The sequence below is a fragment of the Hibiscus syriacus genome, unplaced genomic scaffold, assembly GCF_006381635.1.
Source record: "Hibiscus syriacus cultivar Baekdansim isolate YM2019G1 unplaced genomic scaffold, ASM638163v2 tig00110597_pilon, whole genome shotgun sequence".
Taxonomy (NCBI): domain Eukaryota; kingdom Viridiplantae; phylum Streptophyta; class Magnoliopsida; order Malvales; family Malvaceae; genus Hibiscus; species Hibiscus syriacus.
In genome coordinates, this window is record NW_024062795.1 from 822,306 (window position 1) to 894,394 (window position 72,089).

Sequence of the window (72,089 nt, forward strand, 5' to 3'; positions counted from 1 at the left end):
TATGCAGGCAATGATTTCAAGGGCAGTGACGGCACCAATTATATTGCCCTGAGAGCATCCGATGTAATGGCCGTGCTCGCGTAGTTGTCTGATGTGATGTATTTTAGGGGTACAACTGATTGCATCATCTTCTTTAAAAAGAAGATTCCAGTGTTTGGCATCTAAGGGGGGAAATTTTGGGTGAAAAATAAAAGGGTTCAATTCTCATGTAATTTGAGGTTTCCTGATGTCTTTGAAGAGTTTTAATAGCAACATCTTACATTTTTATTACACTTTGATGAAGATGATGTGGATCTTTTGGTTTTAAAAGACTAACTATCATAACAATCAATGTGGGATTTAGGGGCCGTGTGGTTCACGACATACAATATTATCAGGGGAATGAAATCTTCATTCTCCCGTTTGGTTGGCTAGTATTCTTATTTCCGATAATCTTTTATTACTAACAGTGAATTTTTTGGGGTATATTATCGAGAATGTGATTACTCCTTCTCTTAGGTATTGTTGGATTACCAGCGTTTTGAATTAAAATATCCTTAATTTTTTTTTTTCAAAATTATAATTCTTCTGTCATTGAATAATAAAAATTTTACGAAGGTTAAATTACAAATTTTTCCTTAAATTATTTTAGATTTACAAAAAAGTTCATAATTATAATTTTATATGAAGTTCAGGGGTTAAAATAAAATTTTACCCTTTCATTAAACCTATTTATCTATTCAATTTTATAAAAAAATTATATAAATTTTATGAATTTAAAATTTTTAAAGAAAATATATAAATTAATTATAGTAATATTATAGTAGAATTTAATTTGTTAAGAAAACAAATATATAATAAGGACAATTTGGTAAAATATATATTCCAATAATCTTTTATTCCTTTAACCAAACACGATAATCTTACATTCCTACTAAACCAACCAAACACAAAATACAACATTCACAGTAATCTTATTCTCTGGTAATCTTTTATTCCCACTGATAATCTTACATTCTGTGAACCAAACGCAACATTAAGGTGATGGTTTGTTTGTATCTTTATATTTGGGTCAGGATGGTCGAGTATCTAGAGAAATATTTTTACGTGTTTACAAATAATCAAAAATTTATTTTTAAGAGGTCGGAAATTGATTATGCGAGAAAGGATAAACACTCCAACAATACTCAAAATTAATACCTATCGGATTATGTATTGTTTTTAAGGGTGCGTTTGGTTCACGGAATGTAAGATTACCAGTGGGAATAAAAGATTACCAGGAAATAGGATTACTGGGAATGTTGTATTTTGTGTTTGGTTGGTTTAGCAGGAATGTAAGATTACCGTGTTTGGTTAAAGAAATAAAATATTATTAGAATGTATATTTGACCAAATTGTCCTTATTATATATTTGTTTTTTAACAAGTTGGAAAATATTTATATATATATTTTTATAAGATTTATATATTTTCTTTAAAAATTTAAATTCATAAAATTTATATATATTTTTTTTACAAAATTGAAAATATAAAAAGGTTTAATGAAAGGGTAAAATTTTATTTTAACCTCTGAACTTCATATAAAATTTTAATTATAGGTTTTTTTTTGTAAATCTAAAATAGTTTAAGGATAAATTTGTAATTTAATATTCGTAAAATTTTTATTATTCAATGATAGAATAAGGATATTTTTGAAAAAAAAAAGTTTTAAGGGAATTTTAGTCCAAAATTTCGGTAATCCAACAATACCTAAGGAAAGAGAGGTAATGACATTCCCGGTAATATACCCCAAAAAATCCACTATTGGTAATGTAAGATTACCGGGAATGACATTCACGACCAACCAAACGAGGAATGTGGATTCCATTCCCAGGGGAATCTCACATTCCCCAAACCAAACACACCCTAAGTAATAGTATTTGCAAATTCAAATATAAATTTAACTCATAATCCTCCTATTCTTACAATTATTTGAAATGTGTGAACTTTTTAAATATTATACTTTTTTTTTTATAAAAAAAATGGTTTGATTCGCTAGATGATTCATTTTTAGAATAGTGTCCTTTTATTCCAAAACATTAATGAGATCGTTGTCTCACCACTCAGAACACTCTCTCGTTAATATTTAGAATTTTAGAATGAAACAACATTACTTTAGTTATAATTCAAAAACATACTATGAATGTTATGAATGACATGCATGAGATGAATAATACATATATTTTGATCTTATTTAAAAATGAGAATGATATCTTTTCGTTCAAATAATTCTTAAAATTGTACATATGTCACTTAGGAGATGATTTCATAAGTTCCCTTATGAAAGGGCAATGCTTTAATTTTAACATTAAAATATAAATATTTAATTCAAAATCGTTCAGATATTAAGGATGATATCCCTTGGTACGAGCGATCTTAAGAATCAAATCCTTCAACTTAAGATGTTCCCTAGACCCCCTTATGAAAATACATTACCTCTTTTATTTATTAAGGGAATAAGATATATAGTATAATTAAGTACTTAGCATTTACTAATATATAAATAGTACATATGATTGGTGGAGATATCCCTGCAAATCCTGCAGGGTCTTCCGGTGCATATGATTGGAGGAGATATCGATTTGTTTCAAGAGAGGAAGATCAGGTATCCGTGGTGGCAACTCCCCTGTTAAATTGTTGTGATACAGCTCAATCTGGTGAAGCTTTTTCATTTGCAGTTACCTTGCTTCGTCCCATTCTATTTCCTTCTCTTTCTCCTTTTATTTTTTCATTTTTGGAATCTGCACGTCAGCCTAATTTCTATCCCTTGTACAGGCGATAAGGACTGGTTGGGTTCATCCAAATATCAACCTGGAAAACCCGGATGAAGAAGTGGTAGTTGCCCCTTCCCCTCATATATTTCTTCGTTGTTTCCTTTAAAATTATGCTTTGTGGCAGTTTTTTGCTTTGTGACATGTTAATACAGCTGTAGTTTTTTCTTCTTTATTTGATTCGTTCTCTATAACCAAATATAACTCTTTATCTTTTCCTTTCTCTTTTCTCCTTGATTTACCAATGAGACGTTTCTTATGTTTGCCAACAACACATCTAATGCAGGACACAAATGTGCTTGTTGGACCAAAGAAAGAAAGACTGAATGTTAAGGCAGCATTATCTAATTCTTTTGGATTTGGCGGCCACAACTCCTCGATCATATTTGCTTCATACAAGTAAACGTATTTTTCCAGCATCAATCGTCCCTTGTTTTCTTATATTTGGATTAACCAAAGGTACGTAAATTCATTATGTCAGCAACAGCTGCTGATCTATGCATATTCCAGTAGCTATTTGGTTGCAAACTGTTAATATAGAGTTCAGCTACATCATGCAGAGGGCTCAGGAAGCCTAGTCCGGTCGATGGACATCGGTCCCAGAAAAGGGTTATCATAGGAAGTAAGGTAAAACACCCGACTGTGTGGATCTAGTTAGGAAGGAAAGATGATGTTTAGAGTTTCATTGTTGTGTTTTAAGATCTCACATTTCTCTTCAAATTTAGAAGCTGAAATGGAGATTTTGTTTTTTCAGTTGACATGGGCCATTGACTTCATGTTTTTATATATGTTTGAAACCGGACAAACATTATAATCATGACATGGTTTAAAAACAACTTAAACATTTGTAAGTAATCTAAATCAAAGCAGTTGATGTTATTCCTCATCATCATGATCATCAAGGATTCAACTGGTCTCTACCTTGACTTCCATCAAGCCTATTAATCATATAAAGAGCATTACTGGTAACCTTAGCCACACTCATGATCATCTTCTTCCCATCAACTCCTTCAAACTCATTAAGACACGTGTCCTTGTTTGTTAACGCCGCGTTCACCCATGTCTGTGCATTGCTCATATGGAATTCGAAAGTTTCCCCTCTCAAGCGCCTCAACTCACCCAGTGTCTTGCTCAACTCGTCTACCGACTTAGCTACCTGCTCCATACAGTCACTAACTGCAGCTCGTTCCCTCTTGCTCTTCCCCGTAACAGTTACCGTCGTCAAGTAGCTTGACAATTTTCGAGCACAGGACAGGCTCACCTTGACGGCAGCCTGGGCCAAGACTCGTGGGGTGTTGGCAGAGCCAGAATAGGAAGATAGCATGCGAAGGCAGAGCCCAGGGTAACTGGCATGGATGCACGCTGAACGTACCGGATCCTGTGGTGCACCATGCTTTGAAGCAGCGGTGACCGTGGCAGAGAGGAGAGGGAAGAGAAAAACTGTAAGTATAAAGAAAGGAATCTTCATCGATTTAGGATATTGTTTAAGCGAGTGTATATGCTTGGGCAATGCTCAGTTGGAGAGCTAGATTTTATAGTCAAGGATGGAACGTTGGCGTTATATTTCGTATATTTTCCATAACTTTTTATAAAACACACCAAAATGGTGATTGTTTCTGTTGGATCACAATTTCTTTAAGGGGAAAATGAGAGAAATTAAGGGTCTATTTGTTTGACTGTAATTGGTTTTTCGGAAAATGAATTACTGGAATTTGAATTATTGAAAAATGAATTACTAAAATTTGAATTCTGGAAAATGAATTACATTTCTGGAAAACATCTGGGAAAACGTTTTATGATGCTTGGAAGATGTTATTTAAACATTTTTCCACTAGTTGAAGAGTTTTTTAAAAATTATTTATTACAAATATTAAATATAATAAATAATATTATTTATCATAAAACTTAATATTATTATTTTAAAATATTAAAATAATTTATTTATTATTAAATATTATTTTTATAATTTTATTAATAAAAATATTAATATTGGTATATTTTAGTGAAATAAAATATTATAAATTATATTAATTATATATTAAAGTAATAGTGGCATATTATATTTTAAAAATATTAATTAGTATATTTTAAATATCTTTACTAAAATATTATTTCAATATATAAATAAAATTATTCATTATTAAATATATAAAAAAAATTATTATATATTATTAAAATAAAAATATAATATCTTATATTATTATAATATAATTGATTATTTTATATAATATTAAAAATATAATATTATTATAAATATTAATAAATATATTTTAAATATTTTAATAATTAATATTTTGATGAAAATGATATTAAAATATTTTATTAATATTAAATTCATAAAATAAAATTATTTTGAATATTTTTACTTTGAAGTGAAAAGTTTAGAAAATGACTTATGAAAAATGAATCCGTAAGTTATTTTACAGAAAACACAAAGGAAATTCTGTTACTAGGAAAATGAATTACGTTCCGGAAAACGAATTACGTGAAACAAACACGGGAAAATATTTTCCGAAAAACAAATTACGTGAAACAAACACGGAAAACATTTTCCGGAAAACAAATTATATGAAACAAATACGGAATTTCGAGAAAAACTAATTTTATAATTCTAATTACGGCAAACAAACACACCCTAAAACTTCATAATGTTAGTAGGAAAATTAGGTGGAAGAGTCAGAAAATGTGATTTTGTTATTATTATTACTATAAATCTCAAAAAGTCGATGAATATAACTTGATAAATCATTCCACATCATTTATTTTCTCTCTATTGTCTTCCTTTATATTCTCTCCCGCTCCAGTTTTAATTCTCTTCTCTTCGGTTGAGTATCCTTAAATCATCTCTTATTTCCTACTTCACACAAGTGTTCGTCAAATCATGTAGGATACATCTTCTCTATAAAATATCCTCAAAGACAATGTCCAGCTCGTCTTCAACAATCTCGATCCTCAAATTTCTCTGCAGACTCTGAAATCTAAATTCTTTTACATTAGTTTTCATTAATATTGATATCAACCTTGAAATTTTATTTGTATCTACCCTATACAAAAATTTTCTGTTAATAATATACATGTGTCCACCCTTAAAAGTATTTATGGATCCTAAGTCCTAACCCTCAACTTTTCTTTTAATAATATCAATTCAATAACCATTTTTTTTATTACAATCCTAAGAATACTTCCCTATGGTCGACACAACCATCGATGCCATTGTTCTGGCTACCACCAACCAAACGCATACTATAAATCCTACCAATGATGGCCCACGTGTATCCGAAACAGTTCAAGTACCGCCCTCTACTACCTTTGTCAAACTGTTCCTAGACATCTCCAGAATTAAAATATTCGGTGAAAATAACTTCAAAAGGTGACAAGAACTCAATCACTCCATTCTAGATATGCATGATGACGAGGACAAAAAATCAGAGAATATCAGCTTGCAAGATGAGTTTGTTGTAGGACTACTGATTGGAAAATTACCTCCATCCTAGAATGACTACAAACAACAACTTAAACACAAACACAAATAACTCTCTCTAAAAGAACAGATCACCTATATTATCATAGAGAAAACAAACCAAAAGGAAGTAACAACCATCAATCGAAGAGAGTTTACATCCATAGCTAATGTCGTCCAAGGAAATACTCTAGAGTACTTAATGAAAACCCAAACGCACGCACTTAAGAACAAGAATAGATGTAACATGATAAATGAGAATGTTAGTTTACACAATGAGTTATTGGTTCATAGAAACGTGTTTCACCAATTACCTGGTAAACTATGTCTGATTTTTCTAAGTTCTAGTTCAAAGTCCAAAAAGAAACCAAAATGAATATGTTATGTCAAAATATTCAACTATACTCCTTTCTATTCGTCTTATCATTCTTTTAAAATATGTGGGGATTGTTGTAAAATGAACATTCTATATTTTAAAAGAATCTCACATCTCTATGGAAAATCCCTTGGTTTTGGTTTATATACCAAGTATTTTTATTGAGGTTGTAAGAGAAAAATTGGATGACGGTACATGCACATTGAGTCTGTCCCACAAGCTAAACAGCATCAAATTATGTTGGCAATTGAACATAATAGAATCTACGCAAAATTCTCATACCTTGTAAAAATCCTACCAGGATCTGTAGATTTATTCCCAAGAATACAAATGATCAGCTGGTCAGTCATAGCAAGAACAATGGGGGGTTTTGAACTTTGAATCATACAAAACGAACACCTGTCCAACACCACCAACGCATATGCAAGTACCAGATGGAGGAAAGAACAAAAAGGAGCAGTTAACAGAAGGTTTTACAGGTTCTGAAGTATTTTTAATGTTTCATCGATATGTTTCTCGGGCTGAAACTGATTGTTGTAAATGAGTTGAACCACACCTTTGTTGTCAAGAACGTAGGTCTGTCTTCCATAGGGGTGTTCATTCGGTTAAAACGGTGGCCGACCGAATCGAATTAACCATAACCGAATTAACCAAACTTTTTTTTTCTTTAACCGTTAACCGAACCGAATTTTTTTTCGAACATATTAACCGAACCGAATAAATTTCGGTTAATTCGGTTAATTTCGAATTAACGAAATTTTTTTAAAAATTTTCTAATTTATATAAAAATTAAATATTTTTTAATTCAAAAAAAGTTTATAATTAATTTAAATAATATATAATTATAAAATAAAAATTTTAGATAATTTTTTTAATTAATTAATATTGATTTAAGTTTAAAAGTTATTGGATCTTAAATTATTAATTGGGTTTTAAATGGTTTGGGCTTAGCCCATATGTTATATATAATATATTTAATATTTTTTAATTAAAAAACAGTTTACAAATAATTTAAATAATATATAATTATAAAATAAAAAATTTATATAATTTTTTAATTAATTAATATTGATTTAAGTTTAAAAGTTATTAGATCTTAAATTATTAATTAGGTTTTAAATGATTTGGGTTGAGCCCATATGTTATATATAATATATTTAATATTTAAAATTTAATTTCGGTTAATTCGGTTAATTAACCGAATTCGAACCGAATTAACCGTTAACCGAATTCTAAAAATTTTCTTAACCGTTAACCGACCGAACTAATTCGGTAACCTAACCGAATTAACCGAACTAATTCGGTTCGATCGGTTAACCGAATTAGTTCGGTTATTTGAACACCCCTAGTCTTCCAGGCAACAATCCAAATATATCGGCCGGTACTCCCCACTCTTTCCTCACCTTGTTGCCCTCATCACTCAGCAATGTAAATGGAAGTCTATATTTCTGGGCAAATGCCTTATCACTTGAAAAACGGTAATTGTCAGTTTTTCAAGCAATTTGATGACATTTAAAATCCTATCTTGCAATGATTCTTGATGCATAAATCTTACAAAACCCCAAGACTTCAATTTGCATGATCCAAATTCAAATCTTTCGATGTAAAATATGTTCTGTAGCAATTTTTTATTTATTGAAATACCTTGTGTGATGCTGAGCTATCAACACTTACTCCAATAACTTCAGCTCCTGCTTTCTTAAATTTCTCATAAGAATCCCTGAAAGCACACGCCTGCCCAAAGTTTTCACTAAGTTTATCCATGTTTTGCATCAATAATTCAACCAAAATTCAAGCATTGAACAAGATGTCTCATTACTGAAATAAAAAGAGCCAAATGTAATTATTAAGACAATAAAACCGTCACCTGCTTGGTGCAGCTAGGGGATTCATCAGCAGGGTAGAAATAGACAACCACAGGCTTCCCTTTAAACTTGGAAAGGCTCACACTTTTCCCATCTTGATCTTTCAACATGAATGATGGAGGCACTGAACCTTTATTCACCTACAAAAAGAAAAACCCGCAATAATCATAAGTAAATCACTTAGAACAACAAAAACCCAGCAACACAAACCAATGCACCTGAGCAGAAATGGGAATTTTAAAGGAGGAAAAACAAGGGATGGAAGGAGAAGAAGAGTGGGAGAACTTAAAGCCATAAAAGTGTGAGTGTGATGATTTGGATAGAATTGGGAGGCATTTAGGAAGAGGGGAGTGGATCTTGGAAGTGTGAGAAGCCACAGTGTGGGTTGGGAGACCGAGAGAAGAAGCCATTAAAGGTTGAGGCAGAAAAAGGAAGGTTAAGTGGTAATAGGAAAGAGTGGTTTGGAAAAGGAAGATAAGAAGATTGTAGGTGGAAGTAAATCACTTAGAACAACAAAAACCCAGCAACACAAAGCAATGCACCTGAGCAGAAATGGGAGTTTTAAAGGAGGAAAAACAAGGGATGGAAGGAGAAGAAGAGTGGGAGAACTTAAAGCCATAAAAGTGTGAGTGTGATGATTTGTATAGAATTCGGAGGCATTTAGGAAGAGGAGAGTGGATCTTGGAAGTGTGAGAAGCCACAGTGTGGGTTGGGAGACCGAGAGAAGAAGCCATTAAAGGTTGAGGCAGAAAAAGGAAGGTTAAGTGGTAATAGGAAAGAGTGGTTTGGAAAAGGAAGATAAGAAGATTGTAGGTGGATGCCATTGGCTGGTTATTAGGTCATAGGGGATATGGCCATATGGGAGAAGAGAAGATGGGCACTGCGTGGACAATTGCTGTCCTTAAGCCTTTCGAATCCGTCTCTATGAAGGTGTTACTTAAAAATGACAGATACTCGTTACTCCATCTGATCACCATCTTACTATAGTGAGTTCAAACATTAAATTATTAAAATCGATTTTCATAATATGTTTATACAATTTTCTTATTATTAAGAGTGATTATAAGATATTATATATTTAAAATTTTCTTATTATTAAAAGTGATTATAAGATATTATATATTTAAAATTTTCTTAATTTCTTGATAATGGATATCTTTTAATTTCCTTTTATTAATGAATTCATAATGAGTTTATAAATATTAACGACTATTAATGGTTATATTAAAAAATAGTAAATGTCAGATTTTATCATATATTTGTTCGTGTTGTATTAAAGATAAATATTTATATGCATAATTTTTATTCTACGTATTATATATATGTGTGTGTGGGATATGATCTAATTATATAGTGTAAATAGACAATTATTTCTTAAAAATTATATACTTACAAATTAGTCCAATAGAAAAATAACTTTGTCCCCCAAACATTTATAAATTTATCTTGGTCCTCTTAATGAAAAGAAAAATATAAATTGGTACCTAAACCCTCAAAGTTCAATTTGGCACCCGGACCCTTTTTTATATAATTAGGTACATAAACTTGGTTTCTTGGTTCAAATTGGTACCTAAATTTGACTTTTTGATTCATATTGGTACCTAAACTTGACTTTTTGGTCCAAATGGGTACTTATGATTATTAACCAATTTGAATCAATGAGCCAAGGTCAAGTACCAAATTGGATATAAAAAAGATAAGTTCAATTACCAAATTAAATAAAAAAAAAGTTCAATTACCAAGTTGAATAAAAAAGACTAGTTCAAGTACCAAATTGAATGAAAAAAATTTAGGTACCAAATTGAATGAAAAAAATTTAGGTACCAAATTGAATCATGAAGCCAAATTTAGGTATTTAATTGGATCCAAGAAAAAAACTTAAGTACCAAACTGAATAATGAAACAAAATTCAGGTACACGACTGTATATTAAAACCTAATAAGAAACATATCAATAAATTCCAGCTGAGTATTCAAACTGTTTGTCCATATAGACAAATCTCCCCAAAGCGGGGGCAGGCGGACTTGAGAGGCAAAAGTAAAACGACGTTATTTTAAGAGAAATTAAAAAGATAATCAATGAAGGATGGAGACGAGGGGGATCGAACACCGTACCTCTCGCATGCAAAGCGAGCGCTCAACCATTTGAGCTACATCCCCATTTGTATCTCTTTGTTCAAATAAAATACTGAATATAATCTTACCTACTTCGGTAAAGGTTTAATTATTAGGCTTAAAGATTAAACCGGGCAAGAATTTTTGTTAGGGTTAACATAGATTTGGGTACCTTAATTTGTCTTCAATATTCGATTTGGTACCTAAATTTCTTTTCTGGTCCTATTATATACCTAAACTTGACTTCTTAGTTTAAACTACTATATGAATTTGATTCTTATATGAATTTAGAAATTATAAGTATCTATTTGAATTTAAAAACCAAATTTAGATGCCGATTTGAATCAATAAACTAAATTTATATAACTAATTAGATATCAAAATATATATTTACCCTTTTATTAAGTTACATGAAAAAATTATACATGCTTGGGGGGAAGTGTATTTTTTCTATTTGGACTAATTTTTAAGAAACTATAGGATATTTTTTTCCCATTTTAGTGGGGTCCATTGGCTACTTCTTGTTCACTAGAGCTTCGTCCGCTTTGGGGAGATTTACCCAAAAGAGCAAACAGTTTGAAGTCGAACAGAATACTGAATTAAAAATTACAGAATCGTTCGTTTTAAATGCTAATCCTTTTGAAATTTGATGCGTTTCCTATTAGACTTGGAAAGCTCAAATTCTAAAGCTGAATTTGCTCTCTTTTTCATAAAATGAGAGTTCATAGATCATCAAATTATGCTACTCACTAATACCATGTTCTGTTAGAGTTCACAATATGCTTCTTTTCTCAATCTGGGTTCTCTTTTATATATATATCATTCACTTCTTGTTGAAATTCTCGTTATTAATGTTAACAAAATTTTCGCCAAGAGTACTCAACCGTATTAATCTCTACTTAGACTACACCTATAATTCACACCTAAAAGGATATCATCGGCATTATCTCCCAGATATAATCCAATGCTTGAATCGATCATAAATAAAATAGAATTTCAATTAGACTTTAGAGTCTAGATTTTAAAATATAAGTCCTAAAAACCTATTGAATAAGCTCAATGATAAAGGAGAATATTGTTTTTCTTTAAGGATTCGATTCAAGTAACTTAATCTACATGACTCAATTCTGGCAGTTCTGTTTATAGAGTTTATATTTCATAAACTAAGAAGAATCCTATTTTGTAATCACGACTTATCATCAACCAATTCAGGTGTAAATATAAGATGAAAAATACTATATAGCATTGAAATATAAAGATGTTAAAAAAATTGTATCGAAAGCACTGAACATTAAAGATCAAGCAAAGGTCAGATAATGTGCCATTTTCTCGAAATTCTTGGGGAGAAAATAAATGAATGCCCTTGGCAAAGGCAAACTATTACCGTTTTCATAAAACTAAATCTAACAGGATTCGAAAAGGAGTTAATAATGTTACTAATCGTCTTTTAATCGTTTGAGAAGCTTGGAAGCCCAGCGCCGTACACGTCGTTTGAGAGTGTAACCGACGATGATCCCAGCAACAAAGCAAATTCCACAGAGCTTCGAACAGGTCCATAGCGAGACAAATCGCCTGCAACTTGAAAGAAGAATGCTGTAAATAATTGGAGGTGAAGTCGATTGAAATGAAGGAAGAATACCTGGGAGGCCTGTTGACTAAAACACCAGCGCTATCGGAAGAAGATAAGGCGGAAGAAGAGGCAGATGCTCCGCCTCCGCCGCGAAGGTTGTAGGGGAGGTCCGGCAAAAAAGAAGGAGATCCTGATTTCGGGTTCTTGGAGAAGGAGCTGACCCAATTCTGCAATCCCTCCATTGCTGCTGTTGCGAAACCCTAAACCCTCTCTCTTCTAAGTTGTTAATATCTAGAATTTTCAATTTAAAACAGCGCACTCTGTCGCCACATTATATGATTCATTTTATTCTGATTTTTAATTAGGTCAGTAAATTTTTAATTTAGTATCAATCAAATTATCGTGTGTTACTCGTTGATAGATATAACATTTAAATAAATTTATATAATAATATATTAGTTCTTTATTATTTAAATTAATTTAATTAATATAACTAGTTGCAGAATACTACTATCGGATAGAGCAAAATCACAATTGATAATTTGAGAAAAAAAATGAAGATAAAGAATACATAAATTTTATGTGAAAAATCCCTAAATAATATAGGGTAAAAAGAATTTCATTATGAGAAAATAGGAATTACAACTTCTCTCTATCTAACAAGGAGAAAACAATAAAAATTCTCTCTTGATAAAAAAGAGAAAACAACTCTCAAGAAAAATCTCTAAATTCTCTAGTACTGGGAGAAAGCTAGAATGATTTGAGATGATTTTGAAGCTAAATGAGTTAGGGTATTTATAGTTGAAGCTTAAGGATTAATCTTGTAAATATCTTAAAGTATATAGACTAAATTTACAATTTTCCCATTATCCAAATTCAACAAAAACCAGCTACTTTTCGGTGCCCCTTTTTAATTCATTCGGTGCATTAACTTTGCACTTTCGGTGTATAAGTCAAACTTTCAACAATATCCCACTTGAAGATTTGATTGGAACAATCATATCTTCACACCATTCTTTCTACCTTATATCTTCATGTTGCTTACATTTCTAACAGGCCACAAGAGGATCGACACCAAGTAAATTTATTAGCATTGATCGTCTTCGTCATGAAATCCGTTATGTTGTCTTTGGTATGGATATTCTGCATATCTACCATTCGTTCTTCCACCTTTTCACGAATGAAATGGTACTGAACTTGTATGTGCTTTGTCCTTGAATGAAATGTTGGATTCCTTGCTAGATGCAAGGCGCTTTAACTGTCACAAAACAGAGAGACATACTCTTGATTGTGCCCAAGCTCCTCCAATAACATCTTCAACCATATTGCTTCTTTACTGGCTTGTGTAGCTGTTACATATTCTGCCTCTATTGTGGATGTAGCCACAACTAACTACAATTTTGAAACTCATCTTACAGCTCCACCAGCACCTTTGAACACATATCATGTTGTAGATTTGCTTTTATCTTGCTTTTATCCAAATCTCCTGCATAGTCAGAATCGACATACACATTTATAAGTAAGTTTGATCCTCCGTAACATAATGCAACATTTGAGGTCCCTTTGATGTATCTCAGAATTCACTTTACTGTATTCTAATGCTCTTTGTATGGATTCGCCATGTACTGACTAACCACTCCCACTGCTTTTGCAATGTCTGTCTTGTGCATATCTCGTCTTGTGCATATCATAGCGAACATTAAACTTCCCACTGTCGATGCATACGGTACTGGAGACATCTCCATCATCTCTTCTTCACTTCTAGGACTCATACTGGAGGATAATTAGAAGTTAATAGGAAGAGGGATAGAAATTGGCTTACAATCTTGCATGTTGAATCGTGACAAGATATTCTTCAAGTAATTCTTTTGTGAAAGCCAAATCTTCCTATTACTTCTGTCTCGGTGAATTTACATCCCTAGAATCTTGTTTGTTGATCTCAAGTCCTTCATTTCAAATTCCATAGACAGTTGTACCTTCAATTCTTCAATATGATCTTTGTTGGGTCCTGCAACCAATATGTCAACCACATACAACAATAATATAACAAAATCGTTATCACCAAACCTCTTGAAATAAGCACAAGGGTCTGCATTAAGTCTATTGTATCCAAGGCACATAATGAAGGAATCAAATCTCTTATACCAACACCTCGACGCCTGCTTTAGACCGTACAGATATTTGTTCAACCTGCAAACCAAGTTCTTCTTTTCTTTTTCTTCAAAACCTTAAGGCTGGAATATATAAATATCTTCTTCAAGATTTCCATGAAGAAAAGATGTTTTAACATATAACTGCTCTAGATGTTTTAACATATAGCTGCTCTAGATGTAAGTTCAATGTAGCACACGTTGCCAAGGCTACTAGTGTAACACCCCCAACCCGTACCCGACCCGAATACGAATCTGAGGTGTCACATTGACTTTTCAAACTTTGACTCTTGACAAAATTCAAAGAAAATTTAAAGCTTTCATTAAAATAAAAGCGGTTTATTTACATAAATTGACCAAAATAATCAAAATCGATCAGAGCATATTCAACTCAATCAATTAGTACATGCCAACTATATTCAAATTAACCAAACACATTTAAATCATCTATTTTCTAATTTGAAATTTTGTAAGGGAGATGCTGACATGTCTTGCTCTTCTTTGCTTCTCTTCTTGCTTCTTTAACCTACGTGTGAAATAATCACACGCTAAGTCTATGACTTAGTGAGGCGTTAAATTTATAAAGGAAACTCTAAATGCTTAAACATGTATGAACATATTACTTCATGATGTCACACAATCATTATATATAATATAATGTACACATATACACATCACACATTATTTCCATCATTAATCTTATTCTATTATCCACATTATTATCATTTATATCCTTTAATCATACTTTTCATCAACATATGACTCATTCAAACCATACGCACATCATCATAACAATCATATAATACAATTCATATCACAAAAACATATACTTCACCATTACCATCTTTATTGTTATCTCTTTGTTTAACCCATGTACACTTTTGAGAACTATATATATATGAGTCTATTGAGGTTGTGCACTAATGCTATCACCACAGCTCGTATAAATGCACTGAAGTGCCACGTAGAATTGCACCGAAGTGCCGCGTAAAATTGCACTGAAGTGCCATATAAAATGTCCCTAAGGACCACGTAGAAAATTCCTTAAGAATCATATACATATACAAAGGATCAAGTATGTGTCTCAAAAGACATCACACATGTTCCAAGGAATACATATATGTCCCGAAAGACCGCGTAGACCCTCGACTCTTGGCATGCCAACTATACCCCTAGCTTTCATGACACATAACATGGGCATTATCATTTATGTCATTTCACATATTCATATATACACATAGTTCACTTACGCGTAGAGCATTTTCATATAATTCACATTTACATGTCACATAGCTTATATTCTTTCTCACATAGTCATATAGATCCATGTTATATAACATATATCCAAAGTGCATAGAATCGCGTAGATCATATCATATAGCTTAGATCATATCTTAGATGTTCATGTAAACCTACATATCATATCTTGTTCACATATAATCATATATACTTCATATAGCACATAGAAACACCTAGAACACTTCCACATAGCTTATATCAATTTTCCGAGTCCTTTCATATTACTTGATAACATATATCATATATGTATATAATAACTTATGTCATATCATCTACCTTATGCTTCATTTCTTTGTATTCCCTTAGATTACATAAATTAGGTCGTATTTCTAAACATATATCGTTTAATAGTATTTTATTTATATATTAATTTAATCTATTTACTTAATTCAATTTCATATATTCCTTATAACCTTTTCATATAGTTCCATAAATCTTTAGCATATAACTTATCTTATATATTCGTATCATCCCTTTTATATTCAAGTTTCCTAATTGATATATTATTCCCATTTCATTCTATAATTTAATCTTATTTAGTTCCCTTAACTCTCATTAAATCAAAAAGCTCTATTATACTAATTCTCATAATGGATCATACCACTATGTACTTGTCCAACTCATGTTTCTATTAAGCATATACTGTTACACATGTTTACCTAGTTCATATCACTTCTCATGAACTCACTTTCATCATATTTTCCTATTTCTACATATTTTATCTTATAACCATGTATTCACATAGTCTTATATTTCATTATCATATGACTTATGTTTGTTCTCCTATAACTCTTCATAGACATCTATTTCCATTTCTATATATCACTTGACTGATCTTCTATATTCGTATAATTTTATAACTTATTTTATATTCTCTCATTAACACTTAATAGTGTTTTTACGCAAACCACATAGCACATACAAAACATATCAATTCATATAATCAAACATACATACACTTCATGTTGTTAACATACTTCTTATGATCAAGACTTAATGAACTATTACTATAGGAAATAGACTTATCACAAGTCCAATTTCCATATAATCTTATAAAAATCAACTCCACTCACCTTGGCCTCACTACGTTCTAATCCACTTATGATTTTCTCTCTTTCGATCGAATCTTAACTTGATAATCATTCCAGAACTTGTTCATGTTCGATATCTACATAATCACACATTGATACATATCACTATCCAATTGATATACTCCAATCTATCATTTCTTAGGCCAAAAGAAAGGTCTATTTCTATTTCCCCTTTAAAGTGCATCGATACATTCTACAGTGCATCGATGCATTCTTTAACATGTGCATCGATGCACTACCCATGCATCGATACACCAATCACCTTCGATGTTTTCATTTTAAGGGGTGCATCGATGCACTAATTGCATTCGCTGTTTCTTCTTTAAAGAGTGCATCGATACACATTGAATGTGCATCGATACACCTTGCCCAGAATTTATATTTTAAGCCCGAAAACCATCAACTTTTCACTCAATACTTATATTTTAATCCCCTATCATGTCATTAAACTCAACTATCATTACTTATACCAACTTATATCCATATAAACCATCTTTATCTCCCATATCTCATCATTATTCTTAAAATTTAAGAATCTTACTAAACTTTCAACTTTGTTATTAATTCTTTTTAACTCCATAAATATCTTATTCTTATTGATGGCAAGTCAAATTCAACTTTCAATTCTTATTATAAACTCTACTTCAATATTTCACTCAAGAACTCCAAATATTTAATTTTCCTTAACTCCTTTATCTTTTGATTTTAAGATAACTTAAGCTTTCCTTAAGCTTAGTTATGATCTAATGATCAAACCCCATCTTAAATTCGGCTAAATATCAACCAACAAGAGATCTTACCTTTGCTTATGGTTTCACGTGAAGAATAAGAAGAAATGAGAAGAAGAGAACTCTAGAGAAATCTCTCATCGTCCACGTGGTTCCCTTATCTTATAATGGGAAATAAAAATCTTACTTGTCAATTGACCATTTTACCCTTTAATTCATTCAATAATTACCAAATAACCTTCAACTATATTTCCAATAAGTCATTAAACTATTTAACTATTCTACTTTTATCACCAAATTATGAAACTTTACAATTTGATCACTAACCCGGTATTGAGGATGTTACAAATATCCCCTCCTTTAAAGAAAATTTGTCCTCGAATTTTCACTGAATATATCAATAAGAACATATCTTGTAATGTTCTCATGCTACCTCCTTTACTCAATCTTTCCCTCCTTTATTTCTTCAACTATCTCTTTTTTCCTTTATACATTTATCTACTATCACTTTCATATACACAATAACCCATAACCTCAATCCATTTATGTCTTTTCTCTCATTCGATTCTTCATTTTCCTTTGACCTTTCTAAAATCCATATAATGTCACTCATTACATAGACAATAACATCTATTTTCATCACTCAACATTATAAATCCATCCCTAACTACCTTATAATAATAACCAAATTCGTTTTCCATCATCATTTAACCAAGAACACGACCTTAAATCTTCTTTAAATATGATTCAACATACACTTTAAAGAATCTTTTCATATCACCTTGCACACTTTTCTTACTTCTATATCAAAATTATCATCTACACTTCCATATAACTTTTATCGTATCTGATCATTTAATTAAACCCCTTTCATTTCTTTATTCCATTACTCCTTTATTTATTCCTTATACACAAATCATATCTTTCATTTCATGTTCACATACTCTTGTCTTATCACCTATACTCATCTATACTCATCTCTATGTTCCAATATTCATAGCATCCTCATAACTTTGATAACCTATTTCTTATAGAGAACTTCATTCTTTATCATTTCTTATACTTGTATTTTCCTTCCTTAAGGTTCCATGCAAATACTTATCTCTTTTTCTACATCATAACTATCTGATCAGAATATACCACTATATTCAGATTCACATCATTTATACACTATATTAGTTTACTTAACTTATCAATTTCACCTCTATTCTCATACATCCTGTAATTTCCGTTATTCAAACTCATCATTATAACTCTCTTTATCTTATAAACTGATCATCGATATACACATTCTCAAACTCTTCTTATCAATCTTCAGCTTTACTCAAATATACAAATCCTTAACTTGTATCCAGATCCACTTCATATCTTTTATCTTAACCTGACAATATATTATAATCTTATACTTCCAGTACATTCTCATCGCATATTCTTGTTAGCCAACGCTAACTCTTTCCATCTTAACTACAAATCCTTATCATATACACACTCTTGCTTATTCACAATATTATCCATTCGTTTCAAACCCATAAGCTCTGACTTATACATCTTATACGCTTGTCACTAATACACTTATTCTTGAACTCTTCTACCAAATCTCACTGCATCATTTGATCTTTTAACGCTCTTATGGTGACACTTGTTCACCATATTCTATCTTATCCAAGGAATAATAAGAATACTTCACATCACTTTTCTGATTCAAAACTAGGAAAATCTTCTATCACTATTCTAATATGATTTCAACTTTCTAAAATCAACCTTTAATCTTATAAGACACTTTTTGAGGTTTCTGCTCTTCATCCCTACCTGGCCAGGGCAGGTGAATTGCTATCACCATCAAATTTGTCAGCTATCGATTTACTTTACTTTGACAATTTCTATAATCAATTTATATTATATTATACAAATATTATTTTATTAGCAAGACATCATACTCCTTACACTATCATATTAGAATTTTTCACTTTTAGTTGGCATGTACACATTTTTAAACCTCATTTGACTTTGATTCAAGCCTAGAATCAGCTAAACCTTAACTCTGATACCATTAAATGTAACACCCCCAACCCGTACCTGACCCGAATATGAGTATGAGGTGTCACATTGACTTTTCAAACTTTGACTCTTGACAAAATTCAAAGAAAATTTAAAACTTTCATTAAAATAAAAGCGGTTTATTTACATAAATTGACCAAAATAATCAAAATCGATCAGAACATATTCAACTCAATCAATTAGTACATGCCAACTATATTCAAATTAACCAAACACATTTAAATCATCTATTTTCTGATATGAAATTTTGTAAGGGAGATGCTGACCTGTCTTGCTCTTCTTCGCTTCTTTAACCTACGTGTGAAACAATCACACGCTAAGTCTATGACTTAGTGAGACATTAAATTTATGAAGGAAACTCTAAAGGCTTAAACATGTATGAACATATTACTTCATGATGTCATACAATCATTATATATAATATAATGTACACATATACACATCACACATTATTTCCATCATTAATCTTATTCTATTATCCACATTATTATCATTTATATCCTTTAATCATACTTTTCATCAACATATGACTCATTGAAACCATACGCACATCATCATAACAATCATATAATACAGTTCATATCACAAAAACATATACTTCACTAGTACCATCTTTATTGTTATCTCTTTGTTTAACCCATGTACACTTTTGAGAACTATATATATATGTGAGTCTAATGAGGTTGTGCACTAATACTGTCACCACAGCTCGTATAAATGCACCGAAGTGCCACGTAGAATTGCACTGAAGTGCCGCGTAGAATTGCACCGAAATGCCATATAAAATGTCCCTAAGGACCATGTAGAAAATTCCTTAAGAATCATATACATATACAAAGAATCAAGTATGTGTCTCAAAAAACATTACACATGTTCCAAGGAATACATATATGTCCCGAAGGACTGCTTAGACCTTCGACTCTTTGCATGCCAACTATACCCCTAGCTCTCATGACACATAACATGGGCATTATCATTTATGTCATTTCACATATTCATATATACACATAGTTCACTTACGCGTAGAACATTTTCATATAATTCACATTTCCATGTCACATAGCTTTTATTCTTTCTCACGTAGTCACATAGATCCATGTCATATAACATATATCCAAAGTGCATAGAATCACGTAGACCATATAATATAGTTTAGATCATTTCTTAGATGTTCATGTAAACCTAAATATCATATCTTGTTCACATATAATCATATATACTTCATATAGCACATAGAAACACCTAGAACACTTCCACATAGCTTATATCAATTTTTCGAGTCCTTTCATATACTTGATAACATATATCATATTATATAATAACTTATGTCATATCATCTACCTTATGCTTCATTTCTTTATATCCCTTAGATTACATAAACTATGTCGTATTTCTAAACATATAGTTTAATAGTATTTTATTATATATTAATTTCTATTACTTAATTCAATTCATATATTCCTTATAACCTTTCATATAGTTCCATAAATCTTTAGCATATAATTATCTTATATATTCGTATCATCCTTTTATATTCAAGTTCCTAATTGATATACTATTCCATTTCATTCTATAATTCAAACTTATTTAGTTCCCTTAACTCTCATTAAATCAAAAAGCTCTATTATACTAATTCTCATAATGGATCATACACTATGTACTTGTCCAACTCATGTTTCTATTAAGCATATATTGTTACACATGTTTACCTAGTTCCTATCACTTCTCATGAACTCACTTTCATCATATTTTCCTATTATTACATATTTTATCTTATAACCATGTATTCATATAGTCTTATATTTCATTATCATATGACTTATATTTGTTCTCCTATAACTCTTCATAGACATCTATTTCCATTTCCATATATCACTTGACTGATCTTATATATTCCTATAATTTCATAACTTATTTTATATTCTCTCATTAACACTTAATAGTGCTTTTACGTAAATCAAATAGCACATACAAAACATATCAATTCATATAATCAAACATACATACATTTCATGTTGTTAACATACTTATGATAAAGACTTAATGAACTATTACTATAGGAAATATACTTATCACAAGTTCAATTTCCATATAATCTTATAAAAATAAACTGCACTCACCTTGGCCTCACTACGTTCCAATCCACTTATGATTTTCTCTCTTTTGATCAAATATTAACTTTATAATCATTCCAAAACTTGTTCATGTTCGATATCTACATAATCACACATTGATACATATCAATATCTAATTGATATACTCTAATCTATAATTTCTTTGGCCAAAAGAAAGGTCTATTTCTATTTCCCCTTTGAAGTGCATCGATACATTCTACAGTGCATCGATGCATTCTTTAACATGTGCATCGATGCACTACCCATGCATCGATACACCAATCACCTTCGATGTTTTCATTTTAAGGGGTGCATCGATGCACTAATTGCATTCGATGTTTCTTCTTTAAAGAGTGCATCGATACACATTGAATGTGCATCTATACACCTTGCCCAAAATTTGCATTTTAAGCCCAAAATCCATAAACTTTTCACTCAATACTTCTATTTTAAGCCCCTATCATGTCATTAAATTCAACTACCATTACTTAAACCAACTTATATCCATATAAACCACCTTTATCTTCCACATCTCATCATGATTCTTAAAATTTAAGAATCTTACTAAACTTTCAACTTTGTTATTAGTTTTTTCTAACTTCATAAATCTCTTATTCTTATTGATGGCAAGTCAAATTCAATTTTCAATTCTTATTATAAACTCTACTTCAATATTTCACTCAAGAACTCTAAATATCAACCCCATCTTACCTTAAGCTTAGTTATCATCTAATGATAAAAACCCCATCTTAAATTCAACTAAATATCAACCAACAAGAGATCTTACCTTTGCTTATGGCTTCACGTGAAGAAGAATAAGAAAGGAGAAGAAGAGAACTCTGGAGAAATCTCTCATCTTCCACGTGGTTCCCTTATTTTTTAAAGGGAAATAAAAATCTTACTTGTCAATTGACCATTTTACCATTTAATTCATTCAATAATTACTAAACAACCTTCAACTATATTTCATATAAGTCATTAAACTATTTAACTATTTTACTTTTATCAGCAAATTCTAAAACTTTACAATTTGATCACTAACCCGGTATTGAGGATGTTACAACTCGAACTATTGTTAGTCGAACCATAGGAGAAAAAATTTCATTGAAATCAATACATTCTTTTTGAGCACATCCTTTGACCACCAGTCTTGCACGATACCTCTCCACTTGATCGTTACCATTTCTCTTGATTTTGAAGACCCATTTATTACCAATTGGCTTCATTCCTGGTGGTAGTGGCATAAGGTTCCGTGTATTATTTTTATGAAGGGCTTCAATTTTTTATTGCATCGCCATCATCCATAATGAAGCACCTGAGTTGTTTATTGCCTCCTAGAATGTTGATGGCTCACTGTCCTCTGTTAAAAGGCAGTATACAATATTTCCTTCTATAGCATAATATAAGTGTCAATTGGGACGTCTTCTCACACGATCTGATTGACGAGTTGTTGGAGCTTCATAACTCTCCGGTTCTGCTTCAGAAGAATCTCGTTGTTCAACCTCATTTTTCACATGTATCTGTGTAGTCTCTGACTTTTTAGCGCTATCATCGTCTTCTTTACTTTGTATTTTATCTTCTACAAAGATAACATCTCTGCTGATGATCACTTTGTAGGCAGTGAGATCCGACAAGCGATACCCCTTTACACTATCAGCATACCCCAAGAATTTGCATTTCTTGGATTTTGGATCCAGCTTTGAAATTTCTTGGGAGTTGTACATCATGTACGCAATACTTCCAAATACATGGAGGTTTGAATAATCAGCTAGTTTACCAGTCTACATCTCCATTGTTATCTTCAGCTCTATTGTAGTTGATGGAGCTCGATTCACCAAATAACATGCGGTATTGACTGCTTCTGCCCAAACTAATTTTTCTAGGCATACAGCCCTCAACATTGCTCTTGTTATTTCTAACAAGGTTATGTTCATCCGCTCTGCCACTCCATTTTGTTGAGGAGTGTTCGCCACTGTGAACTGTCTTTTGATGCCTTCTTTCCTACAAAAGTCATCAAATTCTTCACTTGTGTATTCTCATCCATTATCTGTTCGGAAACACTTGATCTTATTTCTAGAATCAAATTCTACCCGCGCTTTGAAGTCTTTGAAATTTGAAAACACATTTGACTTCTTCTTAATAGGGTACACCCAACATCTCATGGAGTGGTCATCAATTAATGAGATAAAGTATTTTGCTCCACCCAGGGATGTAATTGGTGCTTGACATATGTCAGAATGAACCAATTTTAGAACATTTTTGCCTCTAGAATTTGACGTGTTGAATTTCAACTGGTGTTGCTTACTTGTTATGCAATGCTCACACAAAGTAAGTGATACATTTTTTAAGCCTGAAAGTAGTTTTTGCTCCACAAGGACTTTCATTCCTTATTCTGACACGTGTCCAAGTTCTTGAAGCTATAGCATTGCAGAATCTGAATTACATGAGGCAACCGAGGCTTCTGCTTCTAACAAAGTCTCTCCCTTTAGCATGTACAAGTTTGTTGCTATCTTTTCACATTTCATCACCACAAGCGCTCCACGAAACACCTTCATGATCCTTTTTCGTGCTTCAATCTTGCTTGTATTATTATCCAACAATCCATAGGATAATAAATTTTTCTTCCGGCTTTTCACGTGCCGCACATCTCAGACAACTTTAATTGTTCCATCATACATCTTCAATTTGATGGTTCCAACGCCGACGATCTCTAAGGCATGATCATTGTAACTATACACATATCCTACTGAGATATGTTCATAATAATGTAATCATTCTCTTCTTGAGGTCATGTGATATGTTGCTCCTGAATCAATGAGTCATATATCTGTAAATCTCTTTTTACCTTCCATGGTGGTTGACGCTTCACAACATAGAGCATCTCCATCATCTGAAGTGTTTGCGGTATTGCCTTGTGGATTGGAGATTTTACCTAGACTCTAACAATCCTTCTTCAAGAGACCATTCTTTTCACAGTTGTAACACTTTAAATTCTTCTTGCTTCTCGACTTTGATCTACCATATTTGTGACTGCTGCTTTAGCCACGTTCTGTTGATCTCCCTCTCATCGTTGTCAATGCTTCTGCTTGTTGCAGATTTACTTGTCTGTCTTCCTTGTTCTTGCGCCGATTTTCTTCTTGTAGAACAGCAACTGCAACGTCATCGAAGACTAGACTGGTGACATTACTGTTTGTATAGTTGATGATGAGTTGATCATACGAATCAGATAGACTTTGAAGTAGAAGTTCAGCACGTTCTTGTTCTCATATTTTACATCTTAAGGATGTAAGGTGAGAAAATAAAGTGTTCAGTGTGTTTAAGTGCTCTATCACTGAAGTAGATTATGGAATACGGAGAGTGTACAATTTCCTCTTAAGGAAAATTTTATTGTGCAATGATGTGGCCTCGTACAATTTGGTGAGATGATCTCATATCTCCTTAACTGTCTTATTCTCTTCGATGGTTGACAATACTTCATCTGCTAATGCTAGATGAAAGTTTACCATAACATTCCCGTCCATTTTGATCCATTTGTTGTCATCTGTGAAATCTATCGGTCTTTCACTAATAGCTGCTAGACAACCGTCTTTCCTCTTGATGACTTTCATCTTCAATTTCCACAATGAGAAATTTCTCTCATTGAATTTTTCAATATCAAATTTCGTTACCATAGCTTCTATTACTGATAGCTCTCACTATTTCACTATCGTGAATAGTTCTTTGGAACCTTCAAAGAATGGGTAATACCTCTTTACTTTCTTATCTTGGAGGATCTACCTTTTGGTGACAATCACAAAAATAATAAGTAGATATTACACACTCAAATCTGGCTCTTGATACCAATTATTGCGGAATATGACTATCGAATAGACCAAAATCGCAACTGATAATTTGAGAAAATAAAAATGAAGATAAAGAAGGCAAAAATTTTACATGGAAAAACCCTAAATAATATAGGGTAAAAACCACAGGCAACGGTAGAAGAATTTTACTATGAGAAAATAGGAATTACAACTTCTCTCAATCTAACAAGGAGAAAACAATAATAATTCTCTCTTGATAAAAGGGAGAAAACGACTCTCAAGAAAACTCTCTAAATTCTCTAGTATTATGGGAAAACTAGAATGATTTAAGATGATTTTGAAACTAAATGGGTTAGGGTATTTATAGTTGAAGCTTAAGGACTAATCTTATAAATACCATAAAGTGTAAGGACCAAATTCAACGAAAAGCAACTATTTTTCAGTGCCCCTTTTTTAATTCATTCAGTGCATAAGTCAAACTTTCAACATAACTCTCTAAATTTATAAACTTTATTAATTTAATCTCATCACCAAAATAATTATCCCCACACAAATTTAATCATCAAGATTTACAAGTTCTGTCAACAAGTAATATCATCTATTTTGGGTAAACTTTAAACATTGTTGAAAAGGTCGAGTAGATGACTATAAGCAATACTTCAATTATTCTCTCAATAATAAGGAAAAATAGTAAAGGAAAAGGAAAAAAATACCAAAGGCTAAATCTTTTTTTGCTCTAATCGATGATTCATTTATAACTATAAACGACTTTTAAAGTTGAAACCTTTTATTTCCTAAAAGAAAAAACTATTTTACATCCCTAAATTCAACATCAATAATGGGGGAGCATAATGAAAGTGAAGCTAAAATGGATCAAGAATTAGAGTCTTCGGCATATCACCTACATCTTTTTTTTGTCTCTCAAAGGATGATATAAAATGGTAGTCGATTGATTTTCTTACAGTTAAGCCTTTCGTTGATCGGAAAAAATTCCTCGACCTCAATTTCCCTATTTTCCTCTTTTCGCGCCAATACTTTTTTTACCTTACATCCTACATTTTTCAACACCCTTTCACTAGTTTTGCAACAATGAGTAGATAAAAATGTTTCATTTTAATTGTTAACTTTTGTTACTACTTACGTTGTCATGTAATTATTCTTATATACGTATATGATGATAAAAACATCTGATAGAAATTAAATTTATGATTGCTTTCATATGAAAATTAATTGAATATGAGGATTTTTAAGGTTTAGTTAGATAATTGGTAATTTAATAAAGTTGTAATGTTTTGTTGCAACTGTTGTTGTTGGGTAAGAGGTGTTGAAGATGGAGACAAAAATTATGAGATTTTGTTGTTGTTTCTTTTATAACCTCTCAACTTGGATCAAGAGTTAAACTTGAATTGGTGATATTTTATTTAAAAAAATCAAATGTCTTCGATGCTCATATGATATTGATATTGTAAAAACAATATTAATATTAAAGTGCATGAACAATCTAGTTGGACTTAAAATGTACTATAACTTATCCCAAAATCATACCAAACCACCTAAGGATATTTAGGTAGTCTTACTATATTAATTAAACACTCATTCAACATAAAGAGACCTCTCAAATCCATCTTAAACATTAAAAGGTAATTATGCATGACAATACAAGGTATTCTTGAGAAAATATCACTAAACTTTTCTATATCCAACAAATCATGGTAAAAACATTCATTCATCTTAAGCTAACAAAAGAATTGACATGTCACTTAGATTATCAAGGAGTACACTGTTGCGGAAGACGGCTATCAGATAGAGCAAAATCGCAACTGATAATTTGAGAAAATAAAAATGAAGATAAAAGAGACACAAAATTTACGTGGAATTACAACCTCTCTCGATCTACCAAGGAGAATTCAATGATAATTCTCTCTTGATAAAAAGGAGAAAACAACTCTCAAGAAACTCTCTAAATTCTCTCTAGTATTAGAAGAAAGCTAGAATGCTTTGGGATGATTTTGAAGCTAAATAAGCTAGGATATTTATAGTTGAAACTTAAGGACTAATTTGTAAATATCTTAACTTACAATGGCTAAAATTGAGGTTCTACCATTGTTGAAAAATCAACAATTTCTGCAGCCTTTTCTAAATGTCAACAAATGCTGCCACCAAATAATTTCCACCGAAAGTTTGGTTTACTTTCGGTGATGCCACTTATTTTCAATAATCTCCCATTTGAAGATTTGATTGGAACAATCATATCTTCACACAATTCTTTCTACCTTGTACCATCATCTTGCTTACGTCTCTGACAGGCCACAAGAGGATCGACACCAGGTAAATTTATCATTATTGATCGCCTTTGTCATGAAATCTGCTATATTGTCTTTGGTATGGATCTTTTGCATATCTATCGTCCCTTCTTCCACCTTTTCACGAATGAAATGGTATTGAACTCGTATGTGTTTTGTCCTTGAATGAAATGCTGGATTTCTTGCTAGATGCAAGGCGCTTTGATTGTCACAAAACAAAGAGACATACTCTTGATTGTGCCCAAGCTCCTCCAATAGCATCTTCAACCATGCTTCTTTACTGGCTTGTGTAGCTGCTACATATTCTGCTTCTGTTGTGGATGTAGCCACAACTGACTGTAATTTTGAAACCCAGCTTACAGCTCCACCAGCAACTTTAAACACATATCCTGTAGTAGATTTGCTTTTATCCAAATCGCCTGCATAGTCAGAATCTACATACCCATTGATTAGTAAGTTTGATCCTCCGTAACATAATGCAACATTTGAGGCCCTTTTGATGTATCTCAGGATCCTCTTTACTGTATTCCAATGCTCTTTGCCTGGATTCGCCAAGTACCGACTAACCACTCCTACTGCTTGTGTAATGTCTGGTCTTGTGCATATCATAGCGAACATCAAACTTCCCACTGCTGATGCATACGGTACTCGAGACATCTCCATCCTCTCTTCTTCACTGCTAAGACTCATACTGGAGGATAATTTGAAGTTAATAGGAAGAGGGGTAGAAATTTGCTTACAATCTTGCATGCTGAATCGTGACAAGATTTTCTTCAAGTAATTCTTTTGTGAAAGCCAAATCTTCCTATTACTTCTGTCTCGGTGAATTTGCATCCCTAGAATCTTGTTTGCTGATCCCAAGTCCTTCATTTCAAATTCCCTAGCCAGTTGTGCCTTCAATTCTTCAATATGATCTTTGTTGGGTCCTGCAACCAACATGTCATCTACATACAACAGCAATATAACAAAATCGTTATCACCAGACCTCTTGAAATAAGCACAAGGGTCTGCATTAAGTCTGTTGTATCCAAGACACATAATGAAGGAATCAAATCTCTTATACCAACACCTCGACGCCTGCTTTAGACCGTACAGAGATTTGTTCAACCTGCAAACCAAGTTCTTCTTTTCTTCTTCTTCAAAACCTTCAGGCTGGAGCATATAAATTTCTTCTTCAAGATTTCCATGAAGAAAAGCTGTTTTAACATCTAGCTGCTCTAGATGTAAATTCAATGTAGCACACATTGCCAAAACTACTCGAGCTGTTGTTAGTCGAACCACAGGAGAAAATATTTCATTGAAATCAATACCTTCTTTTTGAGCATATCCTTTGACTACCAGTCTTGCACGATACCTCTCAACTTGATCGTCACCATTTCGCTTGATTTTGAAGACCCATTTGTTACCAATTGGCTTCCTTCCTTGTGGTAGTGGCACAAGGTCCCATGTATTATTTTTATGAAGGGCTTCAATTTCTTCTTGCATCGCCATCATCCACAGTGAAGCATCTGAGTTGTTTATTGCCTCCTGGTATGTTGATGGCTCATCGTCCTCTGTTAAAAGATAGTATGCAATATTACCTTCTATAACATAATCTGAGTGCCAATTAGGACATCTTCTCACACGATCTGATTGACGAGTTGTTGGAACTTTAGAACTCTCTGGTTCTTGTTCATCATGTGATGGTTCTGCTTCAGAAGAATCTCCTTGTTCAAACTCTTTTTCCATATGTATCTGAGTAGTCTCTGATTTTTCAGCGCTATCATCGTCTTCTTTTCTTTGTATTTTATCTTCTATAAAGATAACATCTCTACTGATGATCACTTTGCGGGCAGTGGGATCCCACAAGTGATACCCCTTTACTCCATCAGCATACCCCAAGAATTTGCATTTCCTGGATTTTGGATCCAACTTTGAAATTTCTTGGGAGTTGTACATCACGTACACTATACTTCCAAATGCATGGAGGTTTGAATAATCAGCTGGTTTTCCAGTCCACATCTTCATTGGTGTCTTCATCTCTATTGCAGTTGATGGAGCTCGATTCACCAAATAACAGACGGTATTGACTGCTTCTGCCCAGAATGATTTTTCTAGGCTTGCATCCCTCAACATTGCTCTTGTTTTTTCTAACAAGGTTATGTTCATCCGCTCTGCCACTCCATTTTGTTGAGGAGTGTTCGCCGCTGTGAACTGTCTTTTGATGCCTTCTTTCTTGCAAAAGTCATCAAATTCTTCGCTTGTGTATTCTCCTCCATTATCTGTTCTGAAACACTTGATCTTATTTCCAGAATCAAGTTCCACCCGCGCTTTGAAGTTTTTGAAAGTTAAAAACACATCTGACTTCTTCTTAATAGGGTACACCCAACATCTCCTGGAGTAGTCATCAATAAATGAGACAAAGTATTTTGCTCCGCCTAGGGATGTAACTGGTGATTGCCATACGTCAGAATGAACCAATTCTAGAACATTTTTGCCTCTAGAATTTGACGTGTTTAATTTTAACCGGTGCTGCTTACTTGTTATGCAATGCTCACACAAAGTAAGTGATACCTTTGTTAAGCCTGGAAGCAGCTTTTCCTCCACAAGAACTTTCATTCCTTGTTCTGACATGTGTCCATGTTTCTGATGCCATAGCATTGAAGAATCTGAACCACATGAAGCAACAGAGGCTTCTGCTTCTAGCAAAGTCTCTCCCTTCAGCATGTACAAGTTTGCAGCTATTTTTTTTCCTTTCAGCACCACAAGCGCTCCACGGAACACATTCATGATTCATTTCTGTGTTTCAATCTTGCTTGCATTATTATCCAACAATCCGTAGGATAATAAATTTTTCTTCAGGCCTTTCACGTGCCGCACATCTCGAATAACTTTGATTGTTCCATCGTACATCTTCAATTTGATGGTTCCCACGCCAATGATCTCTAAGGCATGATCATTGCAACTATACACAGATCCTCCTGAGACAGGTTCATACTGATGGAACCATTCTCTTCTTGAGGTCATGTGATATGTTGCTCCCGAATCAATGAGCCATATGTCTGCATATCTCTTTCTACCTTCCACGGTGGTTGACGCTTCACAGCATAGAGCATCTCCATCATCTGAAGTGTTTACAGTATTGCCTTGTGGATTGGAGTTTTTATTTAGACTCCAACAATCCTTCTTCAAGTGACCCTTCTTTCCGCAGTTGTAACACTTTAAATTCTTCTTTCTCCTCGACTTCGATCTACCATGTTTGTGACTGTTGCTTTGGCAACATTCCGTTGATCTCCCTCTCATCGTTGTCAACGCTTCTGCTTGTTGCAGATTTACTTGTTTGTCTTCCTTGTTCTTGCGCCGATTTTCTTCTTGTAGAACAGCAGCTGCAACGTCATCGAAGACTAGACTGGTGACATTACTGTTTGTCAAGTTGATGATGAGTTGATCGTACGAATCCGGTAGACTTTGAAGTAGAAGTTCAGCACGTTTTTGTTCTCCTATTTTACAGCTTAAGGATGTAAGCTGAGAAAATAAGGTGTTCAGTGTATTTAAGTGCTCCGTCACTGAAGTAGATTTTGGCATACGGAGAGTGTACAATTTATTCTTAAGGAAAATTTTATTGTGCAACGATGTGGCCTCGTACAATTTGGTGAGATGGTCCCATATCTCATTAGCTGTCTTCTTCTCCTCGATGCTTGACAATACTTCATCTGCTAATGCTAGATGAAAGTTTGTCATAACATTCCCGTCCATCTCGTTCCATTTGATGTCATCTGCGAAATCCACCGGCCTTTCATTGATAGCCGCTAGACACTCGTCTTTCCTGATGATGGCCTTCATCTTCAATTTCCACAATGAGAAATTTCTCCCATTGAACTTTTCAATGTCAAATTTTGTTGCCATAGCTTCTATTATTGATAGCTCCCACTATTTCACTATCGTGAATAGTTCTCTAGAACCTCAAAGAATGGGTAATACCTTCTTATTTTCTTATGTTGGAGGATCCACCTTTTGGTGGCAACCACAAAGACAATAAGCAGATATTACACACTCAAATCTGGCTCGGATACCAATTGTTGCGGAAGACGGCTATCGGATAGAGCAAAATCGCAACTGATAATTTGAGAAAATAAAAATGAAGATAAAAGAGACACAAAATTTACGTGGAATTACAACCTCTCTCGATCTTCCAAGGAGAATACAATGATAATTCTCTCTTGATAAAAAGGAGAAAACAACTCTCAAGAAACTCTCTAAATTCTCTCTAGTATTAGAAGAAAGCTAGAATGCTTTGGGATGGTTTTGAAGCTAAATGAGCTAGGGTATATATATAGTTGAAACTTAAGGACTAATTTGTAAATACCTTAACTTACAATGGCTAAAATTGAGGTTCTACCATTGTTGAAAAATCAACAATTTCTGCAACCCTTTCTAAATGTCAACAAATGCTGCCACCAAATAATTTCCACCGAAAGTTTAGTTTACTTTCGGTGATGCCACTTATTTTCAACATACACAATATTGAGGGCTTATAACACCCCAAAAGCAACCTAAACATGTCATCCAACTATCTACTCGATCATTTGCCAAGTTAAAGATACTTAGAAGCCACTATAATTTTTTAAATATCAGGGACTAAATTAGAAAATTTATTTTGGGTGTCAAATTTAGAAATTGTATGAAGATTTTTTTTAGTGGATGAAAATGAATAATGGGTGTCAATATTCTTTTAAAAATATATTAATTTTATTTAATTTTAAATATTTTTGTATTAAATTTATATTAAAAAAAGTTTCTAATTTTTTTTGTGTTGTCAAAACCTTACTCTCCAAAAACCAGCTATATCAAGTATCTAGAATTTATCGTATACATTCCACTATTAGGATCTCAAAACACATAAAAATAAATACATTACAGTGATTACTTGTGGTGGCCTTTGCTCGATTAGTTGCGATTTCTTTGAAGTACTTACATGTGAAAACATACACACACTAAGTAATTGACTTAGTGAAGCAATAAGGAACCAAATATAGCCAATTTGAATCAATGAGCCAAGTTCAAGTGCTAAATTAAACTTTGAAATCAAGTTTAGGTACTTAATTGCTCATAAAAAGTCCTAGGTACCGAATTAAATATTGTATCCAAATTCCAGTACCCAACCATAATAAGAATTCTTGCTCCATTTATGTTTTAAGCCTAATAATGTTTTATCGAAGTTGATAAACAGTTGTCAGTATCTCATTTGAATGTTGATATATAAATAAGAAATTAAAAAAAATCAAGCCCAAAAATCAACTGGGGATGTAGCTCAAATGGTAGAGCGCTCGCTTTGCATGCGAGAGGCACGGGGTTCGATCCCCCGCATCTCCATCTTTTTGGCCTTTATTTTCAATTTTATCTTAAAGTGACGTCGTTTTAGCTTTGACTCTCCAGCTTGCCTGCTCCCGCCTCCTGGAGATTTGTCTATATGAACAGAGCAAACACTTTAGGTCCGAACTGAGTGGATTCGTTCGTTTTAAAAGCTAATCCTTTTGAAATATCCTACAGTCTAAATGAGGCACTCTGAAATGAAAAAAAATCTTACAGTCTCTTAAAATTTATCTAACTATAAATTAGTCCAATAGAAAAAAAAAACATTTTGATCCTAAATATTTAAAAATTTATCCTGTCCCTCTTAATAAAAAGGACAAATATTTATTGGAACTTGAACCCTCAAAGTTCAATTTGGAACCTGAACTTTTTTTTTTATATAATTAAGTTCGATTCAAATTAGTACTTAAATTTGATTTCTTGGTTCAAACTGATACTTATGATTATTGACCAATTTGGATTAATGAGTCAATTATTAATAACAAATTGAATTAAAAAGAAAAGTTAAGATATAAATTAGACCAAAAAGGGTTTAGGTACCAAACTAAATAATGAAGCTAAGTCAAGTACCAAATTGAACCTTGAAGCAAGTTTAGGTACTTAATTGGAACATAAAAGGCTTTAGGAACTAAATCGAATATTGTATCTAAATTCAGGTACCCAAATGTATATTAAACCTGTTAAGAACTCTAGCCTTATTTATATTTTGAGCCTAAAAATAAAATCTTCATCGAAGTTGATAAGTTTCATTTGAATGTTTAGAATTAGAGAATTTAACTATAATCAAAAGTCAAAACCCACAATTATTTGGGGATGTAGTTCAAATGGTAGAGCGCTAGGGCTCCATCCCCCGCATCTCCATACTTTTACCTTATTTTCAACTTTACTTTAAAGTGGCGTCGTTTTAACTTTGCCTCTCCAGCTCGCCTGCTCCCGCCTCCTGAGGTTTAAGTTTTTTAAAAATATTTTGAAAAAAATGAGTACTTAATAATTTTATTGTGAACCGTTAAATTTAGTATAATTCTCATTCAAGTCATAAAATTTTAATTTTATAAAATTAAAATATTGATATTTTATTATTAATAAACTATATATTATTTTTTAAAAAAAAAGCTAATTGGACATACATACATGATTTAAATTTTAGATCTCATCATGATAATTGACAATGGTTTATAAACATACGTATGCTATTTTTTATTTATTGAAAATATATGCTTTGATTTGTCAAATGAATCTATAAGCCTAATATGATGAACAATTATATTTTTTAAATAGAAACCTCTAATTTTATTAAAATATAAAATATCTAAATTACAATAAAGGTTTACAAACATAATTGTAAACTAAATATATAATAAGGACATTTTCATATAATCATTAACATAAAAAAAACTAGTTATTTAAAATCACAAAAGGGTCGTACAAGGAAAAAATTAAAAATTTAACCAAATAAACTTGAACAAAATATATATGTGAATAGATCTGATCGCATCGACAAGCAGACCATAAAAATTCAAGTTAAATCAAATTAAATGACATAATTTATTCATAATATAATATTTAGGAAAATTAATATTGAATTTAGTGATTTAATTTTGATAAAATTAAATATTTATAACTTATATAAAAGTTGGTGTTAACTTTAACAACTCATAATGTGAATTACCCGTTTGAAAGTTTAAAATTCAAATAGTACAACACCCTCTTCTAATTTATAAATTTATATTAGTTAAAAAATAATTATTTATTGATCTATCGAGAAAGGATATTAGGTTTCTTAATCAAGATTAGAGGCTCAAATTATGATATTATAACTAGAATGAATTAAGTTGAAAAATTACCACCGTTATGATAAATTTGTATAATATTTAATTTAAATTAATCGATCAAAAAATTTAATATCGATAATTAAACAATATTATTTATTTACATTCATTTACAAATTATAAAATGAAAAAAAGTTAATTAAAGTATAATGTCTGTGACTAGCACTGAAAATAAAACCATGATATGCCTTTATACAAATATAACGTTAAATTGGTTGTTCAATGTTTGAATTATATATATTTTTAACTATTTTCAAAATGTTAATGAGAAAAAAGAATATTGTAAAGAAAAAATATCTATTCATAAAAAGGAAAAATAGAACCTAACTTCTATATCATATATTTCTATTAAAGAATAGGGTAAATTACCCAAATAGTTCCCTAATTATAGGGTATTGCTTTATTGAGTCATTCACTATTAAAAGTTGTAAAATGGTTACCCAACTATAAGATATTACTTTGTTGAGTCAATCTACTATTAAAAGTTACAAAATATTTACTTGATTATTCATATATTTCAAACTTGTCATTTTCTGTTAAAAAAATTTAGCGGTTGTCTGAGCTAGACATTAACATGTTGACTGAGATATGATGAAATTTGATCCCAAAATCGTTTAAGTTGTATTTTATGGATCAACTTTTTGTTTACATTATGTCGTCGAGCCAATGCATGAAATATTATATCATCGCGTCAATGCTTGAAAGCAACAACAGTATCAGTAGACATCATTAAAATATAATTTTTTTCATACCACGGTTAACAAGTTAACATCCAGCTTAGACGTTTGTCAAAATTTTTAATAGAAAATGATAGGTTTGGAATATATAAATAGTCGTGATCATTTTGTAATTTTTAATAATGAAAGGACTCAACAAAACATCACCCTATAGTCAGAAGATCATTTGTGTACTTTACCCTAAAGAATTAGGAAACTTTAAATAATTTTTTATTTTATTTTAAAAATAGAAAACAGCCAACAAATGATGAACCAAATCCCATTTATTTTGTGAAAATGGGAAATGATTACTGACGCCAACCATAGCCCATGTGAGAGTTGTAATCATAATTATATATTTGGTACAATCGCAATCTTTATTATTAGTATACAAATTGATACACAACACATGCACTTTATAGATCAAGATTTTAATAAATCCACTTTGATATGATTTAATTAATTATTTAAAGTAATAGCATATAAAAACAAATTTTAACAAGTTTTCTATGGCACCCAATTAAGTAAATAATTTTTACCATAATTTGTAATGTTTTATTTGATTATATCCTTTTATGTTTCGTTTAATTTACTTACCAATCATTTAATTTAGATTTTGAGTTAAAAGAGGAACATGATACAAGACAAGACACAAGAGTTTGTAGCACTTAGGTCGCAAATGGAGATCACAATACTTGTTTTCATCGATTTGGAGACACAACAATTACGCTTATGATCCATAAACCTTTCCTTTCAAAATGAGTGTTGCAGAATCAAACCACTAATTCATTTAATGCGGATAAAAATTGATCATAAAGATTGGATGTTCCTCAAAGTTGATATGGAAATTATTTATGATAGATTAGAATGTGCTTTTTTCTTCTCTTTCTTTAAAAACAAGGGTTGTTTGAAAAAAAATAAAAATCAAATTACATCACTGTTTTTTTTTTTTTGAAGAGTAAAAGCTTGTATGATATTATTAAGAATGGAACAACACAAGAACAACGACAACAATCAATGCCTCGTTAAAAACTTCTTTAAACCTAAATCGAGGAAAAAGAGTCTCCAGACCAAAGTCGGACAAAAACAACAAAACCAATAGAGCACAGCTCACCAACCAAATCGGTAAGCATACAAACTTCACCCATAAAACCAGCCCCCCATCGCGCGAACCAGTAGAGACCAGGGATGCAGAAAACAAACGATACAAGAAACATAAGTCAACAATAAACCAGCCAACACTCCGGGAGCAGAACCTTTGCCCGGGCTCCAAACCAACCCCAACCATTCTCGAACTCAAGCATCCAACACCATTCAAATAATACAAACAAGGAAAACAGCCAACAATGCAACCCGACCAAGATAAACTGGGCAACTTCAATCTCAAACACAAAATCAGTTCTGGCTAGAAACAAAACAGACCGTTATACATCATTATAAACTTGAATCAAGTCAGCTATCCTATTAATCCCTTTTTTCGCCAATAAATTCGCACTTACATTACCATCTCGCCCAATCCAGAGAATGGAACCACCAGACCTGATCAAGGCATCTTTGCAAGAATCAACTAGCACGCGAAGACCCGACGGAGCTAACAAAGGGTTATTTAACCACTGAACCGCAGCACTGCAATCAGATTAAAAAATTATATTGAACACTCCATACCAAACAGTATCCATGAACAATGAACAAGCTTCTTTAATTGCTAAAATTTCTGCAGAAAATGGATCGGCAAAACCAATGGATTTTGAAAATTGAATTAAACAATCTCCCTTGTGATTTGCAAGTAAGCCTCCAATTCCAGCTGGACCAAAATTCCCTGAAACCTCCCCATCTGTATTGAACTTCACCACATCCAAGCCCGGGGCCACCCAAGAACTCCGAACAGCAACACTATCCGCAGGCTTTGAGATGAATTCGTTGATGGTGAAGGAGATATCCGACCAATTAGCCTTACTCCACCATCTTAATTTAAGCCAAATACTGTCCAACACCTTACCATCCTCCCATGTTTCTTGATTGAAAATAACTCCATTACCACAGCACCAAATCGACCATAAAACAGAAAAGAAAGTCATTTTCCAAAAGGGCTCAATCTTACTAGAAGGACAGTAACCCAGCCAAGCTTCAAAGAAGGGATAGCCGAGATTATGGAACACGCCCTTGACGCTCAATCCGATCCAGCTGCACCAAATCCTCCAAGAAACCTCGCATGAAAAGAAAAGATGGTCGATTGTTTCTATCTCGTTTTTGCGAAGGACACATGAGGTCTCGACTAAGGAGACACCCCTTTTGAGGAGTTCAACCTTAGTTGGGACCCGGTTAATTAACACCCTCCAAGCAAAATGTTCAATATTATTTGGGACCAAACCATACCAAAAAGATTTCCACAAAAGGTTTTGATTAACATTTTCATAGGCGAGGTTGATAATATCTTTTGATTCAAAGCATCCCGAAGACGATAAATCCCATCGAAGGCAATCTGAAGGGGAAGATCCAAAACGGCAGCCCTCCAAGGTGTGAAGGCAGTCATCCCAAATGTCTCTCCCAATCAAAAACGTTTCTTCTCAATTGAATACTCCAAACCCAACATCCTTGTAGCCAATGTCCAAACTCCCTTATCTTTCCTTCCTTTTTAACTGCCAGCGCAAAAATCCTGGGAAAAAGAGTTTTCAAATTTGATCTATTCACCCAATTATCAGACCAGAAATCCAGCGAAGAACCATCTCCCACCCTAACGTGGACATGTGATGCAAACGGATTAGAATCAACATTGGAGAGACTAAGGGGGCGCACGATCCCACACCAAATCCAAGGCTTGTTCCTAGCACTTGTGTTTACAGGCAAGGTGTGGTTTTCCCCTTTCTCATATTTAGCGTTAATAACTCTGTGCCATAACCTATTTCTTTCCGAACCATATCGCCACAACCAGATATATAACAGGGCTTTATTTTTTACTTTGAAATCCACCAGTCCAAGGCCTCCAAATTGGCGAGGGAGACAAAGACGCTCCCAGCTTACCCAATGAATCTTACGACTGTCCAGAGATCCCCAGATAAAATTAGCCAGTCTTATTCATCACTAAAGCAACAATAATCGATCGCCGCTACATCTTACCATCTTACTATCGTACTATCGTACATACTTTTCCCTCCTTTAAGGTCGCAATTTGTCGCGTCCACGATAAAGATGTAACTAAGGATTTATAATTATAAATTTAAGAATTTATTAATTCAAGATTTATGAATTTAAAATTTTATTATAAAATGTAAGGAATTTAAGATTTTTAAAAAATTAAGGATTTGTTTTTTTTTTAATAAAAGAAATTAAAAATCAAGAAACGTATCGTATATTCATTAGATAATAAATTTCTTTTGAGAAACATTGACCATTCAGAGCAAAAAGAAAATTAAACATGTATTTTTAATTAAGCCTAAAATTAATGATAATAATAATAATAATATATAAAAAAAGCAAACCTAAGACAGTGCAGCCGAACCTGAAAAGAAGGCAAAGTGAGCGAAAGTATGGTGACAATAAAAAATTGAACTAATCAATTCATCGCTCTATAATTAGCATTTTATCTTTCCGGATCTCCCTCTAACTCCACCACACACTGTCCTATCAAACTAAAAATATAATAATAATCTTTTCAATCATTAAATTTTTATTATTCTTTTAAATTATTCATAATTTCCTATATTATAAACTTACGGTGCTCAAGTTGATATAATTAAATAATTAATTTATAAATATATGGTTAAGATCTATTTATGTAGTATATATATATATATATATATATATATATGATGAGTGTTGACACAAGTGTTTGATTTTCAGGAATTTAAGCTTATAACGACAAGTTTGAATCTTACCATCGTCACTTTTGGTGGGCAGTCTATAAATTCCTATGTAAAACTCAGTTGTGTCTTAAGTATGTATTGATCCTATAATAAAGAGTCACCCTACCTAAACTTTTTTGTAAAAAAAAATAGTGTATATATATAGTTTTACTCGTTTAAAATTATTAGATAAGTGAAAATAAACAATTACGGTTATTTCATTATTTTTTCAGTGAATATCTTCTCATTTTCTGTTGTTAATCTTATAGGTCTAATTTCACTTATCTAATAATTACAAAAACTTATAAAATTAAAATAATTCTACATTATATAAGTTAATTTTGCCTCATAAATATATATAGTTTGACATAAAATTAATTATAAACACTCATAAATCATATTATTATTATTTTACTTAAATTCTCAATCTAAACTAAGGAACATTATTTAAGTTAATTTTGCCTCATAAGTATATATAGTTTGACATAAAATTAATTATAAACACTCATAAATCATATTATTAATTTTTTACTTAAATTCTCAATCTAAACTAAGGGCTTTTTCGTAGTCAAATAAAATGTTTTTAAAAGCAGAGATTTGGCATTAGTAGTTAAGATTTAGGAACTTGAGTTGGTAAGATCAAGTTCGAATTTTACTACTGTCACTCTTAATAGACAATCTGTAAATTACTATGTAAATCTTAATTAGATCTTTGGTATGCTCTGGCTCTGGATTGGAGTAGTCACCCCGACCCAAACTTTTTTATACCAAAATAAAATAAAATGGTTTAAAATATCAATTATTAATATTTTCTGCACAACTTATCACATTTCAATGGTTTTTAATAAATATAATATTTTAAGAAAAAATTAAATTGATTTTCATTATCTTTAAATAGAAACGGTTGGCATTTAGCAGCAGCAAAGGGCAAAGAGGAAAAAAATTCCAACCTCCGATACAGTCGCTTCATCCAAAGAAAATTGTGGTGTGATAATTATTCAATCAAACAGAAAATTCTACGGTATTCCCAAATTTCCTCTTACGCCTCTTTTTCCCTCTTTGGCAATGGCTCTTCTCCTTCGCGTTCTCTGCTAAATCCTCCCCACGTATTCAGGTAACAAGCTTCTTTTTTCTGGTTTCATTTTTGCATGTTTCATAAAGATATTGGTTTTGGGTAGATTTGACAAGGAAGAGATAGAATTTATGTGAAAGAGACTGTTTTGTCCTGATGTTTTTTTTTTGAATGAATTGTCCTGATGTTTTAAGTTATTGAAAATTAGGCTACCTTTAATTTTGCAGATCTAGACTCTAGAAACTAGAATGCTAAATTGAAGCTTTATATATACACACAGAGAACTTCTTATATGAATGCAGATTCAATATGATTATTATGAAATGTGGTTTCTCGGTTTAATTTATGTATCTTGGTTGTGATTGTAAGTGTGTAATTTGTAATTTTTATATTATGAATGAATATGTTGGTTTGATTTAGTTTAAGGAAACAGTAAAACTTTTAAAATCCAAATTTTCTTATAAAAGTTCTGATTAATTTGATTTAATCTTGGAAAATTTATGTATATGTGGTGGAAGATGATCCAAAACCTACAGATTCAATTCTGGTTTTCTTTTAAATATTGCAGTGTATTTAACAATGGATGATCCAGGCGGCGGCAAGTTGACTGGAATCCGACAGATCGTTAGACTAAAGGAAATCATTCAAAAATGGCAAACTGCCACATTAGGCTCAAGGCCTCCCCACTCCGGAGACTGCCCTGGGGGACCGTTGAACAAAAGGCTAACAAACGTTTTGTATTGTGATTCCGATGAGGAAAGTTGTGCCAGTCCCGAACCACCGCCTGATGTTCCGAAGGGATATTTGGCAGTTTACGTCGGTCCAGAGCTTCGGAGGTTTATCATCCCAACGACCTACCTTACTCATCCCGTCTTCAAGATTTTGCTGGAAAAAGCTAAGGAGGAATTCGGGTACGATCACAACGGTGGACTCACGCTCCCTTGCGAGATCGAGACCTTCAAGTATCTCCTCAAGTGCATAGAGAACCATCCTAAGGGTTACCTTGTGGAGAGCTCTGTTTCCGAACAGGTCCGTACTCGTTTTTAAGCTCTATGATCGAGTTCATTGCTCGTCTTCGTTTATCAATCGGTTTCCCTAACATGAAGATTATCTGTGATTTTTCTTTTTGCAGATGAAGATCCATTAAGTAATTGTTTGTGCTGGTCTTAATTGTTATCAAGAACTTGGGGTTTTCTTACGTCTTCTGTTCTTTCTGTTTAATTGACAAACGATGTGAAACAAATTTAGTTAGAAAATTTTTGGATGTATTAAATGAACACTCACCATTCACTTGAAGACCAAAAGAAATTAATCTATTTTCGGTAATTTGTTTAAAATTGTCATCTATGAAATCATAATCTGTTTAGGAATATGAAATAAATATCAAACTAACTTGTACCACTCAACTTTTGTTGCTAAAATAATGTAATACAAAGAAGTGAGTTGTATCTTATCAGTTTTTTTTTTTTTTATAAAAGGTTTATATACTAATCTTTTTTTTTTTTACTCATACAGGGACGACGTATATTTTTATGTTGGGGGACGAAAACATATTTTTAATAAAAAAATTATAAATAATATTTAAAATATATAAAAATTTAAAAATTTTAAAGTAGCAACCGCTCCCACCCGCCCTGTTCTAATTCCATCCCTGGATACATGTGTTGTGTTATTATATAACTAACTCACAAGCTACAATCTTTTTGCAATTTCGCTAGACAAGAGGCTGAGTAACTTTACTTGCAGAAATTTAATTATGGAAAAGCCTACACTTCTAGTCTTGCTATTATGTAACTCACGAAGACACAATGTGTTGTTAAAAATCAGACTTACAACAATAAGAATAAACACTTACTAATAAGACATGAATTTGTGTATGCTAAGAATTTAGGTAGTCTTAGATCTTAAATGATTTCATACATCGACTCAAAATTTTTAGGTAGATAAGTAAATGAAGTTATTGTAATTAAAAAAAATCAATATGGTCATTAAATTATTTTTACATTTAGTGTGATTCTTTAACTAAGAAAATAAACTAATGTAGCTTTTTGACCGACTTTTTCTATCGTTGATTGTTATGGTGCTGGCTTGACAACTTATAGTGTTGATGTGGTAATTCACGGTACTGATGGGGTGATCCATGGTGTTGATTACGTGGCAGATGACGTAACAAATATGTTAATTTGATTTTTTGTCATGTTCAAGGACTAAATTAATATTTTTAAAAGTTCAGAGGTCTATTTAATTTTTTAGAATAAATAAAATTATTTTAAATATACAAATATAAAAATATTTAGATATTCAAAAAGATAAATATAAAAATACTAAAAATAAATATTAAGCTGCCCAAAAATTAAATATATATATTAAAAATACTATTAAAAAATTAAAATTTAAATATATATCATAAACTATAAAATTATTCCTGAAATGATGACAAGGCGATTAGAGCACTATCTGATGATTTGTTTCGTTGCTCAGTCAAGTTTGATGACCACTATAATAAGGTTATGCATTCTTTGGCTCCAGTATGTATATATTTATATTTAGTTGTCTGTTATCAATAATTTTAAAAAGTAAATAATTAGAAGTTTTCAGTTGACACCTCTAATTTTTTTTAAGTTATAGATTCAATACTTATTAATAGTAAAATTCTTTTATTTCTCGCTCTCTATTCTTGAGTAGGGATTGTTCAAAAGGAATATATATATATTTGGTTGTCCGTTATTTACTTATGTAGTAAGCATACTTTAGTGTTTTGTGTCTGTTGTGAATATATACGACTCTTAATTAGTTGTGTGTGTTATCAGTATAGGGATATACATAATCCTTTGCCCGTTCTATTTGTGGTTAATACATGCACACAAGCGAACCTTTTGAGCCATAACACACATATATTAATGTTTAATAATTGAGTGTGGTATTGTTTTTGCTCGAATGGTCCAATGTTTAATTATCAAATTTAGTATTTTATATGCTCTAATCGAGTGTAGTATTTTATTATTAGCTCATTCATGATTGAACTTTTTGTAAAGTCTAACAAAAAGTAGGTTCCATCTCTAGAAATCTGAAATATATAAATCATATAAAGTGAATTATTTGATGCGGTCTAAATTACTTTTAATGAAATACGATAATAATAGTTATTAATAAACTCAATTATATATATATATATATATATATATATAAATACTTCATTAGTCAATAATTTCTAGAGCAGGTGGTAAAATATTCTCACTTGATGGTAATATCTTCTATTTCTCTTAAGTTGTGAGTTTAATATCTATTATGAACAAAAAAATTTCTTCTCCTTCCCTAAGTAAAAAACTGCGTGGGGTGTAGTTCATATGGTATAGCGCTCGTTTTAATTATAAAAAAAACTGTTCCAAAAATATATTCATCAAAGTTAGCAACGCATTCATAAATAAAGTTTTTGTTTAGTAGTAAAGTTCATTCTATAATTATTTTTTAAAATTTTAAAATAAATATATTTTAATTATTAATTTAATAGTATTAATCATAATCATAATCGTATTTATATTTAAACCTTTCTAAAAGAATATATTTCATTCATTTATGAATTTTAATTCTTAAAATTTATTTTTTCAAAAAATATTAAAAAAAGAATTTTAAAGAGGACAATTTTAACTTTAAAATATTAATAATTAAATTTTAAAAAAAGCCTAAACAGCTCATAAGTTATAGGTAAAAAATATTTCTCAAATATATCTAGAACTTGTCATCTCTATAGTATTACAATAATAATTATACTAATAGAATTAAAACTTATTAAATAAATTTTAAATTTTAATATAAAATTAAATTATTTACTTCCAATCATTATGCTTGTGGAATCAACCAAATTACCATAAGTGGGATTGGGTGAAAAGTTGAACTTTTTTCAACTTTCTTAAAATATATATAATTATACATTAATCAAATTACCTTAATAGTTAATAGATTTATCGTTGTTACATGAGATATCAACTTTGAACATTGTATATGTAAAAATATAAATATTCATTGTCAAATAATTATAAATTTATAAATATATATTACATTATATTCGCTCAAATTCATAAAAAAAATATACAATCATTTCTAAAAAAAATTAACAATCATAAAATAATGTCTCAAATCTCTATGATAAATTGATTCATCAATATGCACAAATACAATATATATTTGATTGTATATGGAATTTCTACATTATACAATATGGGTAAATTGAATGAGCTTAATTCAATAAAATTAAAAGTTAAAAACTTTAAATAAGGTAATATCAATCTGATTAACCTAATTAGTTGACAATAAATGAAATTAAACATAAAAAATAGATAATCTAAGGAAGGAGATCATCCCCAAATAGGTAGAGCAGGCGATCAACGGCCCAGCTGGGTTCATTGTTAGGCCAAACCAAGCTTTGAGAAGAAGTGAGTAAAGGAGCTCTGCAAAGGGGACAAGTGTTGTGATTATGATCATGGTCATCATCGTCTTGATCATAGTCAACCCATCTATCAATGCAATCTTGATGGAACACGTGGCAGCAGTTCCTCAGTTCCCGGACATCATCATCTTCCTTGAGCTCACACAAGCAGACAGCACAGGTGTCGGAAACCCAAGGCATCCTTTCCTTAGCATCCCCGAAGGTTGTGAGGACCAGGTTGTCTCTGATCATTTCCGAGGAAACAGATGAAGATGGAGAAGAGGAATAAGCAGAAGAGAAGAAGTTGATGGGTTTAAACGTGAGATGAAGAGGCCAAGACAAGAGCCATCTTAAAACAAGAGCTGTTTTGTAAAGAAGATGGGCTATGATTAAAGCTGGATCGTGTAAGAAGAAACACATCGGAAAGAAACAAGGAGAATGGAAAGGAAAGTGATGATTAGTGAGAAGAAAATGGGGGAGATTTAAAGAAGCATCATAGGACATTATGTAAATGGAGGGGACCCAAAGGTAAGTGCGCTGCTTTATTTGGAATAAAAGGAAGATGAATAAATGTGGCGACTAGGTTCATATGGACGGTGCTCCTTTTAAATTACGATAGTAACGAATCTATTTTCATGTTTTTTAATAATTTGACGAGTACTAATTTATAATTAAAATTTTATTTGAAATATTTTCGAATTAAATCAAGTTGTTTAATTTTTTATTTAAATTTAATTGTAAATATTTATAATATTATGATATTATTTAATTTTAATTTAAACGATTTTCTATAATCATATATATTTCTTTATATTTTTCTATGTGTGATATACATATATCTTATAGAGTTGAGTGTCTCGACTCAAATTTAAAAATCAATCTACTAATAATTAAAAATTTGAGTTATTTGAGTTTTATTCTATAACTCGATTCAAATTTAAATTTATTTCAAGTGGAGTCAAGTTCATACAGGTGAACAGCCTTCCATCATGATTTCCTATTTATTCCCTCAGCATATGTTAGTAAATTTTAGATGAACATCAGATGCAAGCAAGGATGAAATTGCTAATTTTATTTAGGTTGGCCAAGTTAAAAATTTAAAATCCGGAAGGCCAAAATTAAGATTTTTATGTTGGATTAATCTTTTGGGAAGTAAAAATAATTTTTTTCATTTGACCAACAAGTCCTCATGCTTGATTCTAACTATACATATAGATAAAAGTATACTTATAACGTGGATATTCAATTATATTATTGTGATAAAAGTACACTTAAAAGAGAATATTATTATTTTGAGGTTTCGAGTTCGAGTAGTTACGTTTGTAAGATATGTTTATGTTTATTGTCAATTGATTTAATTTTTTTTGAATAGATATTACCTTTTAATCTTTTCAGACTAATTAAAAAGAAAAAAAAAATAGATTATTGTGTTTATACTATAATACTAAATACGAAATTTGTAGGGAAAAATGATTAGAAAATATGTCAAATATATTAGGATGAACCATGCTTTTCTTGCATGTGCTGTGCTGGCTGCAGCCTGATTCATGCTGTATTTGAAAGCCGTTTTATTAAAATCCAATGTTTAGTCATAAAAAGCAAAAGGAAAACATCCCCTTTTAATCATCAAGCATTAGCATTACAAATCATTCAATAAATAAATGAGAAGATTCGTTATTTAGAATTAGAATGTTAAGTGAAACACAAAAGAAAGATCAAACATCTATGATTCCCCATATATATGTATCTATGCACGCAAAATCCAAGAAGATTGCTTTGCTTTTTTTTTTTTCTCCTTTCCAAAATGACACGTTAGAAATGGCCCCATCACAAGTTAGTTTCCACAATCCCACACTGATCCCACCCATCTATAAAGTTCTTTAATCATTTTTATAATCCCTTGTATTTGATTTATTATTGAAACAATCTGAATCAAATATTATAAATATTTATCAAATAAACGATTTTATTTATTCAATTTATTTCATTCACCATGATAATATTCGATATACACCCATGGATGTATATAGGGGGAAATTCACACCTGGTTGCCGAAAAGATACGACTTTGCATGCAAGTTAAGTAAAAGCAACTCATAATGAGATAATTAAAAAAAATCCTTATCCATTCTTACAGCAAAGCAAACATTTTTTGACTATGTTTTAAGCTCAAGTTGATTCAATTTAAAAAAAGGCCAAGATAAAAAGGAGTAGCTTTTGGAAACTTTTACATTTGTGTCTTTCCACTAAAGTTAATGGCCAAATTCTGAAATATCTTTCAAGAAACTCCACCAACACAATGGAATATATTTATATTATCAACGTTTATCATAAATATTAAAAGGTTAAACATATCCTATGTTTACCAACAAATGAGAGGAAGGTAAAAGGATTCAATTTTAACTTAAAAAGGTAAAAAAGATAAAATCTCATTTTTTGTAAACGTTATTATTATTATTATTATTGAAAAATAAATTTTGTGAACGTAAATGTAAAGAACAGGGACCGAAGACATATTTTGACCTTACTAAAACGGCCTAGTTCATCAACCGACCAAAGTGGACCATCACATTATCTCCCTCATGTTACCTAAACAGTAACATAACTAACAAGTTTAGCATTTTTATAGGAACTTGTATTGCATTACGACAGCATTCTCATTGTTGACAAAAAAATAAAAAATAATGGGGAAAACAAGACACATTGATTGAGACTCTATGTCCGGAATCTTATTTGATAGTTCATCTACCAGCTATAATACAAACACTAAGCTGTTTATAGGGATGAAGCATTATATCAATATTTTTACCGAGGAAGTTGGCAGCTAAAGCTGGAGTTTTTCGGTTGTCTGAGCATATTATGTATTTGCCTTCAGATTCTCTTGTCTAGTTGGTTTCACGGCACTCGCCCTCTTTCATCTTCATTTGCATCTTGTATTGCAAAGTGATTGGCGCACAATCGAATGGTGTTTCTCCTGGAAATAAAAATGGAGACAAAAAGATTCATACAAATACGAGCTGGACATGCTACCAACTAAAATCAGCAATGAAAAGAATGGAGAGTTCTCAATTATTGACTTGTACGGATCCCCGCGGCATTCAACAAAGTTATACCATGAATATCATATTTCTTTCAAATGGAAAGGTAAGTTTTTCTCCACTTTCTAACGCTTGATCTTATCCAGAATTAAAGGAGTTTCTAAAGACATTTTCACCTTTCAGTAACCTCAAAAATCTACCGTGGGTAACTTCAATTTGTAGATAGACATATTTAAAATCAGAAATGCTACAAAACTCGACATATATTCAATTACCTTGTGCATTCTTGTAGTCCATGCTTGCTCCATAGTCCATGAGGGCGAAAACTATATCAGTTCGATTGAACAATGCCGCCTACACCAAGTTAATACTGTCATCAGAGTAATAAATTTGGAAAGAAATGGAAAACAAAATTATGCATCCAATCAGCCAGCCTTCACGAACACATACAAACGATTGCAGTTACATGCAACAAACTATAAACATCAGAGAGGGAGAGAGAACAATACCAGATGCAGTAAGGATAATCCTTGCTTATCACGGTAATTTGCATCTACACCCTGCACATGTAATAATACCTAAAAATTCATTCTATTTGAACTTTGGAATAAAATCATCGCATACCTCATTTAGAAGCTTTTTGGCTGCAACAGTATCACCATTCTTTATGGCTTCCCTTAAACCCTGAGTATAGTAGTATATACAGAGAAACATAATTCAAAAAATGAAAAATACTATAATCGTTTGAATGCCTCATAGATAATATACTTCATTAAAGAGTTCTACCTCTCCATTTACATCATAATCCATCTGAGATTTATCTGCAGCAGTACCATTGGTCACCAGAGCAGGATTGAAAACCGAACTGCAAAGATGTTAGCCATATCTAAATATCTAAAAGAGCTGTGTAAAACAGAAGGCAAAATTATCCACCAAAAGAGGCTAGATTTAAGTGTTCTATGTCTCAATAAGGCCATAATTTTACCAGAATCCAGCTTCAGGTTTCAAATAACTCAGGTTACTAAAATAGGCCAGAAAGTATTGGATTTCCATGCTCAAATCCCACACATATAATATATTAAACCATTTGAAATCAAACATCATGTGATGTTTTATAAGCCTAAGTTTTCTAGAGTAGTTACAGCCATAACTTTCTTATTATTATCTTTGAATTAATAAAGAAAAGACTAGAGGTTTTATAACCCTAAGTTTCTAGACCATCTTCTTTCCTATTCGTTTTTGGTCATAATTCTACTTTTTATCGCTGATTTTCTTGTAAACAAAATCATTATGTTTGGAAAGAGTGAATAACAAAGATCGAATACAAAAAACTGCAGAATAGCATACCTAGATTTACTGTTTGAAGTGGAGCCTCTATTCTTGGGAACAGTGTCAGTCTTTTTTGATTTAGGATTTGACGAAGTCATTGAAGATGGAGAATTTATCTGCCATGTGAACAAATATGGGCCAATAAGACAAGCTTGGATCAGCATATGAGGTATTTCTAAAACTAAAGAAGAATTCATACCTTAAGTGGAGCTGCATCTGTTGCTGGTGCTGGAGCTTCACAAATACACAACGGCATTCCACACTTGCAATCTGGAATACTTGAAATAGGCTGTGGCTTTACAGTTGCATCAGTTTGTGAACCCGCAACTGCATTGTCTAATCTAGAGACTTCGTCCATAACAGAATCAACTCCACCTAAAGGAGGCTGAGTGTCAGCTTTTGCAGATCTGCACTCAGATAAATTCACAAGAAAAATAATGTGAAGAAAACAAAAAAATATTTAGAAACATTCTCTTAAATTGTGCTCAAGTTAATAAGAATCTAAAGCATATCCAAGCTACAGCCCCTCCTCTTTCTAATCAATGATATTTAAATATGTATATGTGTATTCAATCAAGAGAATAGTTACCCTGAAGATTTATTGAAACAATCTGCACAAACTCGGACGGACGAAAGTATGCCAAATTGTGGTAAAGCCTGAATATGCATACATGAAAAGAAATAAAAAAGATTCCTCAGTACAACTTGGCTTATTCAAACTTTTACAACTTGAGAAATGAATAGAAATCCTTAAACAGAGGGACTGGGAGCTCGAACCATTTGACTAGATGAATGTTCATGGCATAATGTCCTTCCACAACATCGGCAATGGTGCTGCAAAATAAAGATGGTTTCATGCATTTTTCATAAGTCAGTCAGTCCAACATAGAGTAGATCATACCTAATTCAAAGAGAGATTGCACACAAGAATAGCATGTCCATTTACATTTTGATTATAGTCAATATCATAAAAGATCTATAGAGTTCGGTAGAACATACAAATTATGATTACATCACTCTAGATCATCATTAGCAAGGCATTGTAGTCTTGCATAACAATTTCCACAACCAGAACCAATTATGTCTTTGATAGCATACATATAGGCTTCAACCATTGATCCCAAATTCCTCAAGTTTGAAGGCAAGGACTAAGTCGCAGTCACAAATCTGAACTTACATACTCACAAGATCAGACATGCACCCGATTCAATCTTTCAAATCAATATAGCTGCAGGCCTAGCCATAAATCTGGTTATCAATACTTCCAAAGCACCAATATACCGTATCAAAAATCAAACCATAAAAATACTAAATAAGATTCAAAAGAACTCTGAACCCGAAAATTAACGAACAATAAAACTCAAATTTAGATCGAATAGATAAGTCAAACTGCTAAGATCAAAGCAAAGGGACACAGCCCAATATAGTTTAAACAATTACCGATCTATGACTGAAAATAAACCTAATCGGTAAAATTTACTTCATCGGACGATATGATTCATTGTTTCCATCGCATTAAATTAAAATGATCGGTCATTAATTCTTATAAAATGAATTTTAAAAACAAAGTAAAAGATTTGAGAAAAATAATATACCCGGCGCCTGAAAGTGTTGAAGCTGCATTTGCAGACTTCGCAGCGTGATGCTTCCTGGAAAGCCGGGGGCTCCGATGACATTTCCGATTTCTTCTTTTCCCAGTCCGGCGGCAAAATGGATAAAGGTGCTGATTTTTTTTCTTTTTCGGGATTTTGAGATGCTTTTATTTTTATTTTTGGCCTTTTTTCTGCCAGAATTATCTTTTGTCTTTCTAATTGTATGAACTATTCGGACAGTCCTTCAACTATAGGGTGTCTTTTAGTTGCATTCTCTCCATATAATAAGTTTTTAATGGTTGTATTTTAGTTATTGGAAATTATAAAATAATTACGGCTCGTAGTTTTTATTTTTCAGACGAAAAGTTGTTAATAAAATTAAAATAATACTAATTTTAATCTTTAATTTTATTTTAACTTTTAAATATTAATTTTCAATATTTACGTATTATAAAATTTTATTTTTTACTAATTCATTTTTAATTGTTGTTCAATCTCTAATAAATTTTATTCGATTTATTATAACTAACTTATATATCCCATAAAATCATGAGACAATCTTCTTTGATTTGGATTAAATTTCTTGTAAATCACATTAATCAAATAATTTTAATAATTAAAAAATTATTGTTACTATGTAATTAGCTCTCTTTCATGTGCATATATATATATATATATACATATTTGTCTTTTTTTCGTATAAGTTTACTTTTTATTCAGATTTTTACTGAATATCCCAATAATAGATGTTTATCTTCTTTTCATATGAATTCAATAAACGATTTTAATGAAAAAATATATAATTCTTTTAAGAAAATATAAATTTGAACAATTGTATCTGTAAAATGTTTATCTATTATCAATTGATTAAGAAATTTTGATCGAATAAAAAACTTCTTCTTACAATGAAATATTACAGATGAATCCTTCTCTCTAGTCTTAACTTTTACTATTACCGGTACCTGAAAGCTTTGATAAAAAGCCGCAGAAGCTATTCCAGCACTTGGAGTGGAAAAGGTGGAAACCGTTGAAGAAATCAGGAGTTGAGTTCAATGGATTCATAAAATCCGTAATCCCTTTTCAATCTTTAACAAGTATCGTATTTAGATTTTTTTTGTCTTTAAATTGCCTTTATATATAATTCTCTGTTTCACGAACAGATTCAAATCATGTCCTGCAATTTGCTTAAGCTCAACTTTTGTATTTTTCTCCCTTTATATGATTAAATTATGTCACACCAACTGGTTTAATGTGCCATTGTTGTAATGATTGTTAATGGTAAGTGATTGATTTGTTATAAATTAATAATATTAGTGATCAATTTATTATTTTTGAAACTTTAGTGGATTTTCTCAAACATTACTAACTATTTATGTAGTTTATTATTTTTTATCATAGACCTAAGCCAAAGACTTTATGTTCCAACATTAATAACTATATATGTAGTTTACTATTTTTTTTTATCGTAGACCAAAACTAAAGATTTTATGTTAAGTTGTTCACACTAAAAAAAGATGAATTATTATTAGTTATTATACATTAATAGTTTGATGGGATGAACATATACAATATTCTTCGACCAAATAATAAAATAATTATAAGGTACTATTTGTTTATAATGTTTTTTAACTTATAAAAAGCGGACATGTATTTTATATGTATAATTGTTGGAGCCCATTTTTTTTTAGAAAAAACAAAATTCTATTTTAGACAAAGACAACTCAATGTTGAGAACAGTTATTTGAAGCAAACTCTGGAGCAGTCTTCTCCTTTCTCTCGAGTCTTTTGTTTACATATAACTCGAAGCATATTTCAATGGTTCATTTAAAACCTCTTGATATATACATTAGGGCGTTACGCGTTTCCTTTTGAGCAGCGTACTTCGCGAAAAACGCTATAATTTGATCATTTGACAAAAAACACACGTTTTACAAACTCTAAATGAGCAAACATTTTTACTACCCGAAGCTAACCCAGTTTCACAATCTCATAAACTTATTTTTCTACGAACAAATTAGAAATAATGGAGAAGCCAATCTCCACACAATCTTCAACATGTCTCGGACACAAATAGCAGTTCCAAGTACAGGGGCGTAAGAAAGAGGAAACGGGGGAAATGGGTGTCCGAAATTCGACTTCCCAACAACCGTGAGCGTATTTGGTTAGGGTCTTTCGACTAGGCCGAGAAAGCAGCCAAGGAGTTTGATGCCGCTCTTTTTTGTTTACGCGGTCCTGATGCTAACTTCAATTCCCCTGACAATCCGTCGTAAATCCCCCGAGGGAGTTTGCTTAGCCAGCCGGAAATTCAAGCTGTGAAGGCCAGGTTTGCTAACCAGGTTGACGAACAGGAAATCGGTAATGAAACTACCACCACCACCACCAATAATAATAATAATAATAATAATAGTTCAAACAACGACAGCTATACCAGGACAGAACAGTACAGTTCGTCTTCATTGACGGCTTTAGAGATGGAGAAACATGAAATGGGTTGGTCGTCGTTTGTGAACATGTTGGACAAGGATCAAGGGATGTCCGATTACGGATTTTATTCACCGATGAGTAACCACTTTCCCGGTGATCAACTCTATCATCCTCCACCTATTGATGATAGCGTCTATGATGATGAAAACGGTGGTGATGTTTTTTCAGTCATCATCATTTCTTTGGAACTTCTAAGCCAAATCACATATCATCAAATTTTGAAGAGCGAAATAATGTTTTATTTTGGTCATTGTTTTAAATCATTTTCATGATGGCAGATATAGAAGTTACTATAATTATAAATGCATCAATCAATATTCACCTACCGAACTAAATATAAATCTGTCAACAAATCATCTCTCTTCACCTTGTATTAGTCGACTCTATTAATTTATCCAGATAATAAATTTAAAAATTCTTTCTATGCAGTATGTTAGGAATATATTACATGGATGCTATTATTATTTCTATTAGTTAATGTGACTTTTAACAATCTTTAATGAATTGAAAAGATGAAATGCCAAGGGACTTTCTTTACATGTATTATAATTATTAGAGAGTATTCCTCCCCATATATATATATATATATGGGATTCATGTACTCATCAAAGTATGAATATAGATATATCTATATCTATTTTCTCTCTTATATCTATCCTTTATTTTAAAACATGTTATCACTAAGATCCAAAAATATTGTTGGACAAGGCTAAACAAAAGTGAACCAAACATTACCAATTTCACTCAGGTGTGTAGATCTCCATAATTTAGCATCTATTAAGTTATAATGTACTATCATTGTTAAAAGCACACGTGGCATGACTTCTTAAATTGAGATTTACTACTTAAGTGACACTTACTTTGTAAAGAGATTTATGACTTTGCATGTTTTTTTTTAGTTTTGGCATGTGTGAATAGTTTTATTTTATGTTTTTCTTTACTGTATATTATTTAAGATTCGTTCATTACTTTATACATATGAATTTATTATAATATACAAGTTTTTTGTTTGTAATAGTGATTTAATCTAGATATCTCGTATATATTAATTCAACTTTTAAAACATGTTTTGTTGTTTGAGTTTCTTATCATCAATCACCAGGATTAGAGTTTATCCATTGCAATAAAGTGTAGATTATGAAACAATAGTGTATTTGCTATAAAAGATGATAGTTTAATGTGTAGATTCTGAAACAATAAAGTGCATTTGCTGTATAATCTCTTTGAATTGCCTTTTATAAAATGGAGAGCATCCATTGCAAGAATTATTCATCGGCTTTGAGTTTTTGAAGCAAATTAATGTTATCTTTTATCAGGCATGGCTTTAAGTTTTTGAAACAACTTATTGATACCTTTTTATCAGTCAACTAGCTAGGCTGAATATGAATATTTATATAGGAAAATTATCTAATATATAAATTATATAAACTTTAACTTACACTAGTACTTCATTTATTCTAATGATATACGTTTTATTTAGGATTTAAGATTTAAGATTTAAGAACGCAAGTCTTAAGATTTAGAATTAGAATTTATGTTTAAAACTTAGAATTTAAAGTCATACATAATGTTAAAGTTTTTGATTTTAAGATTTAAGATTAAAATAAAATTATGTAAAATGACTAACAAATATAATCTAAAAACATAATTATTTAAACTCAATATCTTTAAAAAAAATAATTCTTTAATTATTGAAATTATTTAATAGGTTCGAGATTAATATTTTATATTTACGAACTGAAATGTGGTAAAATATAGTGTGAGTGGAATGAAAAAGATCAACGGATTTTGCATAGACTAAATCATATTTTATGCCATCCACTGTCTCCAATGAAAAGGCATTATTATGCAGTGGATTTGACAACACTAACAAACCTTATAATAAACAAACTAATCTTCCCTTTACACTTGGAAACTCCTCTCCCTTGACTCTTATTTTATTGCAAATTTCATTAGCTTTGCTTCTCTAATATAATATATATGTATCCTTTTCAAAGCCTTTATTATTATTAGTTTTTCGCGTAGTTTCTTTCCCATTTAAGTATGAACAATGAACTAAGAAACCGTTGTCCACGCTAATAGACAAAGCAAAGTAGAGTTTGACTATACCATTCCATATATAATGAATGAAGAAATATGTATATCATTTTTATAAATACAAATTCTATAAATTCATTATCATATTGTGGTTGGTTTCAAATCATGGTTCATTTTGTTTTTGTTAGAACCAAATTATAATAAATATGAAATCAAAATTTAAAATTTAATCATATTAAAACATCAAGAATAAATATAATATTAAATTGATGAAAGTTTACATGAATCTATTGATGGAGATCACCTAAAAGGTGATTTTGATGCTAGCAATACAATCCACTTGAAAACTGTTCATTTTTATTTTACTCATAAAGGAAATAATTAAGCACAAATTTTCATTGATCGTACTAAACTCTATCAACTTATGTTTATTTTTAATTATCTAGGTTATAATTTATGGATTATTGCTATGTTTTATGTTTTGAGGGATAATTTATTATTACTTTTATGAGACATTTTATCATTGAATATTTTAACTATTTGAATTTGGATATATTGCACATTATAATTATTTTTTGACTATTTTTTTCTTCATTGAAGAAAATTATGAATACCTCTTAAAGGTAATTAGCATTAAATGATGAAGATTTATGCCTGGCATTAAATAAGGAAGTGTGAGCACTATATTTGGTAGTACAAACATTGTAGAAGGCTCCGGAAGAGCAAATATAATATTGCCAATGGGAACAAAGTTTGAAATCATTGGTGTTTTATATTCCCCCTAAGTCTCAAAGAAATTTATTGAGTTTTAAAAGATATTCGCCGAAATGGATATCATATTGAGACTATAAGTGAAGAAAATCATGAATTTCTTCAAAATACGAGAATTACTCCAGGCAATAAACAAGTTCTAGAGAAGTTGTCTACATTCTCTACTGGTTTGTACTACACAAAGATCAATTCAATAGAATTACATGCTATAGTAAACCAAAATTTACTGATAATTTTATTGTTTGGCATGACCGATTAGGCTATCTCTGTTCAATTATGATGCAAAAAAATAATCGAAAGTTCATGTGGACATTCATTGAAGAGCCAACATATTCTTCAAAATAATTTTTCATGTGTCGCATTTTCACTAGGCAAGTTGATAATTAGTCCATCACCTACTAAGATAAATTATGAATCAATTACTTTTCTAGAACGAATTAAAAGGGATATATGTGGACCTATACATCCCCCATGCGGACTATTTAGGTACTTTATGGTTTTAATCGATGCATCGACTAGATGGTCATATGTATCTTTGTTATCAACTCGCAATTTGTATTTGCGAGGTTACTTGCTCATTAATTCGATTGTGCTGAAGAATTTACTTCTCAGTCTTTTAAAGACTATTACATGTCCATTGGAATAAGTGTTGGATATCATGTACCTCATGTTCATACATAGAATGATCTTGCAGAATCTTTAATTAAGTGACTTCAATTGATAGCAAGACTATTACTCATGAAGTCTAAACTTCTAAACTACTTGGGGGCATGCAATTTTACATGCGGAGACATTGATTCGCATCACGCCAACAAGTTATCATAAAATCTCCCTATTATAATTGGTTCATGGTCAGGAACCAAATATATCCCATCTAAGAACTTTTGAATGTGTCGTATATGTTCCAATAGCTCCACCATACAGAACTAAGATAGGTCCTCAGAGAAGGTTGTGTATATGTGTTGGATTTGAATCCACATTGATAATTAAATATCTAGAATCATCTAATAGGAATTTATTTACTGCTCGTTTTACAAATTGTCTTTTTGACGATTCAGTTTTTCCAACATTAGAGGGAGATCAAACAACTGGTAAAGGAAATTAATTGAAAATAATTATCATTATCTCATCTTGATCCTCGTACTAAGCAATGTGAATTAGAAGTTTAAAATATTATTTATTTACAAAGTTTAGCTAATGAATTGCTAGACGCATTTACTGTCTCAAAGAGAGTGACTAAGTCACAGATACTAGTTGTGAATGCCCCAATAACACTTGAAGTCCTAGAAGGACAAATTCTAGTTGCTAATGGGTCTAATGCATGTCTGAAGCATGGTATATCGATTGGTTCCAAAGATAAGAATCCTTGAAAAAGAAAAAGGATAAAGAAGAATGATGGTCAAATCGAGGAAATAATGGTTTTACCAAGATCTCCAGAAGAGAATTTAGACATGACTAGGAAAATAGTTTCAAAAGAAACTCAAGTACTTAAAAATGAAGATATCTCTATTAATTATGTCATGCCCAATATTAAATGGAACCGAAATCAAATCGACATCGATGATATTTTTGCATACAATGTAGCACTAGATGTTATGAATGACAAAGAGGTCCATGAACCAAAATCAATTGAAGAATGTAAACAAAGAGATGATTGGCCAAAATGGAAAGAAGCAATTGAAGCTGAATTGAAATCGCTAGCGAAAAGAGAAGTATTTGGACCATTAATTCGTACACCTGCAGGTGTGAAACCAGTGGGATACAAATGGGCCTTTGTGTGTAAAAGAAATGAAAAATGAGAAATTGAGAGATATAAAACACATTTGATTGCACAAGGATTCTCACAAATACCTGGAATTGATTATGATGAGACATATTCTTCTGTGGTGGATGCAACTATATTTAGATTTTTGATAAGTTTAGCTATAAGAGAAGGGCTCGATTTACGCCTAATGGATATAGTAACAGCTTATTTGTATGGCCCACTAGATACTAACATTTACATGAAACTCCCTGAGAAATTTAAACTGTCAGAAGTAGTGAATTCAGGTTCTCGAGAACATTATTCAATCAAATTGAATAGATCCCTCTATGGACTGAAATAATCCGAACACATGTGGTATAATTGCCTAAGCGATTTTTTGTTAAAAACGGTTATAAGAATGATCCAGTTTGCCTGTGCATTTTTATTAAGAAGTCTGGAACTGTATACGTTATTATTGCAGTATATATTTGATGATTTAAATATCATTGGAACTTCTGAAGAGATTCAAACTACAATTTATTATTTGAAGAAAGAATTTGAGATGAAAGACCTTGGAAAAACAAAATTTTGTTTGGGGTGGCACATTGAGCACCTAAAAGATGGAATCCTTGTGCATCAATCAACATATATAGAAAAAGTGCTAAAATGATTATATATGGATAAGGCACATCCAGTGACTACCCCAATGGTTGTAAGAGCACTTGAACCGAGTAAAGATCATTTCCATTATTATGAAGATGATGAAGTTTTTCTTGGTCACAAAGTATCATACCTCAGTGCAATTTGGGCATTGATGTATCTTGCTAGTCATACCCGACCTGATATATCATTTTCTGTAAATTTGCTGGCAAGATTTAGTTTATGCACAACTCAAAGACATTGGACTATAGTTAAGCAAGTATTTTATTATCTCCAAGGCATAAAAGATATGGGTTTGTTTTTCTATAATAAATCCAAAGCAGAGTTGATTGATTTTGCAGATGTAGGATTTATGTCGGATCCTCATAATAGTAAATCACATACTGGATATGTTTTTACATATGGTGGTACAACAATCTCTTAGCGCTCCATGAAGCAAACGATTCAGTAACTTCTTCTAATCATGCAGAAATCTTAGCAATCCATGAAGCTAGTCGTGAATGTGTATGACTAAGATCTATGATACATCAATGTAATACTTCTATATACCTTTTATTTTTGTGACATAGATCTTCGCTATTACGTATAATTTTATTACTTTAGATATATTTAATATTAATAATATTTTGTATATGATATGTTTATATAGTTTTCTGCACTTGTAAATATATATATACTATTTACTTAGTGGACTTTGGATACTATATTACATAGTTGAAAAATAAATACTTGTTAACTTTTGTATGTAAATGATGTTTAAATCTTTGAAGATTTTTTTAGATAGAGTATGCGATTGACGAGATCTCATTGTAATATTTGGGACGAATTTAGGAAGTTACATATTTTATATTCAAAATTTATTTTAAGTATGTAATTACTAATTAGCTAGTTCTACATTAATATATATAATTGGATTAAATGATATATGTTTTGTTTTGTTCTGGGTTTGTTAATGAGTTATTTAGGGTAATATATGTATGATTATTATTTGGAATATCATTAGTAAACAAAATGATTTTACAAGTTATCTCAAGATAATTATAAATATTATATTGATTTAAAAAAAAATTTGTACTTATTTTAAAACCGCCAGTAAAATTATATTATATTTTCACTGATGTTGTATCAATAATAAAGCATATATAATATTATATAAAGAAAGAAAAGTAACGTGTTGAATGCACCACAATATAAGTTAATTTCATGTATTAGATTGGTCTTTTTGTTCCCTTTAATACACAGTAGTAGCAAAGTAGGGGGAAAATAAGTTCAAAAAGGAGACTATGGGCAGTTAGGGCTAGCAAGCTTTGCCAAAGCAGCGACGGCTAAAGTGTTGACATAAGTGCATGGCTCAGTGTAGATCGATGTCCAACGTAGATCACTGAAGTTATCTTGCATATCAGGTCCACCAAGAATAGCTCCGGTTAACTCATTCGGGTTCGGCTGATCCTTGTTGAACCACCGGGCGAAGCTCATGGCACAGTTGACGTCTTCGTTAGCTTCCGATAACGGCACCGACGCACCCCTGTGGTGCGCTTGTTTCGGTGGATTCTTCCCGAACCCAACCATGTATGATCTCCCTTGTGGGTTCTTCCCTAGTATATAATCCATCTGCAAGTGAAATATGAAGGAATATATCATTCAATTCAAATGCATCGAAAATGATTAAAGTTCCCTTTTTCTTACCTGCTGCTTAGCGAAAGCCCAGAGGTGTTTAGCTTCAAACTGTTTATAACCACATTGGACCTTTTCCCTGTAACGATGTAGCAAATCACCATAGATTGTGAAGAGAAATGAAGCTCCGGTAACATACTGAAGGTTTGCTCCATCTCTCAAGTGAATCAAACCACCTGGAGTCTTGGGAACTTTGAAATAAGGACTCTCGGGAAGCACCGAGCAAATATAACTTTCGGCATGGTCCTTGTTGGATTTCAAAGCCACATCATGGAATCGAAAGTAAGTCTGCAATATATATATATATACACACAGTGGTGAGATTCATTGCAGAAAAGGGTTTAACATTGAGTGAATTAAGTAATGTTTTGGGTTAATAATATGCCTCGGAAAGGAGGACTTGGGTCCCAGCATATTTAAGGTCCCAGTTAAACTCATCCACAACCGCATCCACTCCTTCGTCTGTGATAAACTTCCAGTAGGTTTTGCCTTGGGTGGCAGTGTGTAACCATGCTGCAGCCCACAACAGCTCATCCTGCAAACAAATACACCATTCTCTAATCACATGCTTCTGTTTTGAGTTAAGATATAGTATTTATTAAGAGAAGGAGAGATTACATGATAGCCAGAGAAAGAGCAATAGAAGGGGCATTCTCCATCGTAAGTTCCTTTGTGCTTTTTAGCAAATTTGAAAAGCTGCAAACAAAAATAAATTTAAGGTTCAAAACTTACAAGCAATCAGAAGAAAAAAAAACCCTATATGCATACCGATTTGGCTTTGTTAAGAAGGCGACGTGCATAAGCTTGATCAACGCTTCTAAAGACAATAGAAGAAGCAGCCATTGCGGCTGAAGTTTCAGCTGCAATCTCTGTTCCAGGCACGGTTTCATTAATTTGCAACACGGTTCTTGGCGTCTTCATATTCTCCGGTCTTACCCAACATTTATGATCTTCATTAGGGTCACCAACCTGAACGAACAATTTGTTCTTTCTGCTAGCGCATTTTAGAAAGTAATCGGTGCCCCAACGAAGAGCTGCATAAACATTTTCCAACTCCCCAGCTGAATGAAGCTCGTTTTTGTAAGCAATGGCGGACCATGCCAGGGTGGTGATGGTGAAGGCCATTGGCAACCCAAACTTCACGTTGTCTCCTGCATCGTAATACCCTCCCACAAGGTCGACCTGGTCGATAAACATGTATGCAAATAATGAAAACGATTATAAATCGAAACATAAAGGTATCGAAAGGGTGTTTGATTAATTACATTTGCTTCTTTTCCATCGTCAAGAGCGGAATCTCCCCTCCATTTTAATCTATTATTAGGAGGGAGTTCCCCTGACCTTTGTGCTTCCAAGAAGATGATGGACTTTGTGAGGGCTTCCCTGTAGTTGAAATCTTCACCACTAACACCGATTAGACAGCACTGGAAAAGAGCCAACCATGCAACGACGGCAGCTGCTGATGTTCTTCCAAGACTGCCCATGGAAACAAAAAACACCAATTCTAATTTCAATACGATTAGATATCTATACTAATCCTATGCCCAGAAACCAAAGTCTTTCTAAGAGCTCTTGGGCATGGGAGCTCTCAGTTTTTATTTTTTTCGCTTTCTTTTTCCAAACTTTGGGCTGTGGTGAATGGAAAAGATGGAAGAGTTTATAAGGACTCCCAAAACGTTAAATTTAGTATGGATTTTCTGTTTTGTTTCTTCAAAACGGGACCTATTATTAGTCGACGGTAAAATTAATTACACTATTATTAGAAAAAAGGGTTTGTTCAGGTATTTCCGGGAACCATAACTCCCAAATTGCAGTATATTTGGTATGATATTGCACTCGTAAATCTGAACGTTTCTGTTAATTATATAGATTTAAACTCGTGTACTTTTACATATATATTTATATATTACGTGGATAACATATCAATTGAATTGATATTTATTTGATAATAATATGTATGTTGTTTTTAATTTATCGGTTGTTCATATTGGAATTGTACATGATCAACAACTCTTAATTTAGTAAATCTCAAAAAGGACTTAAAGAGGGAAAAGAAAAAGAAGTCCCTTCTTATAGTCTTGAACGAGAGTTTTATAATGATTCTTAGTTATTTTTTTAATAAAGTCATAATGATTACTCGTAAGGCATTTATTCACAACGAAATTTAAATCATAGTTCAATACTCCTAGAGTCATTTACACAATATAAGTTCAATTTAATCTTAAAATAGACTAAACATTAATCTCTAACACCAATAAAATATAACACACATTACTCGATCCGGATATTCGATCGGTAAGAGATATCACAAACTGACATCTAAATAGTTCTCAACTTATTCGTAAGTTGGAATGAGCAGATAAAATTCAAATCTATTTTAAGGATCATGATATAACTTATGTAATCATAGAATAGAATGACTTACACAACTAATTATATCAACCATGATTTCAAACTTAGGCATGATCAATATTGGGTATCGCTATTAACACCCAAGTATCGATATTTCAGGTAAAAGCGTTAATATATTTTATATATATATATTTTCATATTTTTTTTAAATTTCGAAGATTAAATTAGTATTAATATATAAACTGCGGTCCATATATTGATAGGGCTAAGATATGACCAAAGATTTAAAGGTTGCTATTAATTTGATCTTCTGATTTTTTTTTCTTCTTTCTATTTTCAATAATTACATCCATATTTATTACAAGTTGCATATATACCGAGTCCATAAATGTGATATTAACAATAACCATAGTATTTTCCAAGTAATTAAGATTGATGGGCCCTATCAAAGAGTTTTTGACCAGGTGCAAGGAGAGCCTTGGGATCAAATCTAGCCTTCCTCTCCACAAATCTCGTCCATTGATTCCCAAATTGTCGTTTCCAATCATCTTTGGACAGGTAGTGAGGGAGATATTACTTGAAATCCAAATCCTGTTTGGTGCACCACTCCACTATCTCATTGTTTTGTGCCACCGATTTCTCAACCAATGGACATCCGGCACCGACCGGAGCAATGCCACCATGTAGAAGATCTCGCTGTCAGGTAACGCCACTGATGTTCGATTATCCCACCTATAAACACATTATAAAGAAACCGTGCAATATTTTATTAAAATCAATGAATATATATATTTGATTATTATAACGACAAAAATGAATATATATATTTGATTATTATAATGTCAACCACGGCCACGGCCTCTGTCACGGTGAAAGACGCTAGGATGGTGAAGTGGACTGCCCGATTTGATGTCGTGAACTGGAAACTCGTTGGTGGAAAATCATCATCTAATATCCTGTAAAACAATAAACGATATAGTACATTAGTAATGGATTAATCAAAATAAAATCGAAATTTACCTCAAGAGTATTTTCGAATGTTGCCGAACTCATCGAACATGATGAGAAAGTTGACTGTTGTGGACGAGAGGAAGTAGTGACTTTGGTTGGCGTGGACTAGAAGGACAGTGATGGGGAGCAGCGAAGAGGTATGACGAACAGTGTTCGGTCCGGGCCGGAAGAGTGGCAGCGTCGTTCGATTGATTCCTTATACGTACCATCGTGGAGCGAGCATTGGTGTTGTCGGGTCGGTTTCGCGTGCGCATCATAGCGGATTAGGGAGGAACGAGTGGCGTGAACACGTTGAAGCGAGTAGATTTTTTTTTCGTTGAAGCCACCGGCAGTGAAAAGGACGAGGAGCGATGAGTGGCGTGCGTTTCGAGTGGTGGTCGAGTTGGAGAAGATGAAGGGAAGAAGTGTGAATGGGGTTTAATTGGGTACTGTCATGCTTGGGAGGGGAAAGGAGTTTGAATAGAAGTCAAAATGAGTTTTATATTTAATGATAAAGTGTTTTGAAAATTAAAAAAGGTTGATGAAAGGTGATAGGATAGGGTCCACGACATAGTAAAATAAAAGAGGAAGAGAAGGGATTGAAGTGTTGGGCGGTAGGAAGATAACGAAAAAGGGGAAGAGAAAAAATGGGGTTTGCTAACGTGTGCCCAAGCCTCCCTTGGGTTTTGGTAACGTGTGTCGTTAATGAAACGGTGCACACAAGCTTCTCCTTTTTTTTTGTTCGACCGTGTACTGCGCTATAGGATCTGAATTTGGCACTGTTCGAATGGAAATTTCGCAATTCTTCGTCGCTTAAGTTTGAATAAAAATATTTGGTTCCTGCAAAATAAAAATAAAAATTAAATTAAACATGCTTGATCGAATGAAAATAAAAAGTAAAAATAAAAATTTAACGGATAAACGATGGGTTGCCTCCCATGAAGCGCTTTTGTTTAACGTCGTTAGTTCGACGGCCTAATTCAGACAACAAGTTCCGTGACAGACACTTCCACTTCATTCATTTTTTCCAACTAAGAAATTTCTTATGAGAAATTCGAAAGTTCTCATTAAGATTTCTTCGAATATTTCCCAAATTAAGAATCTTGTCGAAAAGAACGACCGTCAAAACATATTTTTTACCAAAAATTAATTTCTTCAAATGATTCCTCGATGGTTTCGACTTAATTTTTGGTGCCTAGAAAAGGGAGGGTAAATCTTTTGTTTTTAAAGAAGTTAAGTTCAAATTTGAATCAACAACTGAAATATTTTTCAACTCCCTTATGTCGTCTTTTTTATCACCTGATTCCTTGCATAAATCATCAACAAAGTTAGATTCATCATCAACATGTTTAATAACGCCAACAAAATTAATACTATGCACATATCCAGATATCTAATTGTTTTATAAACATCAAATTTTAAGATCTCACCGTCGAACTCCATAGTAAGAATACCGCTTTGAACGTCAATTTTTGCATTTGTCGTGCTCATAAAGGGATGATCGAGGAGGATTTCAGAACCAATTTTGCTTCGATCATTTTCCATATCAATCACATAAAAATCAGCAACGAAAATTAAATCTTCTACCTCTACTAGAACATTTTCTATGAGTCCTTCAGGATAAGTAATTGATTTGTCGGCTAGCTGAAGTGTAACTCTCTTCTTCTTCAAAGGCTTGGTGGAAATTAAATTATAGACGGAGAGAGGCATTACATTGATAGAGACACCTAGATCGCACATAGTTCGCTTGATTTTAACCTCATCGATTTTACAAGGTACTGAAAACATACCTTGGTCTTTATACTTTGGTGGAAGCGGTCGTTAGAAAACTGCTAAGACAATTGCACCTAAATCCACCTTTTCGTTTTCGATAAGTCACCTTTTGTTAGTGCACAGATCCTTCAAGAACCGGGCATACCTTGGAACTTTCCGGATAACCTCAAGGAGAGGTATGTTAACTTCTACCTTCTGAAGTACGTCTAATATTTCCTTTTCCTCAGTTTTTTATATCCTTTTTAACTAACCACGATGGAAAAGGCGGTGCACGTCATAGGGGGATGGCGTCGTGTCGTCCATTTGTTCTTCATCATTCTCTTTCTGGGATCCTGTGTCAACTGCTTCTTCTTCCCCCTGAGAGTTCAAATTTTCTTCTTTCTTCCGGGACCTTGCACTTACTTCTTTTGGGTCTGGTTGTTCAACAATTTTACCGCTTCGGAGGGTGATGGCGCTAACATCTCTATTGGATTCGGCTCAGTTTGTGATGATAGCCTCATTTGTGACTCTAATCTCCCTACGGCTTGAGTCAGTTGGCTTATCTATATGTCCATCTCTTGGAAGTGGGCTTCAGTTCGAGTCTGGAATTTTTCTTGGGATAGTGCTAACCTCTCGACAATCGATTCTAATGATGACTTCTGCGGTTGTTGCGATGGTGGATGTCTCGCTTGATAGCCTTGATTCGGTCTCGGATTCTAAGCATAACTGAAGTTCAGATGATCCCTCCATCCTGGGTTGTATGAACTACCGTAAGGATTATAAGCTCTTTGGGGAGGTCCCAGAAAATTCCCGACTGCATTGACTTGAGTTGATGCGTCGTCTTGAATCAGTGGACAATCGTCTGTCAGATGATCAGGTAATGCGCATATTCCACATAATCGGTTTTGTCATGTTTTTCCTGCAACAAGAGAGTTTACGACTTCTGTTAACTTATCTATTTTATTTTCTAAGGAAGATGAACTTATCTCATAAACCCTTCGAGAAAGTTCATTATTTGTGCGGAACTGTTGGGAATTTACAGCCATCGTCGATATTAAGTTCCTAGCTTCAGTAGGAGTCATATTCACCAAGGCTCCGCCGCTGGCAGCATCGATCATCTTCATTTCCAGGGGAGATAATCCTTCATAAAAGTATTGAAGGAGTGTTTGTTCAGTAGTAGTCGTAAAGTGACTCTCCATCAAGCTGCTTGATTCCAAGTATTCTCCTTAGTAGTTCACTTACTTTCGCCACAGGGAAAAACCTGTCAAGAAAAAGACGAGTCATATGAGCCCATGTAGTAATAGAATTAGGAGGAAGATAAAATAATCACTCTTTAGCCGAATCGGCTAAGGAAAAAGGAAAAGCTCTGAGTTTTATTTGGTCCTCGGTTACTCCCTGTGGTCTCATGCTTGAGCAGACCATATGAAATTCCTTGAGATGTTTGTGTGGATCCTCGTTCGGTAATCCGCGGAATGTAGGGAGGAGATGAATAAGGCCAGTTTTCAACTGGTACGGAGTTTCTCCTTGTGGAAAATCAATGCTCAAAGGCACTTGTTCAGTAGGTGTCGCGGCTAACTCCTGGATAGTAGGATCGGCCATTGGATTTATATTACCTGAATTTGATTCTTCTTATGGATCTGTTTGTTGTCTCCTTTTTTCCCGAAACGTCTGTGCATGAAGTCTTCTAGCTTTGTCTTCAATCTCCGGGTCGTACTCCACTAATGCTCCCGAATTATACCTGGTCATAAATCAAAAGCAAACAAAAATTATTAACTTTGGCGAAGTCCCTGGCAACGGCGCCAATTTGGCAACTGTCGTTTTCGATGTCAAAATAAATTCATTCTTCTCGGTTAATAAATAAGGAATTTTCGCAGTATAGAGAAGTAAGGGTCGAATCCACAAGGACTTAGAAAATCACAAATTAATGTTTGAATGGTTTTAACCAAGTGAAAAATAGTAAAATGGGGGTTTAGTAAAATGAAATTAAAATGGTAAAAATAAATAAAAACAATTTAAATAAAAAATAAGAGAATAAAATTTGTGAATAAATACAGTAAAAATAGCCTCAAGCTTTGCTTTGACTCAATTTCCTTTAGATCATCGAATAAGATTTTCTCTTCGGGATTCACGTCGGTTACTTTGTCTATAAGGGCTATCCCTGTGACTTTATCTTGTATACCGAATACCCAAGACAACCTTTGATTCTGGCTTCGGGAATTGATTATATCAACATCAATTGTCGTAGATCAATTACAATTTAAGTTCGTGGCGACCGACTCGGATTGTTGCTTCAATAAACGTCAATTCCGATCTCAATTCCCTCTTGGCGAAGCCATCTCGCCAAGTGTGTTCCCAGGAAGTCGAATTTGCTTTCTATAAGCCGAATCTTCCTCCCACACATTTAATAGAAACAACCTCTTGACCAAAGTCGATATTTGATTTTGAAAACTGTTTTGATTTTGAAAAATAAGCGCAGAGATTGAGAGAGATATTTCGAATATATTAAGGATTTGTTTCAATTCTCCTGTTGGAATTGAGTTATCGCGTCAGCTCTCGGCTTATGAAAAATTTAGCTAAGTATGACTTTTGTCATACTTAGCATTTTAAAAATAAAAGTTGAAAATAAAGAAAAATGAAAAGAACTTGAAAAGTAAAAAGGAGAAAGATTTTATAAAACTAGAGAGAAAATAATATTGTAATTTGAGTGATGAGTTTAGGCTTACCCCAAATGGGTATTTATAGCATCTCAAAGCTTAAAGGATAAACAAATAAAATAAATAAAATAATCCTAATGATAATTGTTTTTAAATTTAAATTCAAACATAAACTAGTCTCCTAATGCAACTCTGTTCGTCAATCTTCCAGAAGGCGTGTGGAGAAAGACTTCTAGAAGCCGTCACTAATTGGACATTCTAAAAACTGCCACGTCAGACCGCGTGATGTCCAGAGTCGTGCCCATATCTCCAGCCGTGACCAAATAATAAAAAAATGCAGAATACGTCCGTTTTGTCACTAATTCTAGAAAGTAATGACCTGCATGTAAACAAACATAATACGACCAATTTAACAGTAATAATTCCTCAAAACCAAAAAAATAACATACAAAAATTAATGATTCTGAACACTCATCAAATATATAAAAAAAACAGTTTAGCTTAAGAAAAATATAGAAAATTAAGACAAAAATTGATGTCTATAGTCACTATCTTATCCCGTATATAATCGAGAAAGTTGGGACAAAAGAATCCCAGTTTTCCACGTGTATCATTTCTAGAATTATATTTCTTTTTCTGGGCAACTTTGATCAATTATATTTTAGACAAATATCGCGTTGGAAAAAATAAGATATTATAGGAAAATATTATAAATTAAATATAAACATAGAAATAACTAAAAATATCTATTGAAAAAAAGAGAAATAACTAAAAATATTATAATTATTGATAAATATTAAAGTTAATAAATTTATGAGTCTAATTATGAATTTTATTTGAAAATTTTGTATGATATTGATTTATTGATTAATTAATTTAGATTAAATATTAAAGAGACTCGTTATAAGAATGATTCTTTTAATTTTATTTTTTTGATTCTTTTAATTTTATTTTTTTCATTTAGCACATTAAAATTTAAATATTTAACTTTATTTAAAAGATCTAACATATCATTTCATTGAACTAATTTACAGTTAATTATCTCAATATTCTGCCAAAACGAAAACTTTGACCAATTGTTGACTTAGTTATTTTGTTATGGAATGTCTATTTTCATATTGGTAATATAATATTATTATCTAATTGAATTATTTAATTTTTTAAAATATAAAAATCAAAATTTAATAAATTAAATAAACATACTGACTTATTTTCTTTAAAAAATCAATATATAAAAGAAAATATATACATCAGGGGTAAATTCGTACAAGGGAAAAATAGTTGCTGGAGCGCAGACAAATTATGTGTCATTATAGGCTTGGTTTGCGAATAAATTTGTTTTTCTCGTCTCTAGAGTATCGAAGGCCGACTTGTAATATTTATAATCTGTATAATTATAAATATATAGATTATAGATGTCATCCGAATTTTTAAAATTATTTTTCAATTCATAAGCAATTTAAAATTTATCTTCTTAAAATAGTAAATGATATTATAAAAAATATAATATCATATAATTTATATTACGTTATAAACAAATTTAATTCAAAAGATTTTTTATGAATAATAAACAGTATCCGTAAACAGTAAACAATAACAGTGAACAGTAGGGAATCGGTTCCCTATTGGGGGAATCGGTACCCCAAAATCATTCTGAAAATTTTTACTTAAAACAATGGTTACTGATATTGAGATATACTTCAATAAAATTCCATTTTGTTTCCAAATTTGTTTAACAAGCAAATAAAACATTTATAATTACATGTCACTAATAAATTTAACATTACAACTTAGGATGTTTTACTGATATTGAGATATACTTCTCGATCTTTGATGACGCTTTAAATTCTTTATTCCATTACTGACTTTTTACCTACGCGTGAAAATCATCACACGCTAAGTATATACTTAGTGAGACAATTAAAACATTTAACAGTGCAATACATTTCATGCATGATTTTCAATATCAAAAATCAAATATCCATAAAATCATTTTACTAACATATCCAATATTTTACCATGATCAAAATAATATAAAATCTCTTACCATTTATCCCATAACCTGGTAAGCTTATTTTACCAAAATACTTACCATTTAAATTACATAAGCTCGTGAGCTTATTTTTCCAATATACTTGTCATTATTCCGTAAGCTCATAAGCTTATTTGTATGATTACCATTTATTAACAAAAAAAAATAATCTATAGCCAATAACCCAATATTAAACCTTGAGGACCCTGGGTATTCGATTAATATTTGCACCGTAGTACTACAAATAAGGTCATGCCCACCATATACACCGAAGTGTATTACACATAAGGTCGTGCCCACTATATACACCGAAGTATATTATAAACCTGCAGCTGCTATACTCTATGGCATGCCAACTATATCCTATCCCTCAATGACTTATTTTGGCATATAGTCTACTTTATTCGATCCATCCATGACAAAGTATATTATCAAATTTAACATTGGACAGTTCATATCCGAAAAACATTCATGGTAAAATATCATATTTTTCATGATCAATGCATTTTAATTTCAGACTCTGACATATCAATGTCAATTTATAAAAAAATAATATAAAATCATGCCGATATAAACAAGGTCGACTTATCACAAGTCTTCCTTATAATGTATAAAACATCCATGTATAATTTCATGCATGTATTGCACTCACCTTGACACTTTATATCTTTCAAAATATATGAGCCTCACTATTGTCCATCATAATCCCTTTTTATATTCGATTTGCTTCGATTACAATTCAATCACAATCTGTATAAATCACCATTCATAACGATTTCATATGTTAGTATTGTACTAACATAAACACATCCCAAAATAATTTCATAACATACTTCAAACTCATTTCCACAAAATAATTCAGTACTTATTAATTCCTTTTTAACATTCGAACCCACTTTTCCAATTTACTCAAAATGGTCATTCACCATTTTATCACTTAAATTTTTAATACCAAAAATTTCAGTATTGAAAGTATTATAAACCAAGTACCCATACAAAGGCATAATTACAATAAACACTCCCAACAATTCGAAGTTTGTATTACAATCACCAAACTTTCTAAAATTTCCATATTCCGACAACTTGCACTGCCTTAAAAGAATCAGTATTCTATATTGATGTACATATTGGAATTCAATTCCGTTTCTTCCATTAAAAACTATACTTGAATATGAATCTATCCATATAAAGAACTCTTTCTAATTCATTCTGTACAATTTATGGTGAATTTTCAAAGTTGATCAACATAATCTGTTTTGCAGAATCTGCTGTTCGAATTTTCTGACCCTTCCTTGGTTAAAAATTCATATCTTTTTGTATACACCTTGAAATTGATCCCCGTTTGTTTTAAACGAAACTAGATCGATATATGAACACAAATATATAAAAATAAGCTCTAAATTATTTTTATATAATTTCTGGTAAATTTTCGAACCTACTGTAAGATTCAAAATTCAAACTGTTTTCTTTAACTTCATTCTTAGGTTCTTCATTAATTCTTACAACCAATTCTTTAAAATTACTTAACTCTTCAAAACCCATAAAACACAAGAATCAAAATCCCCTTCATCAACTCAAGATGAATTTGAACATGAAACCTTAGTAATATTCATGTCAAAATGTAGAGAATTGATTGTAGAATATTTTTCCTAATCACACCTAAGTGTAATTCTCAACAAGATTGCTTCAAAATTCAAAACAAAAGCACATACCTTACAAGTTTGGAGATGTCGGTCTTGGATGAAGACGAAGCTAAAGATGCTCCACCATATTTGATATTTTATAATATAATAGATCTAACACATGGCAATATATATTATAATTACATTTTTTTATTCAATCCAATAGGAATTTCCATTTTTTCCATTAATGAATTTTCATATTCACCATAAAACCAAACCATCTGATCATTATCATAATACAAAGTCAAATATGAATTATTTTAACTTTTATTTCCGAATTTCCCCTTGAATTTTCAAAAGTTTATGTTTTAGTCACTAAATTCCATTGTTTCGATTAAATCTG

General features: G+C 31.9%; 7 protein-coding genes, 1 long non-coding RNA gene, 1 other non-coding gene and 2 pseudogenes across 12 annotated transcripts in view; 4 read left to right on the forward strand and 7 right to left on the reverse strand.

The window, feature by feature from the left end:
* Window positions 1-270, forward strand: part of LOC120134347 — a 1,512-nt gene extending 1,242 nt beyond the window's left edge. For all 3 annotated transcript variants that reach the window (XR_005517161.1, XR_005517160.1, XR_005517159.1), the window contains one exon: window positions 1-270. This exon is cut by the window's left edge. This is a non-coding gene — a long non-coding RNA (uncharacterized LOC120134347).
* Window positions 271-3,686: 3,416 nt separating this feature from the next.
* LOC120134732 (pectinesterase inhibitor 3-like) lies at window positions 3,687-4,256 on the reverse strand. Its single transcript, XM_039151169.1, has one exon. The coding sequence runs from the start codon at window positions 4,254-4,256 to the stop codon at window positions 3,687-3,689; it is 570 nt and encodes a 189-aa protein (XP_039007100.1).
* Window positions 4,257-7,955: 3,699 nt separating this feature from the next.
* LOC120134733 (peroxiredoxin Q, chloroplastic-like) lies at window positions 7,956-9,238 on the reverse strand. The gene is made up of 4 exons (XM_039151170.1): window positions 9,032-9,238; window positions 8,492-8,629; window positions 8,269-8,358; window positions 7,956-8,084 (listed from the first exon to the last, which is right to left on the reverse strand). The coding sequence occupies exons 1-4, from the start codon at window positions 9,221-9,223 to the stop codon at window positions 7,956-7,958; spliced, it is 549 nt and encodes a 182-aa protein (XP_039007101.1). The 5' UTR covers window positions 9,224-9,238.
* Window positions 9,239-11,921: 2,683 nt separating this feature from the next.
* On the reverse strand, window positions 11,922-12,469 carry LOC120134026. 2 transcript variants are annotated; one of them, XR_005517143.1, is made up of 3 exons: window positions 12,243-12,469; window positions 11,988-12,175; window positions 11,922-11,931 (listed from the first exon to the last, which is right to left on the reverse strand). XR_005517143.1 is itself a non-coding variant. In XM_039150505.1 (2 exons), exons 1-2 carry the CDS (start codon window positions 12,413-12,415, stop codon window positions 12,040-12,042), a joined length of 309 nt encoding a protein of 102 aa, XP_039006436.1. In that variant the 5' UTR covers window positions 12,416-12,469; the 3' UTR covers window positions 11,949-12,039. The 2 variants fall into 2 exon arrangements, 1 of the variants encoding a protein (XP_039006436.1); XM_039150505.1 differs by lacking the exon at window positions 11,922-11,931 and having other exon boundaries at window positions 11,949-12,175.
* A 20,529-nt stretch (window positions 12,470-32,998) lies between these two features.
* On the forward strand, window positions 32,999-33,071 carry TRNAA-UGC. The gene has a single exon. It is a non-coding gene; the product is annotated as a tRNA-Ala (tRNA).
* Window positions 33,072-40,398: 7,327 nt separating this feature from the next.
* On the forward strand, window positions 40,399-41,781 carry LOC120134085 (protein SMALL AUXIN UP-REGULATED RNA 10-like). The gene is made up of 3 exons (XM_039150559.1): window positions 40,399-40,572; window positions 41,099-41,559; window positions 41,663-41,781. Exons 2-3 carry the CDS (start codon window positions 41,110-41,112, stop codon window positions 41,675-41,677), a joined length of 465 nt encoding a protein of 154 aa, XP_039006490.1. The 5' UTR covers window positions 40,399-40,572; window positions 41,099-41,109; the 3' UTR covers window positions 41,678-41,781.
* A 3,046-nt stretch (window positions 41,782-44,827) lies between these two features.
* On the reverse strand, window positions 44,828-45,412 carry LOC120133907 (RING-H2 finger protein ATL64-like). The gene has a single exon (XM_039150402.1). It carries the CDS (start codon window positions 45,374-45,376, stop codon window positions 44,873-44,875), a length of 504 nt encoding a protein of 167 aa, XP_039006333.1. The 5' UTR covers window positions 45,377-45,412; the 3' UTR covers window positions 44,828-44,872.
* A 2,028-nt stretch (window positions 45,413-47,440) lies between these two features.
* On the reverse strand, window positions 47,441-51,089 carry LOC120134207 (vacuolar protein sorting-associated protein 27-like). Its single transcript, XM_039150685.1, has 10 exons — window positions 50,918-51,089; window positions 50,100-50,156; window positions 49,912-49,979; window positions 49,522-49,729; window positions 49,341-49,438; window positions 48,780-48,858; window positions 48,618-48,677; window positions 48,503-48,553; window positions 48,269-48,347; window positions 47,441-47,929 (listed from the first exon to the last, which is right to left on the reverse strand). Exons 1-10 carry the CDS (start codon window positions 50,996-50,998, stop codon window positions 47,841-47,843), a joined length of 870 nt encoding a protein of 289 aa, XP_039006616.1. The 5' UTR covers window positions 50,999-51,089; the 3' UTR covers window positions 47,441-47,840.
* Window positions 51,090-52,469: 1,380 nt separating this feature from the next.
* Window positions 52,470-53,593, forward strand: LOC120134734 (annotated as a pseudogene).
* Window positions 53,594-59,801: 6,208 nt separating this feature from the next.
* LOC120134332 (endoglucanase 16-like) lies at window positions 59,802-61,890 on the reverse strand. The gene is made up of 6 exons (XM_039150766.1): window positions 61,550-61,890; window positions 61,053-61,466; window positions 60,903-60,980; window positions 60,668-60,819; window positions 60,297-60,570; window positions 59,802-60,221 (listed from the first exon to the last, which is right to left on the reverse strand). Exons 1-6 carry the CDS (start codon window positions 61,766-61,768, stop codon window positions 59,892-59,894), a joined length of 1,467 nt encoding a protein of 488 aa, XP_039006697.1. The 5' UTR covers window positions 61,769-61,890; the 3' UTR covers window positions 59,802-59,891.
* A 1,172-nt stretch (window positions 61,891-63,062) lies between these two features.
* The window catches only part of LOC120134335, a 12,502-nt pseudogene continuing 3,475 nt past the window's right edge, over window positions 63,063-72,089 (reverse strand).

Excerpts from the sequence above, each read along its gene's own strand:
- LOC120134026 (XM_039150505.1), bottom strand. The coding sequence starts at position 12,415 with ATGGAGGGATTGCAGAATTGGGTCAGCTCCTTCTCCAAGAACCCGAAA. Across the intron at positions 12,176-12,242 it reads TTAGTCAACAGGCCTCCCAG|GCGATTTGTCTCGCTATGGA; the intron begins GTATTCTTCCTT and ends TTCAAGTTGCAG.
- LOC120134733 (XM_039151170.1), bottom strand. The coding sequence starts at position 9,223 with ATGGCTTCTTCTCTCGGTCTCCCAACCCACACTGTGGCTTCTCACACT. Across the intron at positions 8,630-9,031 it reads AAACTCCCATTTCTGCTCAG|GTGAATAAAGGTTCAGTGCC; the intron begins GTGCATTGCTTT and ends TTCTTTTTGTAG. Across the intron at positions 8,085-8,268 it reads ATAGCTCAGCATCACACAAG|GCATTTGCCCAGAAATATAG; the intron begins GTATTTCAATAA and ends TCAAGTGATAAG.
- LOC120134332 (XM_039150766.1), bottom strand. The coding sequence starts at position 61,768 with ATGGGCAGTCTTGGAAGAACATCAGCAGCTGCCGTCGTTGCATGGTTG. Across the intron at positions 61,467-61,549 it reads ACGATGGAAAAGAAGCAAAT|GTCGACCTTGTGGGAGGGTA; the intron begins GTAATTAATCAA and ends TTTATCGACCAG. Across the intron at positions 60,981-61,052 it reads TTCTTAACAAAGCCAAATCG|CTTTTCAAATTTGCTAAAAA; the intron begins GTATGCATATAG and ends TTTTGTTTGCAG.
- LOC120134732 (XM_039151169.1), bottom strand. The coding sequence starts at position 4,256 with ATGAAGATTCCTTTCTTTATACTTACAGTTTTTCTCTTCCCTCTCCTC.
- LOC120133907 (XM_039150402.1), bottom strand. The coding sequence starts at position 45,376 with ATGTGTTTCTTCTTACACGATCCAGCTTTAATCATAGCCCATCTTCTT.
- LOC120134207 (XM_039150685.1), bottom strand. The coding sequence starts at position 50,998 with ATGTCATCGGAGCCCCCGGCTTTCCAGGAAGCATCACGCTGCGAAGTC. Across the intron at positions 49,980-50,099 it reads AACATTCATCTAGTCAAATG|GCTTTACCACAATTTGGCAT; the intron begins GTTCGAGCTCCC and ends ATGCATATTCAG. Across the intron at positions 49,439-49,521 it reads CAGATGCAGCTCCACTTAAG|ATAAATTCTCCATCTTCAAT; the intron begins GTATGAATTCTT and ends TTCACATGGCAG.
- LOC120134085 (XM_039150559.1), top strand. The coding sequence starts at position 41,110 with ATGGATGATCCAGGCGGCGGCAAGTTGACTGGAATCCGACAGATCGTT.